The sequence below is a fragment of the Nycticebus coucang genome, chromosome 9 (assembly GCF_027406575.1).
Source record: "Nycticebus coucang isolate mNycCou1 chromosome 9, mNycCou1.pri, whole genome shotgun sequence".
Lineage (NCBI taxonomy): Eukaryota > Metazoa > Chordata > Mammalia > Primates > Lorisidae > Nycticebus > Nycticebus coucang.
This window is the reverse complement of record NC_069788.1, coordinates 128,462,526-128,534,614: the sequence shown is the minus strand read 5'-3', so window position 1 is coordinate 128,534,614 and position 72,089 is coordinate 128,462,526.

Genomic DNA, 72,089 nt, shown 5'->3' with positions numbered 1-72,089 from the left:
ACTCCCGCCTGCTTGGTGATGGGTTTTGTATCTTTTGTTTGCTTCCTTGTGGTTGCAGCTCTCCTCAGTGGGGTTGATGTGCGTTCTTCAACTTTCTCGCTTGGTGTTGCTCGAATCCATCAGGTTACTTGCTAAATTTTCGTCCCCTAACTCTCCTTCAGGACTGGAGCCTCTGTGGAAAGCTGGCTTCAGTCTGCCATCTTCCCATCATCTCCCCCCCATTAGAATATAAATGTCTTAACACATTAACTAAGAAAACGCCAGGAAGGCTATGTTAACCAGTGTGATGAAAATGTGTCAAACCGTCTATAAAACCAGTGTATGGTGCCCAATGATCGCAGCTATGATACACAGCTATGATTTAATAAAAAAAAAGAAATAAAAAAATAAAATAAAATCTTGTAGGCTTTGCAAAACAGAGAATAGATAATTGAGGGAAGCTCAGTATAGGAAGTGTACATATAGCAAGGCCACGGTGGAAAAGCAGGTGAGAGGGTGGCCAGGAGTAGCTCCCTCTCACTCAGGTAAGGTCTCTGGTGGTGTCACTGGTTCAACAGTCTCTAGGTTTGCCTATAAATCATTGTGAACTTAGCATCAACTATTTCAAGAAAGCGGAAAAAGATTGGAGATAGGTGTTTGTTTTTTAAATTATAAAAGTAGGGAGAATGCTGGAGGGAGACAAGATGGCGGACTGAAGCCAGCTTTCAAACAGAGGCTCCCGTCCAGAAGGAGAGTTAAGGGACAGGAATTTAGTAAGTATCCTGGTGGACTTGAGCCTCACCAAGAGAGAAGGTTGAAGAATGCACATCAACACCGCTGAGGCAAGTTGTGATCACAAGGACGCAAACAAAAGGTACAAAATCCACCACCAAGCGGACGGGAGTCCCCCTCCCCCATGAGACCGGCTCAAGAGCCCCACAATTAAACAAGCGGGCAGAAATTAAAGGCCCTCCCACTACACTCCACAGGACAGACCTTCTAAAAACTGGACCTACCTCCCCTACTGGGGTGTCGTGGCATTCTCCTGCCAGGCATAAAACTGAATAAAACTTTGGGAATCCTTCGCCGGCAACCCTCCCAGTGCTCCCCTCCCGCCCACTGAGGTCTGGAGGCCTGTCCCCCAGGAGTTCGGATCCTTGGGTGATTTCTCAAGGGGAGTGGACAGTCCCCGAGTTGCGACTGGTTAGCATTGACTCTGAGGCGCGCGAGTGAGGAGAGGGCACCGGGCTGAGGGGGAGTCACGCCTCGCGGCACTTCCCTGCGGTGCAGTGCAGCAACCCTCCCCGGGCAACATTACGGGGCACAAGACTGAATAAGACTGTAGCCTCCCCACTGAGAGCTGAGAGCCCCTACTCTCACTCGGGGTCTGAGGGCCTATCCCCCAGGAGTTCGGATCCTTGGGTGATTTCTCGAGGGGAGTGCACAGTGCCTGACCTGCGTCAGGTCAGCGCTGACTCTGGGACACGTGAGCAAGGAGAGGGCACTCTGCTGAGGGGAAATCAAGCCTTGGCGGCACTTCCCTGCGGTGCAGTGCAGGAGCCCTCCCCGGGCTGTAGTGTTGTGTAAAACTGAATGAAACTCTAGCTTCCCCCCCCACTCCCAATCGGGGTCTGGGGGCCTATCCCCCAAGAGTTCTGATTCTTGGGGGATCTCTTGAGGGGTGTGGACCCAGCACAAACTGCGGCCGCTCTGTGCTGACTCTGGGGCGTGGGACAGAGGAGAAAAGTGTCGCCTGAGTGCCCACACCAGAGTAGCAGTTCCCTGGAGGTAGATCAACAGCCGTTTCTTTCTTTAAAAGCAGAACGCTCACTTCTGGATATTCTGAGGCCACACCCCCTGTCTCCTCTGGCCAACCAGAGGAGGCCACCGGTGAGCGGGGGATTTCCTGACACAGCTCACAAACCCGGGAAGCTTCCAGGGCGGGGCCGACCCAGAGAGGTGCTCGGACGCAAATCTCCAGCAGCAAAGACGTTTGAACTCAAAACAGCCCGTCTTCTGTAGGCAATTTTGACAGGAACAGAGACAGAACCCCGCAAAGTTGTCTGTTCTGTTCTGTTCTGTTCTGTTAGCAGCATCCATCAGGGACGGGGCTAAGCCTGAGTGAACACCTCCTTCCCATCACCTGCATCAAACACTTAAAGATGTCAGGCCCCATCTCCTCCTGCTAGATAGCGGCAGTCTGCAGGGGCCTGGCAGACTTTCTTGCGATTCAGGCAGGTGCAAACCCCTGGAGTGTCTGTTCACTGCAGGCAACTGGGTTAGCCATCTGCAGAGATACCAGTGACTGGGTCCGACGGAGGGGCAAAGTGGGGAAGGAGACGTCAACCTTCCTAGACTGCTTTGTTTGCTGGGTGGCTTCTCCTGACTCCACGCTGCACTGGGGTGAGCTGTGTCAGAGGAGTCACCAGGCCCCTGTGATCCAGTTCCCAGAGACCTCTTGAACTCTCCCACCCGAGACAAGTGCCGATTGAGACAGTTGATTTGCACCTTTTGAACTGGGCTAATAGACTGAGGACTTTTCAGGCAGTGCCCTGGGTGTGCGATTGTAGGAAGGTTTGATTCTCCTTTTCCAACTGGGGCCAGAGGTGGGCAGGCGGGGTGACTTAATTGCTGATTTTTCCACACAGCTGAGACTTCAAGCCAGAGTAGAAGTTGCAATAGGATCGAACAGAAACCAGCTGAAAACAAGACAGAACCACTTTGCTCCACCACACCAGACAGGGCCCCAGTTTCTCAGGCCACAACACTGTACGGGCCCTCGATAAAACCCCAGGGGAAAAACCAAAGGGAGTAAAATAACCATGGGGCGGAATCAGCGGAAAAACTCTGGTAACATGAATAACCAGAATAGATCAACCCCCCCAAGAAAAGATACGGCAGATGTGATTGAAGATCCCATTCATAAACAACTGGCTGAGATGTCAGAAATCGAATTCAGAATTTGGATTGCAGACAAGATTAATAAAATGGAATTAGGAATTCGAGGAGAAATTCAAAAATTGTCTCAAGAATTTAACGAATTTAAAGACAAAACCACCAAAGACTTAGACACACTGAAGCAAGAATTTACAGCCCTCAAAGATATGAAAAATACAGTAGAATCCCTCAGTAACAGAATGGAGCAAGCAGAAGAAAGGATTTCTGACATTGAAGATAAAGTCTTCGAACGCTCCCAGTCTCTCAAAGAGGAAGAGAAATGGAGAGCAAAAACGGATCACTCACTCAGAGAACTCTCAGATAATTCGAAAAAAAGCAACATAAGAATTATAGGAATTTCTGAGAACGATGAAGTGGCCTCTGAGAGCACAGAGGCCCTTCTGCGTGAAATTATGAAAGAAAATTTTCCAGACATGCCTAGAGAATCTGAAATTCAGATAGCAGACAGCTTCAGAACCCCAGCACGATTCAACCCCAATAAGTCATCCCCCAGACATATCATAATTAGCTTCACTAAAGTTAACACGAAAGAGAAGATTCTCAAAGCAGCCCGGCGAAAGAAAACTATAACATACAAAGGTAAGAATATTAGAATAAGTGCAGGTCTCTCTGCTGAAACTTTTCAAGCCAGAAGAGGCTGGCCATCAACTTTTAATCTCCTAAAGCAAAATAACTTTCAATCCAGGATCTTGTATCCAGCTAAACTGAGTTTCATCTATGATGGAGAAATTAAATACTTCAATGACATTCATATGTTGAAAAAATTTGCCATAAGTAAACCAGCTCTTCAGGATGTTCTCAGACCTATCCTCCACAATGACCAACCCAATCCTATACCACAAAAGTAAACTCACTCAGAAACTTTGGATCAAACTCCAACTTCTACACTGGCGAAAGGATTAAAAATGTCCACTGGACCTTTGAAAAACTCGATACCCAAAATTCCACCAAACTTATCAATACTCTCCATCAATGTGAATGGCTTAAACTGTCCTCTAAAGAGGCATAGGTTAGCTGACTGGATACAAAAACTCAAGCCAGATATTTGTTGCATACAAGAGTCACATCTCAACTTAAAAGACAAATACAGACTCAGGGTGAAAGGATGGTCATCCATATTTCAGGCAAATGGTAATCAGAAAAAAGCAGGTGTTGCAATTTTATTTGCAGATACAGTAGGCTTTAAACCATCAAAAGTAAGGAAGGACAAGAATGGTCACTTCATATTTGTTAAGGGTAATACTCAATATGATGAGATCTCAATTATTAATATCTATGCACCCAACCAGAATGCACCTCAATTTATAAGAGAAACTCTAACAGACATGAGTAACTTGATTTCCTCCAGCTCCATAATCGTCGGAGATTTCAACACTCCCTTGGCAGTGTTGGATCGATCCTCCAGAAAGAAGCTGAGCAAAGAAATCTTAGATTTAAACCTAACCATCCAATATTTAGATTTAGCAGACATCTACAGAACATTTCATCCCAACAAAACTGAATACACATACTTCTCATCAGCCCACGGAACTTACTCCAAAATTGACCACATTTTAGGTCACAAGTCTAACCTCAGTAAATTTAAATGAATAGAAATTATTCCATGCATCTTCTCGGACCATCATGGAATAAAACTTGAGTTGAGTAACAACAGGAATCTGCATACCCATACAAAAACATGGAAGTTAAATAACCTTATGCTGAATGATAGCTGGGTCAGAGATGAGATTAAGAAAGAAATCGCCAATTTTTTGGAACAAAACGACAATGAAGATACAAACTATCAGAACCTCTGGGACACTGCAAAGGCAGTTCTAAGAGGGAAATTTATAGCACTGAAAGCCTTCCTCAAGAGAATGGAAAGAGAGGAAGTTAACAACTTAATGGGACATCTCACCCAACTGGAAAAGGAAGAACACTCCAACCCCAAACCCAGTAGAAGAAAAGAAATAACCAAAATTAGAGCAGAATTAAATGAAATTGAAAACAAAAGTATAATACAACAGATCAATAAATCAAAAAGCTGGTTTTTTGAAAAGGTCAATAAAATAGATAAACTTCTGGCCAACCTAATCAGGAAATAAAGAGTAAAATCTCTAATATCATCAATCAGAAACAACAAAGACGAAATAACCACAGACTCATCAGAAATCAAAAAAATCCTTAATGAATATTACAAGAAACTTTATTCTCAGAAATACGAAAATCTGAAGGAAATAGACCGATACTTGGAAGACGCCACCTTCCAAGACTTAACCAGTATCAAGTGGAAATGTTGAACAGGCCCATTTCAAGTTCAGAAATAGCATCAACTATACAAAACCTCCCTAAAAAGAAAAGCCCGGGACCAGATGGTTTCATGTCAGAATTCTACCAAACCTTTAAAGAGGAATTAGTACCTATATTACTCAACCTGTTCCAAAAGGTAGAAAAAGAAGGAAGACTACCCAACATGTTCTATGAAGCAAACATCACCCTGATCCCCAAACCAGGAAAAGACGCAACAAGAAAAGAAAATTATAGACCAATATCACTAATGAATATAGATGCAAAAATATTCAACAAGATCCTAACAAACAGAATCCATCAATACATCAAACAAATTATACATCATGACCAAGTTGGTTTTATCACAGGGTCTCAAGGCTGGTTCAATATACGTAAATCTATAAATGTAATTCAGCACATAAACAAATTAAAAAACAAAGACCATATGATTCTCTCAATTGATGCAGAAAAAGCTTTTGATAATATCCAGCATCCTTTCATGATCAGAACACTCAAGAAAATTGGTCTAGACGGGACTTTCCTTAAACTGATAGAGGCTATCTACAGCAAACCCACAGCCAATATCATATTGAATGGAGTTAAATTGGAATCATTTCACTCAGATCAGGAACCAGACAAGGCTGCCCATTGTCTCCATTGCTTTTCAACATTGTAATGGAAGTTTTAGCCACCGCAATTAGGGAAGAAAAGGCGATCAAGGGTATCCATATAGGGTCAGAAGAGATCAAACTCTCGCTCTTCGCAGATGATATGATTGTGTATCTGGAAAACACTAGGGACTCTACTACAAAACACCTAGAAGTGATCAAGGAATACAGCAGCGTCTCAGGTTACAAAATCAACATTCATAAATCGGTAGCCTTTATATACACCAACAACAGTCAAATTGAAAAAGCAGTTAAGGACTCTATCCCATTCACAGTAGTGCCAAAGAAGATGAAATATTTGGGAATTTACCTAACAAAAGACGTGAAAGATCTCTATAAAGAGAACTATGAAACTCTAAGAAAAGAAATAGCTGAAAATGTTAACAAATGGAAAAACATACCATGCTCATGGCTGGGAAGAATCAACATTATCAAAATGTCCATACTACCCAAAGCAATATATAATTTCAACGCACTCCCTATTAAAGCTCCACTGTCATATTTTAAAGATCTTGAAAAAACATTACTTCGTTTTATATGGAATCAGAAAAAACCTCGAATAGCCAAGACATTACTCAGAAATAAAAACAAAACAGGAGCAATCACACTACCAGACCTCAGACTTTACTACAAATCGATAGTGATCAAAACAGCATGGTATTGGCACAAAAACAGAGAAGTAGATATCTGGAACAGAATAGAGAACCAAGAGATGAATCCAGCTACCTACCACTATTTGATTTTTGACAAGCCAATTAAAAACATTCAGTGGGGAAATGATTCCCTATTTAACAAATGGTGCTGGGTGAACTGGCTGGCAACCTGCAGAAGACTGAAATTGGACCCACACCTTTCACCATTAACTAAGACAGACTCTCATTGGATTAAAGATTTAAACTTAAGACATGAAACTATAAAAATACTAGAGGAGAATGCAGGGAAAACCCTTGAAGAAATCGGTCTGGGTGAGTATTTCATGAGGAGAACCCCTCGGGCAATTGAAGCAGCTTCAAAAATACACTACTGGGACTTGATCAAACTAAAAAGCTTCTGCACAGCTAAGAACACAGTAAGCAGAGCAAGCAGACAGCCCTCAGAATGGGAGAAGATATTTGCAGGGTATATCTCTGACAAAGGTTTAATAACCAGAATCCACAGAGAACTCAAACGCATCAGCAAGAAAAAAACAAGGGATCCCATCACAGGCTGGGCAAGGGATTTGAAGAGAAACTTCTCTGAAGAAGACAGGCGCACGGCCTTCAGACATATGAAAAAATGCTCATCATCTTTAATCATCAGAGAAATGCAAATCAAAACTACTTTGAGATATCATCTAACTCCAATGAGACTAGCCTATATCACAAAATCTCAAGACCATAGATGTTGGCGTGGATGCGGAGAAAAGGGAACACTTCTGCACTGGTGGTGGGAATGCAAATTAATACATTCCTTTTGGAAGGATATATGGAGAACACTCAGAGATCTAAAAATAGATCTGCCATTCAATCCTGTAATTCCTCTGCTGGGCATATACCCAGAAGACCAAAAATCACAACATAACAAAGATATTTGTACCAGAATGTTTATTGCAGCCCAATTCATAATAGCTAAGTCATGGAAAAAGCCCAAGTGCCCATCGATCCACGAATGGATTAATAAATTGTGGTATATGTATACCATGGAATACTATGCAGCCTTAAAGAAAGATGGAGACTTTACCTCTTTCATGTTTACATGGATGGAGCTGGAACATATTCTTCTTAGTAAAGTATCCCAAGAATGGAAGAAAAAGTACCCAATGTACACAGCCCTACTATGAAACTAATTTGGGACTCTCACATGAAAGCTATAACCCAGCTACAACTTAACAATAGGGGGAAGTGGGAAAGGGGGGGTGGGTAGAGGGAGGGGGATCGGTGGGATCACACCTGTGGTGCATCTTACAGGGGTATTTGCAAAACTTGGTAAATGTAGAATGTAAATGTTTTGGCACAGTAACTGAGATAACGCCGGAAAGGCTATGTTAACCACTGTGATAAAAATGTGTCAAATGGTTTATGAAGCGAGTGTATGATGCCCCATGATCATATCAATGTATACAGTTATGATTTAATTAAAAAAAGGAAAAGAAATAAATTATAAAAGTAGGCTTAAAAACAGTTCAGCAAGATATAGCGAATGTTGGTTACATACAAGTTGGTCAAGACAAGTTTGCTGAATTAAATATGTTAAACAGAAGCCCCTTTTCTTTAAACTTAGTGTAATTATGGTGGATTCATCTTTTACAAAATGGGGAAATGAAATAAATAACATCCCAATTTGACTGAGATATTCAAGGAATATGATTGAAGACCAGATTGATTTACTTAGGCTTAATCTATTTGAATACTTAGTTCTTCTGTTACTTTAAATGTGAGATTGGTCTTTCTGTCAACTCATGCTTTGTTTGGGGGTTTCCTGGCTCCACTTTTCCATATTCAAGGATTTAGTGATAAATAACTGGTGGGTATCCATGCTTAGAAAATTCCTGTTATTACAATAGGTAATTTACTGTTATAACAAGGCGAAGTTTGATGTGTGTTTTATGTACAAAGAAGAGCAAACAGAGGAATGGTAACTCTGCTGAGGAAAATCCCTTAGACCTGGGCAAGAATACCCTGATCATCATCAAATGTTTATTGGCACCAGCCAGACTGCTGCTCTGCCCAGGGCCCCAGCCTCTCTGTTCTGGGGGGCAAAATAGAGTTGAAACTTCAGTTCCTCAAAGAAAATTGTAAAAAATCATTTGTGGATGGAGCTCTAAAAAGGAGTATATTTGACTTACATGTATTATATATAACCCATTTATACTGGAGCCCAACTCGAGATTCCAAATCCTTAAAACCAATAAGAAAGTTGGACTTGCTCTTTTAAACTAAGGATCAGGTAATTGATAACTTTCAGAACATGATTTTTTTTGGATTAGAGTAGGGATGAATGTTTAACATTGAGTAAAGCTGGGCTCTAGATAGCCTGTCTGTGCTGTCAATTAATAATACAATGTAATATATGTTAAATCATCTATTATACATTATATTATTAACATATAATGATCATATATGTCTTATACAATGTTACAATATAATATCATATGTAATATATAATATGTATCATTATATATTATTATATAATACATATAATAGTGAATAAATATTATATAGTATACATACATAATCATTAGATAATTCTACTTTAGCTGCTTTATCTATTAGGTTTTAAATGTTCCTGGGTATTCTTAGAGGCCATAAATAAATAAATTAATTCTCATCATATTATTATCAGTTTTATGTAATTAAATGCCTTCACAAGGCCAAATGACATTATGATACTTGGGATGTTTTCTTCACAAGAATAGGTTATTACAGGACTATTTTACCCCTGTGGTGTGAGATCCATGTTGGTGGCTTGGAATGGGTGGTGGCTTGACGATGACAGCATGGGCCAGACGGGAAAGGGGAGTGAGCCCAGAATGAGACCTTCCTCCAGAAACAGCGCGGCATTGGGGGCGGACCCTGCAGCAGGGGCTGGGAGGAGGCCCCGGGGCACGGAAGGCACAATCTGAGCAGTGAGTCCCAAATGTGAGTGTTCACAAAAACCACTAGGACAGTGTGTTGGGAACACTAGAGATTCTGATTCAGCAGGGTTGGCTGGATCACATAAACCGTAGTTTGAACAATACTAGGTGATTCTGCTGCAGTTGGTCTGTGGATCACATTTTGAGAAACTCTGATCTAGTGGGTTGCAAAATAGGTAACGGGTGATGGTGAAGAACGGCAGGAATGTCCTATCCTGGGAAAGGGGTCCTATGACGGATGGGCCGTCCCTTGGCTGAGGAAGTAAGATGCTGACAATATTCAGAGCACGGAACTGGCGAGCCACGTTAGTCGGACAGTCCCGAGGAGCCCGTTTCCTAGGCTGAGACAAGCCTTTGGAAGGAGGGTGACGAGAAACCAGGTATTGCTGTATCCCGGAGGAAAAGGGCCCGGGGACCCCTGTAACCTAGAGCATTAGGGGAGACTGGGGCTGGGATAATACAGGACCCTTGTTATGGGTTGAAATGTGTCCCCTCCGAAGGATATGATGAGGTTTCTATGCCCAGCACATCAGAAGATGACCGTCCTTAGAAATACTGTCTTTATAGAGGCAATCAAGTTACATGAGGTTATCGGGATGGACTTTGATTGGGATCATCTTGTCCTCTACACAAAGGGGACATGTGGACCCAGAGATAGACTTGCACAGAGGGAAGATGATGTGTAGGAGACGGCCACGTAACGTCACGGAGGGCCGCAAACACCAGAAGATGAAAAGGTAGGAAACGGTTCTCGGCTGGATTTGTCAGGAGAGGCAGGGAGCTGCCAGCGCTGCAGTCTCAAACTTCAAGCTCCAGAACCACGAGACTGTAAATTTCTGCTGCGTTCGGCCACCAAGACTGTGGTGCTTTGTCAGAGAACCCTCTGCACACTTACGCGACCCCCATGTTTCCTCCCGTCCGTGTTGTCACCACCCTGGCTCCAGCCTCAGAGCCTTCTGCAGCCGCTTCCAGATGAAGCCTCCTCCAGAGCCCTGCTCTGTGGCACAGCCGTCTTTCTAAACACAACCCTGGCGGTGGATTTGCTCACTTCAAACTTGTGGCTTCACTTCCTACTTCTGTGTCTTGGGATAGAATCCGAACCTGGATCCTGGCTGATGGCCCTCTTTTGTCTGGCACGCTCTACTTCCCCATCCTCAGCTTTCCCGCTTCTCTTATCTTTTACCCCTCACGTCCTGGCTTCCAAAACTATCACTGAGTTTTTGGAATTTGCCATATTTTCTTTCCTTCAGACTTTGCAGATGCTGAATCCTCTGCTTCGGATTCTTTACCCCAGATGTTTTTACTACCTGAGTCATATCATGCTTTAGGTCTTGTTATCAATCAGGGTTCTCCAGAGAAACAGAATCAATAAGATACGGACAAAAAGATGAGGAGATTTATGATGGGAATTGGCTCACGAACTGATGGAGGCCGAGAAGCCGCCATCTGCCATCTTCAAGCTGGAGAACCAGCACAACTGATGGAATAATTTGTTCCCATGTTCAAAGGCCTGATAAGCAGGAGGTCTACTGTACAAGGACAGGAAAAGATGCCCCGATGTGTCTCAGCTGAAGAAGACAGTGAAGTCACTCTCCTCTGCTTTTTTGTTCTATTTGGAAAGACACCTTGGATGGGGTGATGCCCCCTAGCATAGGTGAGTGTGGACCTTCTTAACTTGGGCTACTGCTTCAAATGCTGGTCTCCCCCAGAAACACCCTCCCAGGCACAGCCAGAAACTGTCTTACCAGCTATCCAGGTCTGGGCTGGGCTGTAATTGGATTTGACGTCCTTCAGCTGCAGCCCCACTGGGAGCTGTAGTTGGAGCACTTGCAGCCCTGGTCTGTCATCCTGTGCTGGTTTGTTGGCATTTGACGTGCAGCTCTGCAAGTGCAGGGACTAGACTGCTAGTGGCTCCAGAATTTCCATTTTTTGGGGGGAGGGGATGAATATAGAGTTCTGTATTTTTTCTTTTATTTTTATTTCAGAATATTAGGGCATTAACCTAATATTAGGGTATTAGCCAATACACACGTTTTGGCTGCACAATTTGTTTTTTTACGGATTGAATCAGTTATAAGTGTGCCGTCCACTCAGATGGTGTGCACTGTACCCAATAGGTGTGAATTTACCCATCCTCTCCTCCTTCCCCTCTCTAATTGATTTTTACTACCATATTTGCACATAAGTGTTGATCAATTAGCTACAGTTTAATAATGAGTATGTGTGGTATTTGTTTTTCCATCCTTTCAATACTTCACTTAGAAGGATGGTTTCTAGTTCTATCCAGGTTGCCACAAAAGATACTAGATCATCAATTCTTTTATGGCTGAGTAGTACTCCACGTTATAAATATACCACATTTTATTAATCGACTCATGTATTAATGGGCACTTCTTAATTGTGAATTGTGCTGCTATAAAATTCAAATGCAAGTGTCCTTTTCATAAGATGACCTTTTTCCCTTTGGGTATATTCCAGAATTTCTATAGAAGATTTGAGTGGCAATCTGGCTATAAGAAAAGTGAGGAATTCATTTGGGATGTGGAAGGAGCTGTTGGAGCTTATGGGGTGTATAAAGCTTCCCAAAACTACCCCTTGTATTGTTTTTGGCAGGTATCTGTCTGTCTTATTTGGTGTTGTGTCTGCACATAACAGGTGCTCAAAATGTTGTGTAAGTGAATGACTTTGGACATGCGGGAGGTTCCATGATCAGTTCTTATGCCCAAGGTCAGAGCCAGAACAAATGGAAGATCTTGAAATCCTTCTTGTCAAAAGTCAGGATTGGCTGTAGGTAGCCCACGCTATTGGAAGAGGAGCCTGCTAAGCTGAGCCTCATGGTGAGAAAGGCTGACTAGTCCTTCCTCATCACTTCCTCTGGCTTGGTTCTTCCCCGGGCTTGTTCAAAGTGCAACTTTTGGACAACCAGCTAGGGACCCTCTGCTGTGCTGGAGGTTTTCCTCTTTCCTTTCTTTTCAAATAAATTCTTCCATTTTTGCTTAAAAAAAGAAAAAGAAAGTGCAGTTCTTACTATCTGCTCTTCACTATTTGCTCCCTTATTTTGCAGCAAAATAAAAGAGCACAATGTCTCCAGGATAGATGATCTGCACAGAATGATTGTTTTGCTCTAAAGATGATGCCACACGGCAGTCACCCTCTGTGTTTATTGAAGGCACTTGCCTCCGGCATGGCCCTTCAGCATCCCAGGAATTGGTGTCTCTTCAGGGAATAGGTGACAGCAGCATCAAAAGAAGATAAATGCATTGGATAAATGCATTCAGGTACACAAGTATGATTTAATAAAGAAAAAAAATAAAAAATGTTAAAATAGAAAAGGATTGGAAGGGAGAAGAAATGTAACTGAATGAGGTCAGCAAAGGCAACCTTTGGAGGAAGGATTTATATTGATCTTGAAGAGAACTAGAAAGACAGTAATAATGTAGAATCCTGACCATTACATTTTCATTGATAGCTAGCTGACAGGTATTTATTCTGTATCTTCAAGAAGTACTATTTGGGAAATTAAGGAGGACATGGGAAAGGGGTGAGAACTTTCATATACAAGAGAGGAATAGGTCAGAAGAAGAGTCCCGTTCCCAGGATTGATTTTCTCCTATGCAAATGCAGGAAGCAGTCTGGGCCAGTAAGGCAGATTGGTTTGATCTCATCTCTCAGTGCCAAATGAGAGAGAACATCTCATAGCAACAGTGGTGATGTGGACAAGAATTTTTAGAGCACTTCTAGGCTCATTAGGAATCAGTGCCATGATTAATTAGTGATGTCTGCCCATTATTGGAGGGAGAGAGGGAAGAACAAAGGCATATATTTGCATAAACTTGCCATCCCTGTTCTAGACCACTGGCAGATACCTGAGTGTTCTCGGGAATTGCAATTTCTACTTTCTTCTTAACTGTGACGCAGAAGTTTGTTCCTCTAAGACATTCTTGTGATGAGATAGAAGATTTTGTCCTCTAGGTTGAAAAATAAGAGATTCAATGAAAATATATATACTTATCCTAACCAATAAGATTGTTCATTGATAATCAAATAAATTAAAACAAAAATATGCATTTCAAGAACCTATCAAATACTAAAGATGAAAGAAAAGTGAAAGCGGTGCTCATTGAGAAAGTTTAGGGAAATGTACTGTCTTATCCAATAATGACTCAAGTGCTGTCTGGAATCTATTAGATAACAGATGTATCAAGAACCTAGAATGGTCAAGCTAGGAGTTTGAGACCAGCCTGGGCAACACAGCAAGATCACATATCTACAAAAAAATTTTAAAAATTAGGTGGGCCTGGTGGCACACATCTGTAGTCTCAGCTACTCAGGAGGCAGGGAGGCTGCTTGAACCCAGGAGTTTGAGGCTGCAGGGAGCAATGATTAGGTCACTGCACTGCAGATGAGGCTAGAGTGAGATCCTGTCTCAAAACAACCACCACCACCCCTCCTCATAAAGATATTTAATACAGCTTGGTTTTTATTTATTTATTATTATTTTTTTTTCTTGAGACAGAGCCTCAAGCTGTCACCCTGGGTAGAGTACAGGCATCACAGCTCACAGCAACCTCCAACTCCTGGGCTCAAGCGATTCTCCTGCCTCTGCCTCCCAAGTAGCTAGGACTACAGGTCGCTGCCACAAATGCCCAGCTATTTTTTGGTTGCAGCCATCATTGTTGTTTGGTGGGCTCAGACTGGATTCGAACTCGCCAGCTCAGGTGTATGTGGCTGGCACCTTAGCCACTTGAGACACAGGCACTGAGCCTACAGTTTGGTTTTTAATGTCAAAATGTTGAAAATAGGCTGGTGCAGCGGCTCACACCTATAATCCTAGCACTCTGGGAGGCCAAGGCAGGTGGATAACTTGAGTTCATGAGTTCGAGACCAGCCTGAGCAAAATCGAGACCCCCGTCTCTACTAAAAATAGAAAAATTGAGGCAAGAGGATCACTTGAGTCCAAGAGTTGGAGGTTGCTGTGAGCTATGACACCATAGCATTCTATCCAAGGCAACAAATTGAGACCTGTCTCAAAAAAAAAGTTGAAAATAACCTAAATATCTAACAAGACAGGATTAATTAAATAATGTTATATGTATTTGCTAGAATAATATGGGAGACACCAGAAAAATAATCCTCAAAAATGATTTTTTAAAAATGTTGATGCTCTCTATTAAGTGAAAACACAAGCCACAGAGTACTATGAATGATTGTAATTTACTAAAAACATGTTTTCTCTTTATTTTTATTTTTAATTTTTTGTGAAACAGAGTCTCAAACTGTCACCCTGGGTAGAGTGCCGTAGTGTCACAGCTCACAGCAACCTCCGACTCTTGGGCTTAAGCGATTCTCTTGCCTCAGCCTCCCAAGTAGCTGGGACTACAGGCGCCCGACACAACGCCCGGCTATTCTTTTGTTGCAGTTGTCATTGTTGTTTTAGCTGGCCCGGGCCGGGTTCGAACCCGTCAGCTCTGGTGTATGTGGCAGGCACCCTACCCACTGAGCTACCGGTGCTGCCCTATGTTTTCTCTTTAAATGGTATGTGTATTAATAGTGCGTCACAAGCTCTCACACTGACACACACACACACACACACACGCAACTACTGAAAGGAAATACACCAAATGTCAACAATGATGATTTCTGCATTGATGGGTGAATTTCCTCTATTTTTTTTTTTTTGGTACTTCTTTTTTCTTTTCCATGCTGAAATGTAAAACAGGGAACAAAAATAACTGCTTCTTAAAAATTCACGCATGTTCTAAGTTACCTCTGGGTGGTCTAGCCTATCCATGCGTCTCCAGCTAGGCCCCCAAAGAAATCTTTATCACAGTTTGCTATTTCAGCTTAAATCGTACAAAGCACACTACAAATGATTTTCGCCTTGATTTCTATAGACAAAGAAGTTGAAACATTGGAGAGAAAGAGGGGACATAATAATGAGGGTGAAGTCAGGCTGTGAGCCATTGGCAGAACCTTAAAGAGAATTCAGGACTCGAGTTTCCTAGCTCAAACTTGAATACCTCCACCGGGGTCTGTTCTATTGTTCAAACCCTCTAATCAGTTACGATTCAGGCTTTGCAGAATTGGAACATGAATGAAAAGGTTTTTTTCCTTCTGTCTCTGCTGCTGTTGTTGAAGTCTTCTCCTTGAAGGCCTCCAAACTAAATGGCTTTCCAACTCTCCTGCCTTCTGCCTTCTGTGACTCAGGATTGTTTGCAGCTGGACTTCCTGCATGGGAGCCATTCTATTTTCAGCAACATCAATGTCAACAGGTTAATATCGACCATCAGGCATCGCTTATTGTTTATCATTGGCACATGTAATTTGGAGATGAGATACTCCCAACTCTTGATGTTGTAAGATTGTATTATTAGTTGCTACAAGTGAAAATCACAAAATGAAGGCTTTTAAAAAAAATTTAAATAATACAATCCATGTTTTCAAATCAGGAGAGCAGGTTTGGGTATAGAGGCAGCCTATTTGTGTGGTAACAAAGAAGGAAAGAATAGGGCTGACAGCACAGAAATCCACCCATTCTCTGTCTGATGGAATCTCTGACTTGCCCATAACTCAAGTTGTTCTTTTCACTTTCTCAGAGACTCAGCGTCTCAACTGTAAAACAGAATAATTTATGCCCTGCACAGAAACACACCATTGGGGTAGGCAGTCCAGGCAGAGGAAAAGATTAGTTTAAAGTAACACAAACACCTTGCAAGTCCTTTCAGCTTAAAGGAGCATATCGAAGAGTAAGATGTTATTAAATGACTTCAATAGTTTGACTAATCATATAAAACCTGCTTATGAAGTAGTATAGTAAAGTAAAAAGATATCCTCTGTTAAAGGCATCAATATTAGCTTTTAAAAATGACATGAGTATAAATAGTGTGGGAGCATTTTCTGTGAATTTGAATTCTTTACATTTAAAATACTGGAGAATTCTTCATCTCCACCATCCTCATCAGCTTGTTCTCGGCCTTTTTGTCTTTACCTTTGCTCTTCCGTTAGTGGCGTCACACAGGCTCCCAGCCGGAGGATCCGGGGTCAGCCACTCTAACTCCCTTTGCCTCGCCCTCACTCCCCAGTGTCTCATCCACTCTCACTAATTACATTATAAAATTTAAACTTGATTCCTCTTCTCCATCTCCGTTGCTTCCACACGAGTGGGGTCTTCCTCGGGTCTGGCTTACGCTTCTGCACCAGTGTTCTACACAGCGTGCACAGTGCCTGGAGTCTCTTCCTCCGCCCCCACTCCCCTGCCAGACCTTTCTAAAAAACAAATCTGATCACTCTTTAAAACTTCCACCAGCTCTCTGATCAATAGAACTGTGTGAGTGAATGAACAATGGATTTCTTTAAAAGGAAGCTGATGTTAGATTTCATGGAACGATCAAGAGTTCTTATTCCGAAGTCAAACGTTCTTTCGCCCAGGACTCTTGTTTATCATAGGAGTGACCTTGGACAATTTCTCTAAGCTTTAGTTTAGGCATCTATAAAAATGGAATAAAATATTACCCATTTCATAATTTGTTGTGAGGATTAAATGGGATAATGCGTGTGAGGCACTTAGCCTGAAATCTGGCTTACAGTCAGTGTTTTGTAAATGGCAGCAATAAATGTGATTATTCTACTCCCCGACTTAGGGGGCTCAGTTATTTCATTTAACCCTTTTCATGAATCCCAATGTGACTCAGATAAAACTACAAAATATTTGAATTTCCTGTTATTTATTCTCTACTTTTTGACCCCAATGACTGTGTACAATATTTTTCTTGTGGCTACTATCCATGGGCAACACATAGTTGATTTTACACAAGGTGATTTTGTTACTGTGCTACTTATTCCGCTGAGTTGTGAGTGGGCATGCACCTAATCACTTACAATTTTTATTTAGCTAGTGAATCAGTTTCTGGATTCTTTTCTTTGGATTAATTTTGAGACAAAATGAATTTTTTTTTAATTTAAAGGATTAATTTACTCCATTGCCTAATATAGTATGTACATTAAGGAAAATTATAGCCATACTGTAAGGAAAATATGGACAAATATTTCTTTTTTTTTATTGTTGGGGATTCATTGAGGGTACAATAAGCCAGGTTACATTGATTGCAATTGTTAGGCAATGTCCCTCTTGCAATCATGTCTTGCCCCCATAAAGTGTGACACACACCAAAGACCCATCCTCCTCCCTCCGTCCCTCTTTCTGCTTTTCCTCCCCTCCATAACCTTAATTGCCATTAATTGTCCTCATATCAAAATTGAGTACATAGGATTCATGCTTCTCCATTCTTGTGATGCTTTAATAAGAATAATGTCTTCCACTTCCATCCAGGTTAATACGAAGGATGTAAAGTCTCCATTTTTTTTAATGGCTGAATAGTATTCCATGGTATACATATACCACAGTTTGTTAATCCATTCCTGGGTTGGTGGGCATTTAGGCTGTTTCCACATTTTGGCGATTGTAAATTGAGCTGCAATAAACAGTCTAGTACAAGTGTCCTTATGATAAAAGGATTTTTTTTCCTTCTAGGTAGATGCCCAGTAATGGGATTGCAGGATCAAATGGGAGGTCTAGCTTCAGTGCTTTGAGGTTTCTCCATACTTCCTTCCAGAAAGGTTGTACTAGTTTGCAGTCCCACCAGCAGTGCAAAAGTGTTCCCTTCTCTCCACATCCACACCAGCATCTGCAGTTTTGAGATTTTGTGATGTGGGCCATTCTCACTGCGGTTAGATGATATCTCAGGGTTGTTTTGATTTGCATTTCTCTAATATATAGAGATGATGAACATTTTTTCATGTGTTTGTTAGCCATTCATCTGTCATCTTTAGAGAAAGTTCTATTCATGTCTCTTGCCCATTGATATATGGGATTGTTGGCTTTTTTCATGTGGATTAATTTGAGTTCTCTATAGATCCTAGTTATCAAGCTTTTGTCTGATTGAAAATATGCAAATATCCTTTCCCATTGTGTAGGTTGTCGCTTTGCTTTGGTTATTGTCTCCTTAGCTGTACAGAAGCTTTTCAGTTTAATGAAGTCCCCTTTGTTTATTTTTGTTGTTGTTGCAATTGCCATGGCAGTCTTCTTCATGAAGTCTTTCCCCAGGCCAATATCTTCCAGTGGTTTTCCTATGCTTTCTTTGAGGATTTTTATTGTTTCATGCCTTAAATTTAAGTCCTTTATCCATTTTGAATCAATTTTTGTGAGTGGGGAAAGGTGTGGGTCTAGTTTCAGTCTTTTACATGTAGACATCCAGTTCTTCCAACACCATTTATTGAATAGGGAGTCTTTCCCCCAAGGTATGTTCTTGTTTGGTTTATCGAAGATTAGGTGGTTGTAAGATGTTAGTTTCATTTCTTGGTTTTCAATTTGATTCCAAGTGTCTATGTCTCTGTTTTTGTGCCAGTACCATGCTGTCTTGAGCACTATGGCTTTGTAGTACAGACTAAAATCTGGTATGCTGATGCCCCCAGCTTTATTTTTATTACTAAGAACTGCCTTAGCTATACGGGGTTTTTTCCGGTTCCATACAAAACGCAGAATAATTTTCTCCAAATCTTGAAAGTACAATGTTGGTATTTTGATAAGAATGGCATTGACTAGGTAGATTGCTTTGGGAAGTATAGATATTTTAACAATGTTGATTCTTCCCATCCATGAGCATGGTATGTTCTTCCATTTGTTAATATCCTCTGCTATTTCCTTTCTGAGGATTTCATAATTTTCTTTATAGAGGTCCTTCACCTCCTTTGTTAGGTATATTCCTAGGTATTTCATTTTCTTTGAAACTATGGTGAAGGGAGTTGTGTCCTTAATTAGCTTCTCATCTTGACTGTCATTGACGTATACAAAGGCTACTGACTTGTGGACATTGATTTTATATCCTGAAACATTACTGTATTTTTTGATGACTTCTAGGAGTCTTGTGGTTGAGTCTTTGGGGTTCTCTAAGTATAAGATCATGTCGTCAGCAAAGAGGGAGAGTTTGACCTCCTCTGCTCCCATTTGGATTCCCTTTATTTCCTTGTCTTGCCTAATTGTATTGGCTAGAACTTCCAGCACTACGTTGAATAGTAAAGGTGACAGAGGACGACCTTGTCTGGTTCCACTTCTAAGAGGAAAAGCTTTGAGTTTTACTCCATTCAGTAAAATATTGGCTGTGGGTTTGTCATAGATAGCTTCAATCAGTTTTAGAAATGTGCCACCTATGCCTATACTCTTCAGTGTTCTAATTAGAAAAGGATGCTGGATTTTATCAAATGCTCTTTCTGCATCTATTGAGAGGATCATGTGATCTTTATTTTTGCCTCTGTTAATACGGTGGATAACGTTTATGGACTTGCATATGTTAAACCAGTCTTCCATCCCTGGGATGAAGCCTACTTGATCATGATGAATGACTTTTTTGATGATAAGCTGTAATCTATTGGCTAGGATTTTGTTGAGAATTTTTGCATCTATATTCATGAGTGAGATTGGTCTGAAATTCTCCTTTTTGTTTGGGTCTTTTCCTGGTTTTGGTATGAGGGTGATGTTTCATTCATAGAATGTGTTGGGGAAGATTCCTTCTTCCTCAATTTTTTGGAATAATTTCTGCAGTACAGGAATAAGCTCTTCCTTGAAGGTTTGATAGAATTCTGGAGTGAAGCCATCTGGACCAGGGCATTTTTTGGTTGGAAGCTTTTTTATTGTTTCTTTGATCTCAGTGCTTGAAATTGGTGTGTTCAGGAGCTCTATTTCTTCCTAAGTCTAGGGAGAGGGTGTGATTCCAAATATTGATCCATTTCCTTCACATTGTCAAATTTCTGGGCATAGAGTTTCTGGTAGTATTCAGAGATGATCTCTTGTATCTCTGTGGGATCAGTGGTTATTTCCCCTTTATCATTTCTGATTGAGGTTACTAGAGATTTTACTTTTCTATTCCTCGTTAGTCTGGCCAATGGTTTATCTATTTTATTTATTTTTTCAAAAAAACAATTCCTTGTTTCATTAATTTTCTGAATGATTCTTTTGTTTTCAATTTCATTGATCTCTGATTTGATTTTGGATATTTCTTTTCTTCTACTGAGTTTAGGCTTAGATTGTTCTTCTTTTTCCAAATCCATAAGATGGCTTGTGAGATTGTTGATGCGCTCTCTTTCTGTTTTTCGAATGTAGGCATCTAAAGCAATGAATTTTCCTCTCAAAACTGCTTTTGCAGTATCCCACAGGTTTTGGTAGCTTGTGTCTTCATTGTTGTTATGCTCAAGGAAGTTAATGATTTCCTGTTTTATTTCTTCCTGCACCCATCTGTTATTTAACAGAAGATTGTTTAATTTCCATGCCTTTGGGTGGGATCGAGCATTTTTGTTAAAGTTGAGTTCCACCTTTAGTGCCTTATGGTCTGAGAAGATACAAGGTAAAATTTCAATTCTTTTGATTCTGTTGATATTTGTTTTGTGTCCCAGGATATGATCAATTTTTTTTTATTAAATCATAGCTGTGTACATTGATATGATCATGGGGCATCATTCACTAGCTTTACAGACCGTTTACCAAATTTCACATATACCCTTGTAAGATGCACCGCTGGTGTAATCCCACCAATCCCCCTCCCTCTATCCACCTCCCCCCTCCCTTTCCCCCTTCCCCCTATTCTTAGGTTGTAACTGGGTTATTGCTTTCATGTAAACCCTAAATTAGTTTCATAGTAGGGCTGAGTACATTGGGTACTTTTTCTTCCATTCTTGAGGTACTTTACTAAGAAGAATATGTTCCAGCTCCATCCATGTAAACATGAAAGAGGTAACGTCTCCATCTTTCTTTAAGGCTACATAATATTCCATGGTGTACATGTACCACAATTTATTAATCCATTCATGGATCGATGGGCAGTTGGGCTTCTTCCATGACTTAGCAATTATGAATTGAGCTGCAACAAACATTCTGGTACAAATATCTTTGTTATGATGTGCTTTTTGGTCTTCTGGGGATATGCCCAGTAGAGGGATTACAGGATTGAATGGCAGATCTATTTTTAGATCTCTAAGTGTTCTCCATATCTCTTTCCAAAAGGAATGTATTAATTTGCATTCCCACCAGCAGTGCAAAAGTGTTCCCTTTTCTCCACATCTGCACCAACATCTCTGGTCTTGGGATTTTGTGATATAGGGTAGTCTCACTGGAGTTAGATGGTATCTCAAAGTAGTTTTGATTTGCATTTCTCTGATGATTAAAGATGATGAGCATTTTTTCATATGTCTGAAGGCCGTGCATCTGTCTTCTTCAGAGAAGTTTCTCTTCAAATCCCTTGCCCAGCCTGCGATGGGATCCCTTGTTCTATTCTTGCTAATGCGTTTGAGTTCTCTGTGGATTCTGGTTATTAAACCTTTGTCAGAGACATATCCTGCAAATATCTTCTCCCATTCTGAGGGCTGTTTGCTTGCTTTACTTACTGTGTTCTTGGCTGTGCAGAAGCTTTTTAGTTTGATCAAGTCCCAGTAGTGTATTTTTGAAGCTGCTTCAATTGCCTGGGGGGTCCTCCTCATAAAATACTCGCCCAGCCCGATTTCTTCAATTTTGGAGAATGTTCCATGGGGTGATGAGAAGAATGTATATTCTTTATCTTTGGGTTGGAGTGTTCTATATGCGTCTATCAAGCACAGTTGTTCTAGGGTCTCATTTAAATCTCTTATAAAGATTATTGATCATTGAATTACATCTTCAAAAGAAATAGATATTCTATAGAGAAATTAGTTTCGTGTTGTGTGGAAAAACAACCACTCCGGGAGGGATGGTGCTAATACCTGCTAAACCCCATGGTAACAGAAAGCAAACTTGTTAGTCATGTGAGATCAGTCCAGGGAATCTGATTGTCTTGTAAGGGTCTTGGAGTCAGTCCGGGAGTATCTGATGTGTCTCTGGTACCTGAAGCTGAAGTCTTTTATGCATTTCTTGCACGTTTACCATCTGCTGGAGCCTGTGTTTTTGGAGTTAATGTATTTCACATGTTGTTAGACCTAGAAGATATCTTAGAGATTATCTGGCCTCTTGGCAGCCAATTAATGTGCCTTCAGGAGCCAGGTACTAGTTAGAACAGGTGACGTTGCTGGGTACAGGCAAGAGCAAGGGAGGTTCAGGGCTGGACTAGAACAGCACACACAAACACAAATACACACACAATCGCATACATGTCCACACAAGCACACACTATGCATGTCTCAGCATAATAAATTTAGGCCAGATTTGACCCACAGGCTACAAATTTGCAGTAGTTGTATCTCTAACCCTCTTATCTTATAGAGGGAAACACTGAGTTCACCCATATGGTTGATGGCCCAGCCAGGAATAGAATCTATGTCTCTGTCTGCCACCCAGGAGGTCAGGGAAGTTTGTTCTCACATGTGTAAGACACAGTCAGGAGAGCATGTTATCACCCAGAAATGCCATCGAGAGAGAGGGGCAGAGTGGCAGCAGGGGATGGGGGAGGAGGTAGCCACGGAGCATGAAGGGTCTTCTCTGCCACTGAGTTAGGACCCAATCCCGGGGAAACACAAAACAAAATGAAACAAATCCCTTACAGAAACTTATCCCTGGGAGACTGCGACAAAGAGGGATTTTACTTCTTCAGCGTTTGGGAAGCCAAACGAAGGAGGGTGCTCTCTGCTCTTCACGAACTGTGCTCAGCCCCCTCTGCAGAAGGCTCAGCCTCCTTCTACAGACGCAGAACCCAACCTGGGAGCATTGCACTTGTTGGTGAAGTCAGGCAGATGGCTACTGGGGGGTGAGAATATCAGAAGTTGCAGCCAATGTTCTTGAAATTAGAAGAACATTGGTCTTAAAGAGATGATCTATCTAAATAATTTATTAAGCAGAGATAAAAAAAAAATCTCCTAAGTTCATTTTCTAAGGCCCTCATTATTCAAGGTCTTCTTTTTGCCTGTATCCTAAAATGTTCTTTCGTAGGAAAAACTTCATTTACTCCATGGAGAATTATATGAGTAAATTTACAGTGAAGCAGCAGAGTATAAATTGTCCGAGGACATCATGATGTCTACCTGTCAGGCAGTGTTACAGCATTTCTCTCTCACCGTTTGGATGACAAGTGGCTCGTGATGATGCCACTGCAGGTCCTCAGCCGTGTCCCAGCTGTCAGCGTAGGGACAATCCTCAACATTGCTTTTTTCTTTCAATACTCACAGTGCGTTCATCTTTGCATTCTTCATCCACTGAGGGAAGACATCTGTGAATAACAAGGAAATGCTTGTCACCCCGTCAGCAGTGTTACGTGGCAAAATCTTTGGAAAACGTCAGTGTTTAATTAGTATCAAAGAAATGGCAAGCATTTCTGGGCCTCATTTATAAGAAAGCACAGCTTTGTCGGAGATGGCAGGTTATTTATTTCTCTTCCATAAAAACTTACGGCGAGAATAAGAACATACCTTAGATTTGCGTTGTGACTTGCTCTGAGCACTCTGTCTATGTAGGACCTGTCGTCTGACCTCATGAAAGCTAGCGATTGATTTCTGTGCCCTCCTTTCCTTCCTTCCTTCCTTCCTTCCTTCCTTCCTTCCTTCCTTCCTTCCTTCCTTCCTTCCTTCCTTCCTTCCTTCCTTCCTTCCTTCCTTCCTTTCTTCCTTCCTTCCTTCCTTTCTTTTGCAGTTTTTGGCCGGGCCTGGGTTTGAACCCACCACTTCTGGCATATGGGACCAACTCCTTTGAGCCACAGGCACCACCCCTCTGTGCTCTTTCTGTCTACGAGATCCTGTGTCCTTATTTTTCTCTCCAGTTTGGTTTAGATTGTCCTGCCTCGTCACTCCAGTCCTTCCCCTGCTGATTCCCTGGCTGGTCTTCTTCAGTGGCTCCTGACTGCTGCACCTCGATCACTGCCTCTGAACGTGGATGTTCCCATCAGGGTCATGGAGCAAGAATCTTCAGGGTCTGTAGTCGTGCATGTGTGCATGTGTTTCCGAAAAAAAAAAAAACCCACCGTGATTCTGACACAAACTCTCTGTCTAAAGAACCGCTGCTCCTGCCCACACCCTCGGTTGGCTGATCTGTCCTCTCTGATGATAGTGGGCAGCTAAGCTGGGTTGGGGACTGTCACCCAGCACACTGTCACTGTCACTGCAGCTCTACGGGGGCCACACTGCCCTTGCAGCCCACCGAGTGTCGCTAACTGACTGTCCCACCCTCCCCACAGCCACCATTTCACATTTCACACTTGGTGGCTTCTCTTCTCTCAATTTCAGCGGATGACTTTTTGCTTCTCAGTGGCAAATTCCAAATTTAATTGCTGTAAATGCACAGGCCTACTGGCATCAGCACGTTTTCTCTCTCCTCCTGTTCCAGTGGAGGAGGAGTCTCTTCTGTCTAAATTCCTTCATGTGTTCTCTGGATCTCTCCTTCCCACTTTTCCCAGTAGGCAGGAAGTTGAACTTAATTGAGCTATACTTTTTTTGTTGTTTTGGAGACACAGTCTCACCCTGTTGCCCTGGGTAGGGTACCATGGCGTCAGCCCAGCTCACAGCAACCTCAAACTTCTGGGCTCAAATGATCCTCCTGCCTCAGCCTTCCTAGTACCTGGGATGGGAAGCACCTGCCACAACACCTGGCTAATTTGATCTATACTTTTTAAGTCATCTTGACTTCTAGGGCATTTACTGATCTGGCCACCCTGTTCTTTCCCCCTAGGCTTTCGTGACACTGCCCCTTCTCTTAGTTTCTTTTGCTGTCCCCGTCACCAGCTTTCTCTGCCCACCCTCCACACAGGCACTGCCGTTTTCTCTTCCACTCCCCCTGGCTTCAGATTCCCATCTCTGTCCTGTAGTTGGTGTGTGTTCAGTTACAGGAGCTCAAATGTGCAGCAATGTAACTGTCTTTCCTAAGCATTTCTCTGTGTTCTTGTCATTGCTGATAGTAGGTTCTCACTTTAGCTCCAAGTTTCTCCACCGCAACACTTATTCGCATTTTGGGCAGGACAGTTCTCTGTCGTGAGGGTTGTCCTATCCACTGTGGGGTGCTGAGCAGCATCTTGGCCTTTATCCATAAAATGCCTGCAGCCCCATGCCCTCCTAGTTATGCCAAATGAAAAATGTCTCCAGACATTACCGAATGTTCTTGGAGGTGCGGCCCTGCATTGGCCTAGAAGCACGGTGTTGGGCTTAGGCGCAGCCTCTTGGAGGGTACCCAGTCATTTTCTGTCAGACCTCAAGTCCTTTCCCTTTCCCAACTCCCCAGGAGTGGTCGGAGCTCTGGGGGATTGATGTATGACCTTGGCATTGAGAGAGAAACCTTTGGTCTGCGATCACTTCTCTGCCGGCACCACTGTTGCTGTCACTCGAAGCCCATCCCCCGGACAGGCTTGTGGCAGGGCAGTTGCTTGGCGGGGTTTTCTGCCTGCCCTGTTGACAGGGTTCCTGTCCCAACTCTAGCTGGTGGCTACTGAGCCTCGGAAGCTGGGCGGCATTCTCCCTCTCGTCTCTGACGCTGGCTGCTCCCCTGACAGCCTCCACCGTGGTGTCTCTCTCCTACAAGCCCACACTGCATTTCTCTCAGGGCTGTCTCAGGCACCTGATCCCTTGCAGGGCTCCTCCCTGTATGAGGTGGGGTCTCGTCTTCTTCCTCTGTGCACTTGCCCTGTTCTTGTCTGGGTGGGGAGCCCTGGAAGGCTGCTCCATCCCACCATTTCAGACAAGGAGTCTCCTGCTCTGGTACCTTCCTGCACCTTTCAGGGGTTTCTGTTCCCTTTCCTGCCTCTGCGGGAGGGGGAGCAGCAGGTGGAACCCATTTACAGAGCCCACCTCATTAGCTCTGTGAACTCACCATCACCAGCTCTCTCCAGCTCCCCCACCCCCCGTCTCTCCTTCTCTCTGTATTTCAGGAAAAGTACTTTTGCGATCAGATGTTTGACTCATAGAAACACTATGTTCTGAGTGCTTCATGTTCTTTTCCGTCCGGAGCTCGAGAAAACCTTTTTTTCTCTTCTCAAATCTGCCTCAGCTGTCGGCTTAAGACCTGTTTTGAAAGTCAATATGGGCTTTGGAGCCTACTGTTTGATTCTTTTGTTCTTTGGGGGATTTTTAGTGTTTGTCCTTCACTGGGGCAATAAGCCTGAGCCTTAGTGTTCAGTATAAATAATAGAAAGACTGGACAGTAAAAGAAATTACTGAGAAGGAAAGATATAAAATATTATTCCCACTACACAGGTCTGATTGTTTAACTTCTGCACTTCCTTTTGCAAAAGCTCTTTGCAGGGCTCACCAAACATTTCATTTCCCTCAGCGCTTAATCTTTTTGGAGGTGGAGGGGGGAATATTACCTATTTCTGCCCTCAAATGGGAGTTTGGGGATCTGAGAGTCACAGCTGACTACCGTCTCCTTCCTCTAAACTTTGGAGTTAATCATGCCATAAAGCAGCTTGAGTCATCAAGAATCAGCTTAGAGAGGTGTAGAACCTTCAGTCTCTGAGGACATAACCAATAAAAAATTTGGAGGGAGTCTAAAGTGCATGTGTGTGTGTCTTAAAAGTTATTGGCAAAGCCTGGTTGTTTTATTGCCAGTAACAGTCATTCATTTTCCCCCCTATAATTCTATTCCACTTCATTCTGGACCAATTCAAATAGGAAGCCGTCACAATGTCTACCAAGAATCATTTTAATACCCAAGTTCCATAAAACAATATAAGATACTCATATAACTCACTTTCCTGGAATGAAGTTTGCAGCAACTAAAGTGCTTCCAGTTCTATTTTTAGAAACGAGTTCATGCATTTTACATTGAATTAAGTCTCATTCCTTTCTGTGACAGTTGGGAAGATGTTTTAAATCTTAGCCAATGGGCAAGGAATAATTTGTTCCTGATCTACATTTTTGCTTTGAAGAAACCATCAACTCTATTAATAAAACAAATGTCATCATCGTTTCCTTGAGAAGCCCTGACCTGCATGGTCTCTGCTTGACAATTTGAAACAAAATGAAAGTGATAAAATAGATTTTGTATATACTGAATCAACCTGATAATGGAAGCCAAGGGACTCGACTGAAGAGTGACAATGACATCTGCTGCATCCTAGAGCTGCTTGCAAGTGGCTCTGAATGGGGTGTCAAAGCCCTTGCAGATCCACACGAAGCCTTTCAAGGCTATAGACTATATCTCAGCTGGTTCCTAAACCTCAAAATTGCCGCCCACAGACAAAAGCCTCATTTTGAAAATAAACTCCCATAAAAATACACAGATGAAATACAGGTTGACAATGGTGTATAATTACTGACGTACTACTGGTGTGTTACGAGTTTGCTCGGATAAAAGACATAGTAAGTCTTCAAGGAATTAAATAATTATTAAAAGAGAAAGTGACAGTTAATAATGGATTTCTACATCCCACTAGGAAAAAACAGAAAACACATTTATGTAAGAGAGATTTTTTTTTGTTTGTTTTTTTGAGACAGAGCCTCAAGCTATTGCCCTCAAGAGTGCTGTGGCATCACAGCTCACAGCAACCTCCAACTCCGGGGCTTAAGCCATTCTCTTGCCTCAGCCTCCCAGGTAGCTGGGACTACAGGTGCTCACCACGATGCCTGGCTATTTTTTTTTTTTTTTTGGTCGTAGTTGTCACTGTTGTTTGGCAGGCCCTGGCTGGATTCGAACCCGCCAGCTCTGGTGTATGTGGCTGGTGCCTGAGCTGCTTGAGCCACAGGCGCCCAGCCAGTAGGAGATAATTTTTAAAAAATGTTTCTCAAAGGACAGGATATACACTATCATGTTCGCTTCAAATGTGAAGATCGAATAACAAGTAAATCTTTGGTGAACCCCTTGTAGTCTGGAATCGGCTCAGAAAAAACAGAAAGGAGAATTCAGAAAAGCCACCAGGATGAGAGCTGCAGGCTAATAGATGACAGCCCCAAATTGTCACTGCAAGGTCTCCACGTAACCCTGTAGTGCCACTGAAGGATCGTTGGAATCAACTGGTGACTTCTTTGAAGGTTGTTGTTTTTGCATTTATTTTCCTTAAACTTTTTATTTTGAAAAATTTCAGACCTATGCACATATTGAAAGAGTGTCAGATAAACACCCTTATGTCCTTCACCTACTTTTACTGATGACTGTTAACATTTTATCACAGCTGTGATACATTTGCCTGCTCATTGTATATATTCCCTCCAACCATTTGTAAGGAAGTTGCAGATATTTCACAGTAACTGCTTTAAATGCTTCCGGATATATCTCTTGAGACCAAGGACATTCTCCCACATGGCGGTAATACCATTATCACATCAGGAAATTGATAATAACATTGTTATAAATTATTATCTAGTTACACAGAACATATTCTCCTTTCCCAAGTTGTTCCCAAAATGTCCTTTATAAGATTTTTTTTTCTGATCTAGGACAAGCCGTCAAGAATCATGCACTGTGGTGGCGGGGGAGACAGCCGGCGGATCACTTGTGCCTCGGCGTTCAAGGCTGCAGTGAGCTGTGATTACAGCACTGCACTCCAGCCAGGGTGACAGAGTGAGACCCAGAGTGAGACCCTGTCTCTAAAAGACATTTTTAAAAATGAGTGTGGTAGCACATGCCTATAGTGCCAGTTACTTGGGAGGCTGAGGCAGGAGGATTGCTTGAGCCCAGAAGTTTGAGGCTGCAGTAAGTTGCAATCCCAGCACTGCATGCTGGCCTGGGCAGCAGAGTAACATCCAGTCTCTGAAAAAAAAACATGCCTTGTATTCGATGGTTTCCTGTCCTCTTTGATCTAGCTCAGTGGTTCTCAACCTTCCTAATGCCGTGACCCTTTAATACAGTTCCTGTGGGTCGCGACCCCCAGGTTGAGAACCGCTGATCTCGAACAAGGGTGAGCAAACATTTTCTGTAAAAGACTAGATATAAATACAAATATTTATATAGAGAGTATAAATAATATGTGATGATAACAAAATAAACATTTCAGGCGTGGCAAGCCACACTCTTTCTGTTGCAACTACTGAACGGTGTTGTTGTAGCACGGTAGCAGCCACAGACAATATATAAAGGAGCATATGCAACTGTGTTTTAGTAAGTTAGTATAATTTTCATGTGCCACAAAATATTAGTTTTCTTTTGATTTTATTCCATCATTTAAAAATATGCAAACCATTTGTAGCTCACAACTTGTAAAATCCAGTAGGAGAGAGAGTTTGACCCACTTTGAGGATCCCCACATCCAGAGCAATCCTTTGACCATTTGTGTGTGTGTGTGTGATTAAGGAAACCTTTTATTGAAGATATGGAAATGTACAGGATTTTCACTGGTCAGCTGAATTTTTCACAAAGTGAACGAGCATATGTAACACTACTTAGGATAAGAAGAAATTGAGACTGTGTTTTATTTTTTAAAAACCATCTTCTTTACATCATGTATGTCTGTCCAAAAGTGGTCAGGACCAGGTTTGAGCATGCAAGTATAGAATGCTTATAGAAACAGTTTTAACTGTTATTTTCAAAGAATCATGGAGATCTACAGTGATCCGAATAGTTCAGTTTTGACAATTATCTTGCCAATTGGGCCAGGCCAGCTAATCCGTATGACAGTCACAGTGGGAGCTGTTTCTGAGGGCCGTACAGCTCCTGTAGACCCATTACCTACCTCACCTCTTCTTGCCCAGCGCTCCCCCAGCTCCATGCATCCTCTCCGTGGGCTCCCAGGCCTCACAGGCAGGCAGGAGCTATCTTAAGGAAGGACTTGTGAAGAGGCAGGAGGCAGTGTCCTCCAGGCTGATGCAGGCTGGAGGGGAGCCAGAAGCTGCAATCCCTGCTGGGCAGCTGCCTGGCGAGACCGTTGAAGTTCTTGAGTCTTGTTTGCTGCCTTTTATTTACCATGGGGTGCAAAATCTCTCAGCTTTGCAAAAACAAAACTTGGAAAGGCTCCTTTGGATATAAGAGTGGTCATGAGTGACCCACGAGATCTCCTAAAGCAAAATAAGCTGCCTAAACAAGTCCCCAGCTTTCCTGTTTACTCTGGGCAGACTCAGTATGTTGACAATGTTTCTGGAGATTATCCCTAGTGTGAAAGAAAGGTTAATCCATTTTTTTCAGGACACAGAGCTAAGCATTTCTCAGCTTCTCCGAAAATGGCAGAATTGCTTAGATAATAGCTGAGGACAGATAACTTAATAATTTGAGAGGTGTACAATCAAATAAATGGTGGTCCTTCCTTGAGGTCCAGTATGTGGGCTCAGTTACTTTTACACTAGAGAGTTTGTTTGCAGAAGGTGAACTCCAGGACAATGTCCACTGCAGATCTGTTAACACTATCCTGGGGAATCTTGCACTCACATTCCAAAATAAAGATCCATCTGTGGGTCTAACTTCGAGAAACCTACATCAACACTGAATGAAATGGACTCAGGGCCACTTCACTCCTGAGGGCCTCTAGCCCTTCCTTTTTTTCACTACTCTCAGATCTAATTTTATATTAATATCCATTACTTCTCTCCTCCCTTAAACTATTTTTGCTTGGCAGGAGCCATTTAACTATTAGTTCCCTGATTTTATTGAAAAGATTTTTGCTTATGTTCATGTTCCAAATAATAAAATGGTGCAATTAAACTAACCACACATGGTGGAGGATTGATCCCTAGGAGAGAACAGAAACCACTCAGATAGCGCACTTTTGGGGATTCTGGGATGGGAAGGAATCCTGGTAGCCTTTTCGAGTTATTTATCAAGATACAGCTTGAAGAGACGATAGGCTTTCTTCTTCTAATTTACGATAGGACAAGGTCAGTTGTTAAGTAAATCCCTTTCTCTGGCTTTTCCATTTAGCTTGAGTTTCCAGGCTCAAAGCATCATAAGTAACAAATGAAGAAAAAAATACTGCCTAAACATTAGGAGATAATTTCCATAAATGTTCACATTAAAAATGCATGGGTATGAAGATTTGATTGTAGCCAAAGTGTAGTTTCTATCTTTTGCTGTCATGTTTCTCTTCACATTGTCTGTCTTAGCTATTTAACTTTGAAGCCCACTAAAAAGATGAAAAATGGGCATATATGGAGCAGACACATGCGGCCTTAGCTGTTCAGTTACTCACCTGGCACTTCCCCTTTGTAGCATCAGCCACTGTATTCTCAGCAATGAACTTTGATAAACAATCTTAAACCTGAAAGATTGTGGCGAGAAGAGAGGGCTGACTATAGTCTTATACGCTGACAATATTATTTCTTTTGTCTGTAAATATGGTAACATAGATGAAAGCATAGCCAACTCTTTCTTCTACGCTTGCTTTGTGAATCCTGGAGTTCTGCATAATTTGTCAGAGATGTTCACTGAGTCGATCAGCTTTTGGAGTCAGAGCACAGTGCACAGACGTGGGGCTCATGCAGTGATTTCATTTACAAGAGCCATGATAGAGAAAATGACCTAGAGCAGGCTTTTGATTACTATCGTATTATTACTGTTGTTGTTTAGGAATGTAGTGAAGAATACTTACTATTTTCTTTTTATAACATGTTACTAAGTATACTGAAATGTAGTCTCTGTAATAGTTGAAGTTGTTGGGAATATAAGTAATATAAAGCTTTTCCTTCTTTTTAAAAAGAGTTCTTGGCTGCTGAACTTTTGTTGAGTGTGAGACGGCTATTGGGGTTTCTGTGAAAAGTGTCAGGCACATGAGCCTTGGGGCAATTATAAGGCTCCAGACAGGTGTCCTGCAGGGATCTCGGAGTTGAGGGCTGTTTGGCTGTCTGGGAGGAAGGCTTCAGAAATGTTCTCTTTATTCCCACCAGGAAGGCCTTCTAGCCCCAAGAAAGTAAACTGCTGAGATATTTTGAGTCAAACAAGTGAAAGAGGTAATGGAGGCCACCATAAGCTGGAGATGAAGGAAGACTCATGGGTTAGATGGGACCAACTAGTTTAGTGTCCAGGACGAGGACAGACCCAGAAGCATCTCATTAGGTTAAGGCCAGAATTATAAGTGAGAGACATTCTGATGATTTTGTGAATATAGTTTTTCTTTCCAAGCATATTCCAAATTTCTTAAGGGCTTAGTCCTTTACTCCGATGTGTCACCCACATAGCACTTCTAGCAGGAAACTGGCATAAAGTGATTGTTCAACATATTTCTATCCCCTTGTAATGTACTTTATAACAAAAATATTCTTATTATAAGAATATTCTTATCATTGGCTCTGCGTATATTTTGAGAATTATTATGATGGTGATTTTGAAGTAGCTCCAGGCCACATTCTTTACTGTAAAGGGTATGTATGGATTAAATGTAGAATATGTCAAGAAATAGCCTCCCCTCGTTTTTTATCCTTTAATTCAAGATCCTTTCTGGCTTGTGAGATGTTTGAAGCAACAACACTGCCACCTTCTGGTAAATACGTGCTATCTTTCTCCCAGCCCATCAACGGCATCCTGGCCCATCCATTTCCATCAGTACAGATCTAATTTGACTTGAAGTTTTTGCAAACTTTAAATCAAGTCTCAATAATATCTTTGATAATATGGATAAAGGTCAATGGCTTGGAAAGAAGGCCCTTAGCTTGCACTTTTGTTGGAAATGGATTTGATTTTGCTATCAAAGAAAACCCAATCTTTTTTTTTAATTTATTTTTTTATTAAATCATAGCTATGTACATTAGTATGATCATGGGGCACCATACACTTGGTTCATAGACCGTTTGACACATTTTAATCACACTAGTTAACATAGATTTCGTGGCATTTTCTTAGTTATTTTGCTAAGACCTTTACATTCCACTTTTACTAGGATTCACATATTCCCTTGTAAGATGCACCGCAGGTGTAATCCCATTAATCCCCCTTCCTCCACCTACCTCCCCCCTCCCTCCCCTCCCTTTCCCCCTTCTCCCTATTCTTAGGTTGTAACTGGGTTATAGCTTTCATGTGTAGGTCCTACATTAGTTTCATAATAAGGGTGAGTACAGAAAACCCAATCTCAGTCTCACTGTGATATCATCTACAAGTTCCAGTGCACTGAGTTATTCTGGTACAGCTTTAATGGGACCAAGAATGTCCTGGCGTTAACCTTGGGGATGACGGGAGTGGACCAAGGCAGAGGATGGGAAAACAAATTCATAGGTTGCATCAACTATGAAAAACATAGATGAGCAAGCTGGTCAGACAAGTGATGAATAAGTGGGCAGCATTTTCCACTGTGTTCTCACACACGTAGCCCTCACTTTGCATGGGTTAAATGCTTTCAGTGATGGTTGCTTGACAAGGTCACTGGAAATCCATGGTTTCCTAGAGCTGGGTATATAGTAGGTACCAGTAGGGACTAGTTGTATGAATGAATGAGAAGATGTATTTGCTTCCGTTTTAAATTTTTAAATTAATATGAGGGAACAAATTTTTAGGTTACATGTTCTCACTCCCAAGGTAAAGTTCAAGCTGTAGGAGAGCTTGGGTGGGGTGGGGTGGGGCGTGCCAAATACTCTCGCCTTGTGTACATTAAGTGAGATCTTACCAAATGCCCTCCCTCTTCCCCTCCCCTCTACCTTTTCACTCCTCCCCCTTGCTAGACTACGTTTGTGTTTTATCATTTGTATGAATGTATAAGTGTTATATATTGGTTTCATAATAGTATTGAGTACATTGGATACTTTTTTCCATTCTTGAGACATTTTACTAAGAAGAATGTATTCCAGCTCCATCCAGGTAAACATAAAAGATATAAAGTTCCCATCGTTTATATGGCTGAATAGTATTCCATGGTATACATATACCACAGGTTGTTGATCCATTCATGGGTTGATAGGCATTTGGATTGCTTCCACAACTTGGCAATTATGAATTGAGCTGCAATAAACATTCTGGTTTAAACGTCCTTGTGGTAAAAAGATTTTTTTTTCCTTCTGGGTAGATTCTTAGTAATGGGATTGCAGGATCAGACGGAAGGCTAACTTTTACTTCTTTGAGAATTCTCCATATTTCTTTCCATAGAGGTTGTATTGGTTTGCAACCCCACCAGCAGTGTACAAGTGTTCCCTGCTCTCCACATTCACTCCAGTATCTGCAGTTTAGGGACTTTGTGAAGTGGGCTAATCTTACTGGGATTAGGTGATATCTCAGAGTGGTTTTGATTTGCGTTTCTATAGTTCATCTCTGAAACACCCTGCTGGGACTGGGGATGAAGGATAAATTTTAATTTTGATCCCCCCGCCCAAACTCTGTAACCACTGCTCACAAAGGAGGAAAGTGCTCACAGCTCAATCCTATTCCTTTTTCTTCCACTTGATCTATATAAGGAAACATTGAAGACACTGGAATAAAAAAAAAAACAACCAAGATTAAAACCTTTTCAAGGTAGCACTACAACCATTGGGGATTAGCTGTCTATGGGACGATGCACCTTTGTCTTTGACCAAGCTATTTTACACACATAATTCTGTAGAGATCAAAGTTAATTTGTAGAAAGCTGATAGCAACACAAGTAAGTCTACAGACAGGTTTAAGTTTCTGTCCAGTGGAAGGTTAATTAACTTCCTCCTCTCTCCCTCAAAAACAGAACCATTTGTGTTTCCACTTGCAGATTTATTTCCTAACTCCTGATATATCAATGTCTGTGCATGTCTGTCCCTTTTTTTTTTTACATTATATATATATATATATATTTATCTTTCATTGGGATTCATTGAGGGTACAAAGAATCAGGTTACACTGATTGTTGTTGTTAGGTATTAGGAAAGGAGATGGCCATACACAGCCATGTCATCTAGTAATGAACCTCTCTGCTCTCCTTCTGGTGGGGAGGGGGGCTCTACCTGATGGAGTGGCCACTATGGCTAATATGGAGAAATTCTTCATCATGTATTCTACCATCCCACACTTCTAATATGGGTTTCAGCTGCTGGTAAATGTTTTGTTACTATTCAACCAGGAGAAAAGGAAGAAAGGACAGAAGGAAGGAAGGAAGGAAGGAAGGAAGGAAGGAAGGAAGGGGAAGGGAGAAAGAGAGATAGGAAGGAAAGGGGGGAGGAAGGAAGGGAGGAAGGAAAAAAGGAAGGAAGGAAGGAAATGGACAGAGGGAGAAAGAAAGAAAAGAGCCAGTGGCAATCCACTCCAGTGAGACACCTCAAAGGTGGCAGTGGTTCCAACTGTATCTACCCATTCCCTTTCCCTCAACAAATAACTTCCATACAACAGGAAGAGATGACTCTGAAATTTGCACTTGAGGCACAAAAAAGGGAATTCTGACCCCAGAGAAACAATTAGCTGAACTTTGATTTGAACATTGGGTCTATTATTGTTATGGTTACTTGACAGGGTTATTGATGTTTAACTTCAAATATCCCCAGTAGAGGGCATAAAAGGAACTGGTTTTGTTTGGCTCAGTCTACAGAAGACAGCATTTGTGCAGTGAAAATGAAAAAACAGATGGATTTATAAATTGCAGCTTTCAGGCAAGAAACAACAAATAATCTTTAAACATTAACTGATATATATTGCAACATTTACTTTTTCTTATTTTCTGTCCATACTCTTCATTTAAAATAAAACCCTTATCTCAACTGTCTAGAATTAGATCTCCTAATCTATTTACAAAACACATATAAGATCATTGAATAAAATATCACTGATTTGTTGTTAGCTCTATTAGAGACAAATCTGAAGAATACACCAAATTTCAGCACGTGATGCCTCCCCTGCTCTCAGCAGGACCCTCAGCAGCCCCTTCCTGCTCCAGGTCTCTGGTCAGGCTTTGCAGGCAGCACAAGGACCCTTTGCAGCCAGTTCCTCGTGCTGACCCTGACCCAGGGTAGACTTGGCCATTCTTGCTTTCTTACTCTTTTTTGATTTGGGGGGAAACTACAAGAGATGTACATGATAACGCTACATTTAATGAGTGCCTAATGTGCTAGATACTATTAATACATCAGACCCTTGAAAAATAATTTGAATCCTTACAATCCCACACAATTGACTTTTTATTCTCATAAATAAAGAGAAGTTACAAACTCCACGTCATTCTCTGCTTGGCAATCTGCTCTGTTTCTCATAAAAACTTTGGAGGTAACAAAATAAATCTTTGTGAAAAGATCAGGATCAAGGACCCTGAATTCAAATCATTAAAATAACAAATCAAGCTGGAACATATTCTTCTTAGTAAAGTGTCTCAAGAATTGAAGAAAAAGGACCCAATGTACTCAGCCCTACTATGAAACTAATGTAGGACCTTCACATGAAAGCTATAACCCAGTTACAACCTAAGAATAAGGAGAGGGGGGAAAGGGAGGGGAGGGAGGGGGAGGTAGGTGGAGGGAGGGGGATTAATGGGGTTACACCTGCGGTGCATCTTACAAGGGTATATGTGAATCCTAGTAAATGTGGAATGTAAAGGTCTTAGCAAAATAACTAAGAAAATGCCACGAAAGCTCTGTTAACTAGTGTGATGAAAATGTGTCAAACGGTCTATGAACCAAGTGTATGGTGCCCCATGATCATACTAATGTACACAACTATGATTTAATAAAAAAAAAAAAAAGCAAACTATGTAACCTAATTGTATATACTTTCATCTCCGAAATTTTAAAAAAAAGTAAACAAATAAAAACTTGTTGAAAGATAAAAATAAATAAATAAATAAAATAACAAATCAAATCAATTCTGTATCTATGTATTTTGAATATTACCTTTTCCTGTATTTTTCTAGCCAAATCCTATGTTGGGTTGATAATAATGTGTGCTTTTATTTTTGTTGTTTTATTTAAAAAAAATTCTTTTCTTTTGATTAGCTCTTCAATTTAACTGGCACGCCCTACATTTGTAAAACTATAATCTATTCTAAAATAGCCACCTGTCACCTTTCTCGTATCATTCTCTCTGTATCTTAGGGTCCTAGGGTTTCTCAGATGAGTTTCAAGGACTCCTAGCATTAAAATATTTCAAACAGTTAGTTTAAAATAAAGACTGTTGGGCCTTTCAAAAGATCAATTGAATCAGAATGTCTTGGTTTGAGGCTCAAGAATCTGAATCTTCACCTATTGCTCAGATACTTCCCATGTACATTAAATTGATGCACTGGCTTAGAAAATGAGAATGGCTGATGTTCAGGCAGCACTCAGTAAACTTTGATTGCCACTGATGCTGACGTAGGCCTCAGGCCAGCTCAGTTCCGTGTGGGGTTTATTGGTCCCTAAGTCACCCACACAAGTTAGCAGAAAAAGCCTGGCTTCAGGAAGCAGAAGTGCCCAGATGTTGATCATTCATTCCTCACTTTCCAACCTCTGTAAAATAACATCTATCTTTCAGTATGTTTGAATACAATGAAGCAATATAGGCCGAGCATAGCCTTACCCCAGTGTCTGCTCTGTTAACTAAGCAGGAAATACATGGACGACCCTATTCCTTGGTGTTTGAGAAAATAAAGCTCCATTTCTAAAGCAAGGCATTTTGGGGGAAAGCATGTTATCATTTGCATTAAAGAATTCTAAAAGTGGGCGGCACCTGTGGCTCAAAGGAGTAGGGCACTGGCCCCATATACCGGAGGTGGCAGCTTAAAACCCAGCCCCAGCCAAAAAAAAAAAAAAAAAGAATTCTAAAAGATCATAATTCAGTACATCTTCTAGAAATAGTTTCCACAGTGAAGTGATAGATACATTTATTCCTGTGTTTAATTTACCACTGTGTTTCCTTCCTATAAAGGTTGCCAAATGCAGACAGGCAATTCTGCACGTCTTTTGAGCAAGGTATGGACTGCGTTTTGTTGTGGACTACCTTTTCAAGGATGTTTGGATAGCAAACAGCCTTGTAAAAGAGATAAAATATTTTCCTGTGGAGCAGGCATGCTTATTGCCCATGATAAAGATTCAGGTTTCCTAATCTCCAGATTCTGATACTAAAATGCAACCATGTGCAGGCTTCTTTCTGAGTCCACCTTTGTCACTCTTGTGCAATGTGGGAGCAAAGGAAACTGACGAAAAGATGCTGCTATTATGAGGCTCCTGTGCTTGATATGTCTGTCATGTCAATAGAGCCTTTGGTCTCTGACCCAGGAATCTTGTGTCTTTTGGCAGCATCCTTGGAATTGTGGCCAGTCAACTCATTAGATTTGAAATAGGGCAAAGTCTCAGACCCATCCAGAGTCTTTGGCTAGCAAAATCCACAGTGACAAAAATGTAAGCCACTTGACTAGATCACACGGCTAGCTCCAGGCTGGGGCTGGAACCCTGGACTCATGCTTCCAGCTGTCTGCTCTTTTCTTAAGGCATGGACTCTTGGTTAAGCATCCGTGGCAAAGAATATACAAGGAGATGGTGATTCTACTAGGGTAGATAGACATTCCATCACAGATAAAGAATTTTTTCCATTGAGCCATTGGGACTTGAGCAAAGTCATTCTCAGGGTAATTCTTTTGCTAGCTTTTCTATGAAAAGATTGATGGACTGTGCTTCTTCAGTGGTATTTTTATAGAAAATTCAAGTTCAAGGATTGCCTAATGATATGCAAAGAAGTGTGATGGAAAAAGTAAAGTTGCCAACATTGCTAACAAACCTTAGGATGAGTGGGTGTACTGAGCTAGGTGAAAGGATTCACAGTTCACCAGAAGTTATGTTTGGGTGGATGGTGGCAAGGGTATAAAATGGGGAGGGAAAGAGAAGAAATAATTCCACTCAAAATACCATTTCCTTATAAGCAGTTCAGCACATTTTGCTCAGCAAAAGAAAAAGTTAAATCTTGGAAGTAGAAACAGCTGGAGAGCATTAAGCAATCACCAAGAGTTTACAGACCAAGGCAGCAAGAGGTTTGAGAATCCATCCTGCACTTGATTTAAAGACCTGTCAGAGAACTTGGCTTTGTTTTGGACATTGCTCCTATTGAGGTCTTGGAGTTCTGGTTAATAGAGTACATGCATATTCTTTACTTGACCTGAGAGTATTCTCGTGCCAGTAATTCTTTGGAAGGACAAGGAGAGTCCTTCTTTAGTTTAATATAATTTTTTCATCAAGCAGCAGTAGGGTCAAGGCCAGGCAGACTTGGAGAGTACGCAGGGAAGAAAGGATCTCTGTCCTTGCGGAGCTGACAATGCAGTAGGGGAAACAGATATTTAAATACAGATGAATTGCTACGGTGCAACTAGATACGTACAATAACAGAAGTATTTATAAGATGCAGAAATAGATGATAAGGAGCATACATTTTATTTTGAGATAGTGAATAAAGAAAAGCTTCACAAAGCAGGTGACATCTATGTGGGTGTTCTTGTTTTCTGCATTTAATGTGAATCTCTTTAAAACTCTGTGGCTCCTTCACTTAAGGAGTTGTAAAATGACCTGCTCTTCCTTTCATATTGGCAGCACATGTAGCATCCCTCTTAAAGAAAGGGATGGTCTCAGAATCATTTCACCTCATGGAGGAAACGATGTAAAGTACAGGTACGTCCTCTGCCTCTTTGAAATGGTTTTCAACTGTATAGATATCAGAAGTCAAATACTTTATGCAGACAATGTCGTAATTACTGAATGATTGTGCAGTAAGAGATTATTCATTCACTTTGTTTCTTTGTCATAACCATGCCGAGGACTTGTTTATTCACTGGCTTCAGGTTTGAAGCAGGTTTAACAGCTGAGCTACTGAAGATTTGGTGACTGTGAAGATCCTACAGTATCTTTAGGACCTAAAGGCTTATACCGTGGGTACCTCTAATTCTGATGACGAATTTTAATGTCAGTTTCACAGGAACATAGAACTTGCTAGCCTTTCTCTCCATTTTGTCATAATCCCATTTACTAGCTTCTTTGTGACAGTGCTTAGAATTTTCATAGATCATCCCCTCTTCTGCTTTTAGGAGCATTCTCTGGGCAAAATGTGTAGGCCCTTGAACTTCACTTCTTTAAAATTCTTTTACTTTTTCCTAGGGTCTTTAAGCATGGCAGGAACCTTATTTACATTTTCTCTTCAGCTTCCTTCATTGTTTTCTTCCAAAGTTTGTCCACTTGAGTGTTTGAAAGCTGACTTCTTTCCCTGGGAGTTGAAGGTTAAAAGGGGATGGCTGGGATAGGCATTCCAAGTAGAAGAAGCAGGATGTCCATAAACCTGGAGGGTTAAAAGAGCAAGGCCCTCACTGTCACTAGAGAATGACGTTCACGGGGCAGAGGAAAGAGCAGGAAATGGAGGGAGGCTGACACCAGGTATGAAAAACTTTGTGAATTATTTTGACCATGACGCTGGTATAGGTTTCTAAGGCACAGAGGGCCAAGGTTAGATTTGTGTCCTTAACAGATTGCTGTGATGGCAATGTTGTGACCAGATTAGGCAGGAAGGAGAAGCCCCAGGGGAGCCCTAGGGCCACAGGGAGAGGATTCTAATCCTGTAATTGAGAGACAGTGAAGGGTAAACTAAGGCAATGGAGATGAAAATACAGAGGGGAGGATGGACTTGAAAGCTACTTGCAAAGGGAAAATAAGAAGAGTTTTATAAGAGTATTGATTTGAGGGATGAGGAACAAAAACACAGGGGGGAGCTGCAGGCTTCAGAGACAAGTGTAGGCCTGATGCCACCATGGAGTCTAGTGGAAGGTATTCAAAAGAAGGAAAAAATGCAGATCTAACACTGAGAATAGAGGTCTGTGGAGAACATTCCAATAGAGACAGGGGGAGCTATGCTCAGCCAGGGAGCTGTCCATTAGTAACCACATCCTCCCAGCCACAGTCTCTCTTGGGGAGCCCCAGACTGCACTGCCTCGCCGCTAATTCAGCATTCACCTGACAGGTACTCTTTGACTTCCTGCTGTACAAGGCATTGTGCCAGGCATAGGTGATCATGTGGTGACCAAGACAGATAACATCCCTGCCTCGTGGAGGTCATGTTCATGATACAGGGGCAGTGGTAACAGTATATTCAGTAGCCCTTAGGCAGAAAAAGAAAACCCTAATTATGCTCTAGGAGCTTCATTATGAAGTGAACTTATGGAGATGGGCCAGGTCCTGATCATGTGAAGCCTCGTAGGTCATGCTAAACAGAACATGGCTCTTTCTAAGTCCCTGGGGGTGTAAGCGGGGCAGGGCCCAAATCCGCTTAATCCTGCCTTCATTGCCACTTCTAACCACGGTGGCGCTGGGACTGGGACTGCGCTCCATTCTCGGGGGGTGGGGTGGGGGGGGGCGGGTGACTTCTGACAAAGCTTCGTCAGGGTTCCTTCCTTTAGTCGTCTGCATTGGTCAATCCTGAGTGAATGTGGCCTGGCAGAGGCTGCTGAAACTAAGAGGCTACAAGAGGAGGAAGCGCCGTCCTGGGCTCGTGCAAACTGCAGCTGCAAGGAAGGGAAAGTGCCAGCAGCGTAGTCGTGTCCACAGGAAACACAGCACACCCTGTTCTTTCATTCCAGTGAGATGCCTTTGTCCTTCATCGCCCACCCGCATGGTAAGTGCTTCCGCATTCGAATCAGCTGGAAAACAGCCCAGTGAAGACGCCTGGGAGAGGGGTGGACAGAGGACGGAGGGCACCTCTCTATCCTCTGTGGCCCCCTGGACAAGTCCCCTGCACACGCTTTTACTGTGGCATCTCTAGATCAGATATTTATTAATGTGCCTCTCTCATGATTTACATATTTATCTTCATGCCCACAGCGTTGACCATGATGCATTCATGTTATCTGTGTTCAGAAATGCTTCCTGAAATGAGCTGAGCATGGAGCCCTTACACATTTTCTAAGGTCAAACTGAAGAAGAAAAACAGGTAGGAAGGGCAGTTTCAGAAAACGCAATACTGCAGTCCTAGGTGGGGCCCGGGAGGGGCACCCGGACAGACAATGACCCTGGAGTATCACAAAGGAAGTGGGGAAGGAGCAAGTGCTGTAGAGAATCAAGAATAAGGGGGGCTGAACACACTTCTGGGATTCACTGATGGTTTTATCATGGAGAGGGGAGGAAACATCATATTGCTATCTACGGAAGAGGCAGAGTTGGCGGGGGTGGACGACATTTAATGACAAGTTTTCACAGCATACAGATCTCATTGATATCACAGACTTTCATTATATACCACTACAAACCAAAGAATAAATCTCTGGTCATTGAAAAGAGGGGCATAATATTTTCCATACATAAGCCAATAAAATAGTAAGGTTTCACTGTACTTAGTAACATGCATGTTCGTTTTATATTTATTTATTTATTTTAGGAGATGATGTCAAGCTTTGTCACCCAGGCTGGAGTGCAGTGACATCACTCGTAGTTTCCTGTAGCCTTGAACCCCTGGTGATGCTCCCATATCAGCTTCCTGAGCAGCTGTGTTAACCTCTCCACAAAGGGGTTCAATTGCTCACCTCACGGAAAGCCAGTGGCTGAGACCATGAGGCTGTGGAGGAGGAAAGGATTTACTGCAGGAGACGCACTCGCTGGGAGGAGAAGCCCAGACTGCCTCAAATCCACCTTCCCAACCAACAGGGTCAGGGAGTTTTCCTGCAGGTGAAAATGAATAACGCATGAGAGGAGTGAAGATCATGACTTGGTTGGGGTGGAGTTTAGGGCACTCAAGTGCAGTGAGGAATCACATATTCCATGAACAAAAAATGGTGGATAAGTCCCTCAGGGCAGGGATTTTAGGATTTTAGGATTACAATGAGCTAGGTGTTAGTATTGGTTATTCTTCTGGTCTTGGGTGCAGGTTCAGTGGGCCCTTGGGCAGAGTCTATGGTGATGAATCACTTATCATGTTCTTTCCAGACAAATAGGTGGTGTAAGGCTCTGTAGTTACCTCTCGGTTGCAAGGAGGTTCTGCTGTTCATCAGTGCCACAGAAAGTCACCAAGTGCTGCTCAGCAAATCTGACTGGCCTGGGAACTTGAAACACAAGAGAACTTATAGAGCTGGTTACACGTGCAGCATGGTGATTTTGTTATATTTTCCAGAGTGGTCTTGAACTTCTGGCCTCAAGTGATTTTCCTGCCTCCGCCTCCCTAAGTGCTGGGACTTCAGGATTGAGACCTGCCCGGCCTGCATGGTCATAATTTTTAAAGACTTTATTTTTCAGAATTGTTTCAGGTTCAAAGCAAAATTAAAAGCAAAACACAGAGATTTCCCGCACGTTCATAACCTTCCTCATTATCAACATCTCCCTCTACATGGTACATTTGCTATAGTTGATGAACCAACACTGATACCTCGTAGTGTCTTAAACTCTATAGTTTGTATTAGGGCTCAATCTTGGTGTTCTGTGTTCAATAGGCTTGGACAAATGTATGAAGATATATCTACATTACAGTGTCATTCCGACGGGTTTCACTGCCCCGAAGGTCTCTGTGCTCGTCCACGTCATCCCGCCCTCCCCACGAATCCCTTACAACCACTGATCTTTCATTGTCTCCATAGTTTTGTCTCTTCCAGACCATCATGTCGTTAGAATCACACAGTGTGAGCCCTTTTCAGACTGGCTTCTTTCACTTGCTGCTTCTTAGCACTGAATAATATTCCGCGGTGGGAGGCTGCACCACTGTTTATTTATCCACTCACGTGCTGAAGAACATCTTGGGTGTCTCCAAGTTTTGATAATTGTGAATAAAGCTGCTGTCAATATCCATGCACAGGTATTTATGTGGATATAAAGTTTTCAACTCCATTGAGCAGATACCAAGGAGCATAGTGGCTGGATCACGCATAAGACTACATTTAGTTTTTTTTTTGGCCAGGGCTGGGTTTGAACCCACCACCTCCAGCATATGGGACCGGCGCCCTACTCCTTGAGCCACAGGTGCCGCCCTACATTTAGTTTTGTAAGAAACTTCCAACCTGCCTTCCAAGGTGGCTGCACCATTTCACATTCTCACCAGGGAGGAATGAGAGCTCCTGGTGGCCCACATCCTCCCAGCAGTTGGTCTTGTCACTGTCCCGGGCTCTGGTCATTCCATCAGGCATGTGGTAATATCTTCCCACTTTAGTTGCATTTCCAGGATGACGTATGATATCATAGAGCATCTTTTCACATTGACTATTTGCCATGTATATATCACGTATATCTTCTTGGTGATGTGTCTGTTCTCTGTTCCGATCTTTGGCCCATTTTTTAATTGGGTTGTTTGTTTCTTTATTGCTGAGTTTTACAAGTTCTTTGTATGTTTTGGGTAACAGTCCTTTATCAGATGTGTCTTGTGCACATATTTCTCCCAGTCTGTGGCTTTTTCCCTCATTCTCTTGACATCACCTTTGGCAGAGACAAAGTTTTTTAAATTTAATGAAGTCCAGCCTGTGAGTAATTTCTTTCACGGATTGTAGCTTTTGTGTTTTATCTAAAAAGCAATTGCGGCACCCAAAATCCTGTAGGTTTTCTCCTTTGTTATTTTCTAGGAACTTTATAGTTCTGTATTTTACATTTTGGTCTATAATCTGAGTTAATTTTTCTGGAGAGTTAAGGTTTGTGTCTAGATTTATTTATTTACTTATTTGAGATAAGGGTCTTACGCTGTCACTTTTGGTAGAGTGCCGTGGTGTCATAGCTCACAGCAACTTCAAACTCTTGGGCTCAGTTTTTCTATTTTTTTATTAAGTCTTTTGCACATAGATCATAAATACGTTTATGCCAATTTCAGTGTGTTGATTATTTGTACAAATTGGAGTGTTTACATCATACTGATCAATATAGCTTTCACCTCATTTACCCAATTATAACATTAGGACATTTGTGCTCAGTTTTTCTATTTTTAATAGAGATGTGGTGTCACTCTTGCTCAGGCTAGTCTTAAACTCCTAAGCTCAAGCAATCCACCTGCCTTGGCTTCCCAGAGTGCTGGGATTACAGGCGTGAGCCACTGCACCTGGCCCTTAACACCAGTTGTTGGAGAGAACATCTTTTCCCCATTGTGTATTCAGTTGATCGTACACGTGTGAGTTTACCCTGTGCTCTCTATTCTGTTCCACTGGTCTGCTCCTCTGTCTTCATACTGGTTCCATGCTGTTTTCATTACTGTAACTTTGTGATATGTTTTGAAATCAGGAGGTGTAAGACCCCCAACTTTGTTATTCTTTTCCAAGATTGTTTTGGCTCTTCAGCACCTCTGGAAATTCCATGTGAATTTTAAGATGAATTTTTCTTCGGCAAAAAATGCTGGGATTTTGACAGGGATTGCATTGAATATGTGGACCTCTTTGAAACTGACATCTTAGCAGTATTAAGCCTTCCAATTCATGAACACTTATTTTATCTACTTTAATTTCTTCCAGCAATATGTTTTAGTTTCTAGTGTATCGTCCACCGCCATTATTTCATCATTTCAAGAATGCTACCTTAATGGAACCATAGAATATATAACCTTGTGAGGGTGGCTGTTTTCCTATAGCCTAATTCTCTTGAGATCCATCCAAATTGTTATGTTTATCAATAATTTTTTTCTTGCTGAGTAGTATTCTATGCTACAGATACATCACAGTTTAACTATTTACCTGTCAGAGGCATTTGACTGTTTCTGGGGGTTTTTGGCTATTTACAGGTAAAGCTGCTATGAACATTTATATGTAGGTTTAGTGTGAACGTAAGTTTTAATTTCTCTAGCATAAGCGCCTAAGAGTGTAATTGCTGAATCACATGCTAAGCACATATTTAGTTTTATAAGAAACTGCTTCATTACAGATGTATTTGTGCTTAACAATATTTTTGCTTAATCTCACTACTATCCATATTCTATAAAAATAGAATTATACCATATGTGACTTTCTGGGACTTACTTTTTCGCTTACCATTAGATTTCCAAGATTTTTCCATCTTGCTGCATGTACCTGTAATTCAATCATTCCTTGACATTGCTGTAAAATATTTCACTTTGTGACTGTATCACAAAATCTGATCAATGGTGCACTAAGTTGCACCATTTTGTGGACAAAGTGCATCATTTTGTGAATGAGGTGTGGTTTGTGTGCAAAGGTTCTTTGGGTGTGTTCACAGGAATGAGGTTGTCAAGTATTAAGGAATTTGAATGCTGTGCTTTCGGATGAAAGGCTGTGTCAGTTTCCTAGGACTGTCTTAACAAGTGACAACAAACTTAGCGGCCTGAAACAGCAGCCTCTCACAGGTTTGGAGGCCCAAGTCTGAAACCAAGGCACTGGCATTGCTGATTCTTTCTGGAGGCTCTCTGGGAACATCATCTGTTCCATCCTTCTCACCAACTTTTGGCATTTGCCAGCAACCCTTGGCATTCCTTGGCTTGGAAAGATGCCACTCCAGTCTCTGCCTCCATCTCCACATAGTGTTCTCCTGTGTGTGTGTTGAAAATTCTTTATAGGGCTCAGCTCCTGAAGCTCAGTGAGGGTAGGCCAGCCACATATACTGAAGCTGGTGGGTTTGAGCCCGGCCAGGGCCTGCTAAACAACAATGACAACTGTAGCCAGAAAGTAGCTGGGTGTTGTGGCGGGCACCTGTAGTCCCAGCTACTCAGGAGACTCGGGCAAGAGAATTGCTTAAGACCAAGAGTTAGAGGTTGCTATGAGCTGTGACGCCATGGCACTCTACCGAGGGTGACATAGTAAGACTCTGTCTTAAAAAAAAAAGTTCTTGTGCGGCGCCTGTGGCTCAGTGAGTAGGGTGCCGGCCCCATATGCCGAGGGTGGCGGGTTCAAACCCAGCCCCGGCCAAACTGCAACAAAAAAAATAGCCGGGCATTGTGGCGGGCACCTGTAGTCCCAGCTACTCGGGAGGCTGAGGCAAGAGAATCGCGTAAGCCCAAGAGTTAGAGGTTGCTGTGAGCCGTGTGACGCCAGGGCACTCTACCCGAGGGCGGTACAGTGAGACTCTGTCTCTACAAAAAAAAAAAAAAAGTTCTTTATAGAATAAAAACCTAATGGTGGTGAAGGGGATATGATCTAGAAGGAGGGAAGTGGAGTTGGGGAAAGACACTTGCCCAGCATGGAGGGGTTTACAAAATGTTCACGTTATCGCAAACGATACTCAAATTAACTCTGTGAAGTAGGCATTAGCTTTATTCTTGTGATTAAAAACTGAAAATTTCCAGAGCTGGGATGAGAACCAAGATCATAAGAGTGTCAGAGCTCAAACAGAAGCTGTTCCTAGGATTCAGGTTGTGTAACTTCTGTCCATACAACACTTAGCCCCTTTTGCTGGATCACAATCTGGATATTTTGATGTGTGAAATACCTGGTAATATGCTTACTCTGAATTGCAAATGGCAGGGACTTGGAACTGAGACCACAGCAGGGGTAGCTGAGAGTGTTACAGAGCTGCAAGGCCTTGTTTTTCTCAGATTACCCATGGATGATACTGCTAAGTTTCTTTCCCAAGGACTTGATTTATTTCACAGGTATTGCAAATGTGTGATTCATCTTGTACTTCATAAATTCTGTCGTCGGTATCTAAGAAGCAAACCCAATTCCACACTTGAAGAATTTCTAGTTTCCTCCCAAACACCAGACTTTAAAATGGTGAGATTCCATTGGCTTGGTGAATTTCTGCCACTGTTACTTAAATTATATTAATCTTTCAACATTTTTCTTTGCTAAACACTGTAGATCACAGCATCTAATTTCAAATGAAGCTATCAAAATACTTAAATATTTCTGAGATCTTTATAGGAAGCACCTTGGTGTCTTCTGCTTTAGAGATGGGCACTGTCTCCTGTGAAGTGGCTGCACATGAAAACCAGAGTGCATGTTAGGCTTTTCCTGTGTGGATTTGGGTCCAGGCATTTGTAGCATTGGAAAAAAAAAATGAATAATCAAAAAGAACGCTCTGTTCACATAGTAACTTTTACTTGACAATAACATAGAAACGTCTATTATCAGCGCTTATATGACATTCTCTTAGTAACAAGCGAAGTTTTTATATTGTTAATCATAATATCCAATGGTCTCAGAGTCTGGGGTCAAGGTCTTTCCTTCTGCTTGTCCCCTCCTATCTTCCTCCCAATACTTTATTTTTATTTCATTGAGACATCCTCTGTTTGGAAGAAACAGAGGCTAAAACGTGTGCCCAGTTTGCCACCTTAAACTTGAAGTTTATCTTTTCTTGGTGTCAGATAATATATTTGTACCTTTATTTTTAGTGCCTTCAGCTTATCCAGCATTTCAAGTCTTTTTTATAAGAGATGCAACATGCTCTGCCTGACCATCCCTCAGCCTTTTCCCCTTACTTCCTCCTCTTCCCTTTCATTAGTGACGACTTTATTCATATAATACAGAGGTTTTAAAAATTTGCACTGTAAATATCCATGGCTGTTTGCACTATTTGAAAGAGAAAAATAAAGAGGCCAAAGACTGGTGATGTGGGTGGGACTGGGTAGTTGGTCAGCAGCCTGGGCCAGGGCTCAGCTGGGCACTCGCTGTGTCTTACATTCACTGCCACCTCCTGGTTCTCGCTCTTGCTGCCTGGCTATTTTCTGTTCATCTTTCAGGTCTGAGCTGAACTGAATTTCTTCAATATGACCATTTCTAACACCAAGACTTAACTTTGACCCCTGTTATTATCTCTCCTAGTAACCTGCTTTTTCATAGGTCATCTACCATCCCTTGTAGTGACATGCCTGTCTGGGTAATCTGTGTCTCTCACACTAGGTTGTAAATTCTAGAGAGCAGGGACCCCGTCTATCTGACTCACCATTGCAAACCTGTTGTCTTGTTTAGTGCCTGGGATCCAAGAAATATGTATTGAATGAATTATTTACTAATTTTAAACTGAGACTTATAGGCTTAACGGGATTTAACTGGGCAAGCCATTTTGTCATAGCAGTTTGGGGAATTGGCCTCTGCTCCCAGGATACATGCACACTGGTCAAAGCCACTTTTGTAATTTCATAGCCCTTGTCACATATGGGATGCCTCTGATGACAGTTATATGTCCACCAGTAGTGACCCCATGAATGAAACTGGCCCAGTCAAATTGAGGGGAAGGAGGCATGAGCCACCTTGCCTGATAAGCCTGAACCTTGGATGCTGTTTATGAAGCTCAGCATTAGCAAATTCCCTGTCCCTGGGAAGGAAGGAGAAGAATGTCCCAGACAGAGGGAACTGGTAAGGAAGGGCCATGTATTTGAGGAACAGGAAGACTAGTATGGCTGAATTATTAACCTAGAAAAGAGTTACTGAGATGATGATGAAAACTCAAGGAGGCAGATCATACAGGGGCCTGCAGGTCATACGGAGTTATTGTGAGATGATGATGAAAACTCAAGGAGGCAGATCATACAGGGGCCTGCAGGTCATACGGAGTTATTGGTTAAGGACTCACTCTCTACAATCAAGCAAACCTGGGCTCAAATTCCAGCTCTACTATTTCTAGCTTTGGGACCTTCAGAATTCCACTTTCTCTCTTCCCTAAACCTCAGTTTTCTCTCTTATAAACAGTTGGCAATATAGTGCCTTCTTCATGGTGTCGTTGGGAAGATCAAAGGAAATATTGCAAAGCACTTAGCACCATAGGAGTTCAATAAATGAACCACATTAACAAAATAAAAAACAATTACAGTTGCTGTTGTCATTATTTGGGGGCAAAATTGATGTGAGATGATGATAGACTTTCTACAAGGTTAATTAAAGAGAAATCATGATCAGATTTCCATTATACACAGTTTCTTCAGGTTATGGAGTATATAATGCATCAGAGATAGGTGTAGATGCTGGGGTATCATACAGCAGGGGTTGCACATTTCAGGCAAAGACATTGGGGGCTTGGGCTAAGGTAGAGACAGTAAAAATGGAGAGAAACAGATTAGAGTTACTCAGGAGGAAAGACTGGCAGGATTTGATAATTAAGTGAATGTAGGGGATGAGGCAGAGGAAGAGACAAAGATGACCCCTAAGTTTCAGGATCGATGCATTTATTAAGCCAAGAAACCTTAGGAGAACCAGGCTGTATGTGAGCACCCTGAGGCTGGTGGGAGGGGTAGGTAACTTCAGCTCTGGACATGAATTTGAGTTATCTGTGAGCTGTCCAGGGGGGAAGGTTGAGTCAGCAGTTGAATATCCCAGTCTTTAGAGGACAGGTTGGGTCTAGATATTTTATTTTGACTGTTGCCACCTACATGGTTACTGGAACCATGAGGATGGATAAAATGGAGAAGGGAAAAACGAGCAGGTCTGACCCTAGAGGAAATCTAAAGATTAAAGTCCAGTGAATCAGAAAAAATAAATTTGGTCACAAATAATTAGACCAACCCAGACTGGCTTGAACAGTAAAAGATTATGTGATGGAAAAGCCCAGTGGCAATTAGGGCTTCACGGTTGCTTAGATTCAGCAGTTAAATTATTCCATAAAGTTCTCAATTTCTTTCCATTCCCAGGCCCTTTTTTACATGATGATAGCTTCCTTCTAAGGCTGATTCCTTTATGTAGGTGCAGGATGACTGTCTATGATTTCCTTTTCCACACCAAGAAAGGAGAATATATCAGTTATTCATATTTTCTCTGAAGAGGGAGGAAGCTTTTCTCTTGGGTAAAGCCTTTCTTTTCAGTGGTTAGAAGTTGGTCATTCTTATCTCTGTTCTGAATCTGATAAGCCTCAGGATGAGATTAGGCTGGAGCAGGTACAACCACACAAACATTGAGGGTGAAGTCAAGTTCCCCATTGTTCATTGGCCGTGGCAGTGAAACTCAAGACCAAGTATCTGGACAATATGGGCCTTTAATTGTCAAAGTAAAGTAGCTTGGATGTGGGGGAGGTAATCACAGTGCCCGCTAGAACCCAGCAGTAAAGTAGACCCAGAGATGGCTTGGGAATTAAGAAGAAAATGGGGAGAATACAGTGACATCTCTGTATTTCAGAATGGAGGGGTTGTCTGCTGGGATGAGTACTCCTGAGAGACCAAGTAAGATGTGAAGGGAAAGGGAACGTTAGCTGGTGAGCTCAGTAAGTGAGATTTCAGGGGCACTGTGAGAGCAAAGGGAGATGGAGAAGTCGAGGCAGAGTGTAGACATTCCCTTCAGAAGCTGGGGTAATAAGGCACATGTGTAATTCAGGGGGCATTTTGTTTGCCTATTTATACGTTTATTTTGAAGATAGTAGGAACTTTAGCATATTTAAATTTTTTTTGAAAGATTCTCTCTCTGTTGCCCTGGGTAGAGTGCGGTGGTGGCGTCATAGCTTATAGCAACCTCAAACTATTGGCCTCTAGAGACCCTCTTGCTTCAACCTCCTGAGTAGCTGGGACTATAGGCACCTGTCACAATGCCTGGCTAATTTTTCTATTTTTAGTAGAGATGGGATCTCACTCTTGTTCAGGATGGTCTAGAACTCCTGAGCTCAAGGGATCCTCCCGCCTTGGCCCTCCAGAGTGCTGGGCTTACAGGTGTTAGCCACCACATCCACCATATTTAAATTATTATTGAAAAAATTTATTACAGATGGAGAGGCTTCATGTAAGTGGGACAACACCTTTAGAATATTACAATGTACCGCACGGCTGGACCAGCATCCCTTGATAATCTGTCTGACAGATTCCATCTTGACAGTAAGTGGCCCTTGGTCATAGCAAAGATGGTGAAACACCCACATTGGGCTTTCAGGCAGTGAGAGATGGACTCCTGAGTGCGGTTGGAGGGGCTGACTTAGAGTGGAATGTGCCTCTTCCACTGGGGTGAGGTGAGGTGAGGACCAGGAGCTTGACCATGTGCAGACAAGGAGCTCGGCTCTGGGGATGTGCATTTCACCTCCACAAGGAGGCATCTGCTGTTGAGTGATGAGAAGGACAGCGACTTAGGTCTGAGGAGTACAGGGGAGTTCTGTGACTGCCATTGCCGAGGAGCTGGGCTGAGGTGGCCAGGAGATATCGGAGAACCGTTGGGTGCTGCCCTCACAGAAGTTGAAGACCTTGAATTCATAGAAGTGCTGCTTTTCCTGGCTGTTCTGACTTCTTCAGCAACATTTAGTTGCTCATGTTCAGAAATGGGGCAAACAGATTTGCTAAGGTCTAATGAAAGGGCAGAGAGTGGGTAGGATTTGGGGAGTAACCAGGAAGAGGACTGAAATGAAGAGCTCGGAATCTAAGCTGATATTGAGAAGGTGAAAACAATAGCAGTGAAGAAGAAGCAGCAAACAGTCAGCTGGTGGAGAAACAAACACGTCTCAGGGGCCGGAGAATGGTTTCAGAGGTGATGACTCAGCTGGCAAGCAGGAGGGATGGGCAGGAGGATGGAAAGAAAAGAGCAGTTTCAAATCAGTGACTTTGGCGGTACAGAAGTTTGGGCTGCTGGGGGTATTCTGTGTGTGACTCTGCACGACTCAGAGATCGGCTCAAGTGCAGTGGTGACAAAGGTTCATGGGAGAAGAGGTAAGTCAGATGGCGAGACCTGCTAATGGGGTGTCTTTGGATGTTGAAGCCCTCTACGATAACAGCAGGAGACAGAAAGATTCCAAATGCCTATAACCATGGCTGGCACAACAGTAATGGAAACAGCACTGAATCCACAGTCCAGAGAGCTGAGTTTTAGTCCTGTCTTGGTCACTAACTATCTGCATTACTTGGGCAAGTGGCTTAGGACCTCAGGTCTCAGCTTGCTCACAGAACATGAGGGGACTATGCAGCTAAAGGTGCTGCTACCCCGTAATTTCATCATATCAACCTGTCGGGGCTCAAATGAATCACACTCTTCTTCTCTCCAGTTCTTGGCATATTGACAAGTAGCCAGATGAATATGAAACCAAAACACCAGCCTAGTTACTGTGAAGCGAGACTGGAGAGTAGAGTCAGCCGCGGGTCCCACAGAACCTTCTTAGTCCTTGTGCCCTGAATGGCATTTACCAACCCAGTCTCGGAAAACAGCTGGACAAGCACCGGCCTCCACCTTGCAAGGGCCTTTCCGCAGCAGGCAAACAGGAGGGGACGTGGGCACAGTAGCTGCAGGTAGAACACGTCTTTGGAGGGAGAGGCCAGAGAGTAAGGGAGGCCCCCCACTCATGGGCAGTGGCTGCTGTTCCCCCAACCGAGGGCGGTTTGCTCACCAGTGTTGATCTTTTGCTCCTTAAGGAGAAGAAATGAAGGGAGGAAAGAAGGGCAAAAGGTTTTTCCCACTGCCACCAATTTCGTGGGAATATCTTTTATTTTCTGAGGCAGGAACATGGAGAAAAGAAGAAAAGATTTCATCTTTTATGATATACAAACTAAGAACCCCGCCAAAATTTTAAATTATATTTATGCTGTCGCACATATGTGTGAGAGATACGTGGAGTTTACATGCAGAAAAAAGTTCCCCAAATGATGACGGAGTTCCAAAAACATTTTTCCACAGTTTTCCGAATGTTCCATTTGTAACTTTTATTCAAGTCAGAATTACGAAGTTTCTAAGCAGCGTAACTACAGACAGTAAACAGGGATTGAGGTATTTTAAAATAAATTAAAATAAACAGATCCCCTGTCACCCTGGTGCTACCCAGATCAGCGGAGGCGTGGATCCCATTTCTGGTGACCCACTTCGGTGCTGTTAACAATCGCATGGGCCGTGACAAAACCCAGGCTGAAGTGTCAGTGAGAACCAGCACATTGTGGTGCTCGGTGGTGGCTGTGTTCTGTCAAGCTGACATCTTGCTACTCTGGGTTCTGCAACTTTAGCAGGAGGTTCCAGAAAGCAGCTAGCAGGATGGAACATAAATTCCAGAACAGTCGATGGCAGCTATCCCTGAGTATTGGGGAAGCTGCACAGGCCCTGCCTTGCTCATGGAAATAGACAGGGACTGTCAGGGGTACAACCGAGGGCATCAGGAGCACCTCTTTTCCCTTCCAGATTCTTCCCTATTATGATTACTGGAAGTTCACCATTGGGACTCAGGTGGAGGGAGTTAAAGGGAAGTTAAATACTGTTTGAGTTTGCATTTGAATTTGTGGCATTGGGAGACGTTATGTATAAGCTGTTAAAAGTCTCTAAAACCTTAGCTGAATTAGCTTTAGTCAATCACATTCCATAGGACCACTAGCTGCAAGCAGGTTCCTGTAAGGGGTGGGGGGACCACGTGCACTTGGAACAGCTGGGGAGTGGGCCCCGTGGAGCAGCCTGCGGAACAAGGTTTGGGTGTGACTTACCTGAGGGGGAAGCAGCACAGAGGAACCAGGGGTGGTGGCCACCAGGTGAGGAGACAAAGAACATCAACTATCACTTCCACTTTGTCTCTAGCGCTGTGGAAGTTGGGCCTTGCCACTTCCCAACACCTGGCAGACTGTCATGTCTTCCTGCTGCCCAGGCTGGAGCGGCGGTGCTGTTTGGCCTCCCAGCTGTGGCCACCCATGCTCGGCCCCAGTGCTGACCCCAGAACTGCTCAGGACACTCAGATTAGACACACATACACAAGCACGTGAGTGCACACATGTGCACCACTCAATAACCACAGGGACATAAAATAAAAATAATGATGATCCCAATTGAAATCTTAATACAGAACAGACGCTCCCTAGAATACTAAGTGGCAGATATGCAAGCAGCTGGTGAGTGACTGATGTCGGAATGAAAGCATGAATAATGCTGCTTTACTAAAATCTGTGCATGCGCTCCTCCTGGCATAATTTGGAGGCAGCCTCCCCTTTTATCTTCTCCTCCAGGTGCCACCATACAGAGAGAACAGAGAGGCCTGGAAAACTGGAAAAACCCACTTAACTGGAGTTCCACTAATCAGAGCTCTCACTGACACGGATGGTTTTTCTATCCGTTTCAAAGAAACTACAAAAGGACTACTGGAACATGGATTTGGGCATTAGGAAAACATTGCCAGGAGAAGTGGGAAGCTTCGTAGTGTGATCCGTACATAACTATGGATGTTGCTCCTGCATGCTGCAGTTGGGAGGTGCAGCTCCGGTCACTTCATCGATGCAACACTCCTTTTCAGACAAGATTCTGGGCTTTTCTGGCAGAATTGAAACAAGGAGGGCCAAATCAGTCTCCTGTGCTCTTAAATACAGTCCAGAGAGATGGTGTATGATTTAGCATTATTATTAAAAGGAATTTAATTGCCTTCACCGTTCTCAGTTTACTGAGGCAGGAAAGTGGCCTCACTGGGTCTAAGCTATTTTATAAAGGGTCTTTTAGTGAACCCTGCACAACTGTGACACATCCTGTTCTTGGAGCGCTCCTGCTAGTTGTGGTTTCACTGTACGGTCAGACTCCACGTTCAGTGCTGAGGCAGCATGTGCAGAATGCATTCGTTTCCAGGACACGAGAAGTCTCAGGAGACTGAACAGCAGGCTGCAGAGAGAACAGCGGTGGTGCTGAATTTCGATGTCACTTAATTTTCTGAGTTATTGAATTCCGTCTTTCAAATTGGCAAATCATCATGTTCCTCAGATGGCTCACGCAGGAAATTGAGTCTCTTTGCTTCATTTCAGTTTGTATCTTCCTCAATTTCATTGCCGTGGCCACATGTGGCCCTACTTCCCACCCAGCCCTCGTGGTACTATCCAATTAACCAGGCAGTGGATGAGAAAGACTCCAGGCAGGCTGCTGTGTTCTCTGTCAGATCATAAGTTCCCCAGAGGACACAGAACGGGTTTGAGCCCAGCTTCCTGGGTTTCTTTCTAATTCTTTTTAATTTTTGATACATTTTACATTATTTAATTATACCTAAAGTGCTCTAGAAAAGCAGAAAGAAAAGGCAATGACCACTGCGTGTGGTCACTGGCAGAAGTTGTAGAAGCTTACTTTATTACAGTATCTATGTACGCTTCCTCCCTGAATTGTCCCTTCTCCCTTATTTGCCAAGGTCAGCTGGCCGACTGCGAGTCCACCTTGGGAATCTTTGTAGGGCGGGAAAGTGCAAACACAAGGAACTTTTCTCATCTTTTCCAGAAGTTCAAAACACATTCAGTGTTTTTCAACCAGCATGCTGCGAAAATTTTTATTTTTATTTTATTTTTTAGAGATGAATATGAAGATACAGATGATTAGGTTACATGTTTGTGTTTCTAAGTTCAAGCTGTAGTTGAGGCAGGTGAGCCCTTCATCTGGGGGTTGTGCTGTATACCTCTCAATGTGCCCATCAGTTGAGAGCTGACCAGTCCCCCTCCCTCCTCTCCCCTCTTGAATATTCTTGTGTTATTCACTTAAATGGGCATGTAGTTGTTTTTCTATTAGATTTAGATTAGTACTGAGTACATTGGATACTTGCATTTCTTTCTTTTTTTTTTTTTTTGTAGGTTTCACTAGGTTTTTTTTTTTTTTTTATTGTTGGGGATTCATTGAGGGTACAATAAGCCAGGTTACACTGATTGCAATTGTTAGGTAAAGTCCCTCTTGCAATCATGTCTTGCCCCCATAAAGTGTGACACACACCAAGGCCCCACCCCCCTCCCTCCGTCCCTCTTTCTGCTTCCCCCCCCCATAACCTTAATTGTCCTTAATTGTCCTCATATCAAAATTGAGTACATAGGATTCATGCTTCTCCATTCTTGTGATGCTTTACTAAGAATAATGTCTTCCACGTCCATCCAGGTTAATACGAAGGATGTAAAGTCTCCATTTTTTTTAATGACTGAATAGTATTCCATGGTATACATATACCACAGCTTGTTAATCCATTCCTGGGTTGGTGGGCATTTAGGCTGTTTCCACATTTTGGCGATTGTAAATTGAGCTGCAATAAACAGTCTAGTACAAGTGTCCTTATGATAAAAGGATTTTTTTCCTTCTGGGTAGATGCCCAGTAATGGGAACACAGGATCAAATGGGAGGTCTAGCTTGAGTGCTTTGAGGTTTCTTCATACTTCCTTGTGATACTTCATGAAAGATTTTAATGATGATTAATTAAATTATTTCTAAAGAAGTTCAAAGCACAGTATTTTTTTTACTTTTTTTTGATCAACATAATTTAAGTGTGCTGTGGAAGTGCAACTGTCCATTTAAGTGTGCTATGAGATGAAAAGGGTTGAAAAACACTGCTCTCATGAGATGCTTTGTTTTTAGAGAGAGGGCGGGAGTAAAGAGAAGGTTCTCTAGGGTCAGGAGAGATTCCTGGGGCCTGGGAAGGGATGGACGGTGGGAAGCATTGATGTCTGTCTCTGCCCTACTTGGAGGATGGAATTCCAAGGGAACTGGTGTCTGGCTTCCAAGAAGAAGTCCAGGGAGTGGGTACAAATGGGGTAATCACAGGGTGCAGCGAAGGGGGCAGGCCCAGGGGAGGACCAGGACTCAAATACCCTGCATGGTCATGGTGTGTTGGAAAAAAAGTATTCAAAAGAGGGGATCACCATGCAGGAACCCTGTTGCAGGCCCTGGCTCTCTTGCCCACTTTGTTCCCATTCTGTGGAGCATCTTGCACTTTCTGGGATCTAACTTGTCTTTCCCTCCCAGCTTACTTCCTGTCACTGCTGAGTGGCCATCGCCCCAGTGCATGTATTCAGCCCATGCTCACAACTCCTCACACACCTACAGATTGCCCTACAGGGGGACGCATTTTGTGACTGACTGTCCTGCAGCTTTCATTGAACAAATATTTACTGAACCCCCGCTGTGTAGGCCATCCCTATCCAGGCATGGGGGAAGAGTATAATGCGCACACAGGTAGTGACCCTATTGTCATGGTATCCAAATTCTGGAAGGCAGGGGAGGGATAGTTAAAGTCCCTTCCCTCTAAGGTGTGCCAGGCTATTGTCCCCATCCAGTTATTCATCACAGCAAGGGAAGAGTTACAGACTATTTAGGTGGGCACAGCCCTCAAAACACTCCTTGATAACTGGACCTCTGCATACTCAGTAACTAAGGAAAGATGATTCATGGGTGTCAGCAGGAGCCTCTGGAGCCCCCATCTCGGGTCCAGTAAGGGCTCAGATTTTTTTCCATCTTAAAATTTATATTTTGTTATTATTATTGCTAAAGATGAAAGAATGTAGATATTGACTTTAGGTATATTTCCTTTGACTTTAGAAGAGTCAAAGTTAAAATCCCCCTGTAGCTTAATGCAAAGTCTGTCAGTAATTTCTGAGGTGCTTACAAAGAAGCTGACCCTTCCTGTGTAAGGAGTGTCTTTCCTTGTCTAGCCTCAAAGTGCCCAGCTGGAGAAAGGAACAAAAACATCCCAGGACTCAGGAGCTGGCAAGTCCATGATGGCTACATATTTCCCCAGGCCTAGGTGAGATACTGGTTTGAAAATGTGGCTTCCTTGACAAAAGAAAGAAGGAGGTAAAATAAGAGTGGGTAGGCTTTTTCCAAATTATTGGCATTTTTAAAAAATTTCCCCCACAATAATGACTGCCAAATATGTCCTTGGAGAGAGCTGTTCTGGATCTACATGGAAGAGTAAAAATGGAACAATGGATTGATGGTTTCTAAGAAGAACAATTATCTCCTCTTTGGTATTAGAATCACTTAGTTCAGTGATTACTTGCAAAGCATTCTTTCTGTTGATGATTATTATTTTGTGAGACAGAGATCCTAACCATGGGATTAGGAATTGTCTAATTTTTTCTTACAATGATATATCAACAGTAAAAAAAAGAGTACATGCCAATAACAGCCAAGATGAGAAGCTAATCAAGGACATACTTCCCTTCACAGTAGCTTCAAAGAAAATGAAATACCTAGGAATATACCTAACGAAAGAGGTGACGGACCTCTATAAAGAAAACTACAAAACTCTAAGAAAAGAAATAGCAGAGGATGGAAGAACATACCATGCTCATGGCTGGGAAGAATCAACATTGTTAAAATGTCTATACTTTCTAAACCAATCTACAGACTCAGTGCAATCCCCATTAAAATACCAACATTGTACTTTCAAGACTTGGAAAAAATAATTCTTCATTTTGTATAGAAACAGTGAAAATGCCATATAGCTAAGACAATTCTTAGTAATAAAAACAAGGCCAGGGCATTAGCCTACCAGACTTTAGGCTGTACTACAAGGCCATAGTGATCAAAACAGCATGGTATTGGCACAAAAAAAGAGACATAGACATCTGGAACCGAATAGAGGACCATAAGATGAAACTAAAATCTTACAGCCGCCTGATCTTTGATAAACCAAACAAGAATATTCAATGGGGGAAAGACTCCCTATTCAATGAATGGTGCTAGGAGAACTGGATATCCACACGTACAAGACTGAAACTGGACCTGTACCTTTCTCCACTCACAAAAATTGATTCAAGATGGATAAAAGATCTAAATCTAAGGCATGAAACAATTAAAATCCTCAAAGAAAGTGTGGGGAAAACACTTGAAGCTATCGGCCTGGGGAGACTTTATGAAGAAACTCCAGGGGCAATTGCAACAACAATAAAAATAAACAAATGTGACTTAATCAAACCGAATAAATTCTGTACAGCTAAGGGGACAACAACCAAAGCAAATAGAATACCATCAGAATGGGAAAAGATATTTGCATGTCATGAATCGGACAAAAGATTGATAACTAGACTCTACAGAGAATTCAAATTAAGCAGCGACAACAAAAAGCCAAAAATCCCTTATGTCAATGGACAAGTGAGATGAATAGAACCTTCTCTAAAGAAGACAGATGAATGGCTAACAAGAATATGAAAAAATGCTTATCATCCCTAAGTTATCAGAGAAATGCAAATCAAAACCACCCTGAGATATCACCTAACCCCAGTGAGAATGGCCCACATCACAAAGACTCAACGCCGCAGGTGCTGGTGTGGTTGTGGAGAGAAGGGAACACTTTTACACTGCTAGTGGGATTGCAAACTAATACAACCCTTTTGGAAGGAAGTATGGAGAATTCTCAAAGAACTCAAACTGGACCTCCCATTTGATCCTGCAATCCCATTACTGGGCATCTACCCAGAAGAAAAAAAAAATAATTTTATAATAAGGACATTTGCACTAGACTGTTTATTACAGCTCAATTTACAATTGTAAAATTGTGGAAACAACCTAAATGCCCGCCAATCTGGAAGTGGATTAATGAGCTGTGGTATATGTACACCATGGAATACTATACATCCCCTAAAAGGATAGTGACTATACAAGTTGAATGGAGTTGAAATGCATTCTACATTGCTTCTCCATCACAAGAATGGAGAAGCAAGAATCTAATGTACTCAATTCTGATATGAGGGCAATTGATGCTAGTAGATGGTGGGGAAGAGGAAAGAGGGAAGGAGGGATGGAGGTGTGGGGTCATGATGTGTAACCTGGCTCATTGTACTCTCAATGATTCCCCAACAATAAAAAAAGAAAGAAAGAAAGAAAGAAAAGTCTGGAAGAAGCAGGGGAGTGGGAAAGAGACACTACATATTTGCAGTCATTAACGGAGTAAGGAGGCAATTAGGGATCTTAGAGAGACCCCAGAGGGACACCAGATGTTACTGGGGTTGAGAGAAAGCACGCCTAGATGTGACGTAGCCTCTATCCTTGCCAATGCCACCCTTGGGAAGCGAGGTTTCAAAGAGAGAAATTAGGGTTTTCACTTGTCAGTTGGCACGTAGTATTTTGTTTAAAAAAGGTGGGGGGAGGGAACAATGGTGTATAAATACTCTTCTCCTTTGCGCCTGCATTTTATGTTATGGAAAGTTTCTACTAAAAATATAAAGCTAAGATTTATTGCCCATTCCCAAAATTGTCCAATGCTAATGCACAAAAATGAGATTTCGTCCTCTCCTGGAGAGCTGAACTGGGGTAAACTGCATCCTGTAGTCAGTCAGACAACAGCGAAAAGGCCTCTGCCACACTAGAAGAATGACGAGGATCATTGTCCTATGCCAGTGTCATTTTAATTTTTGAAAATAAGTGATTTTTCTGGCCACAGTTGGGGTCCTGAGCTTCCTTTGGTTATACTTAGATTAAGCCGCATTAGGGAATGCGTGGGACCCCCATTTTTCTAAAGCATTATTGTATCAAGTATTTAAAATTTTCCTCCCTGAAGTAATCATTTGCTCTGAAGGCTCTTCCCTGAGTTTTGTTTTCTCAAGTTACTTAAGAGATTTCAAAACGTGGCCCTTTATGAGGACAAAAATGGAGGGTGTTCTGGGTTGTCCGACAAGTTAGGACTTAAGCATTAGATAATAGATGCTGGCAGGAGAGTCCAGAAAGTGCCAGACCTTCTGGAATGTGCCATTTTTGTCTCGGCATAATAGTGCTCGATTTTTTTGGGAGATCATGTTGCTTTTCTATCTCTGCTGGATTGCAGGATGATTTCATCATCTTTGTAGATTTCCTGCAGATGCTGCTCCGATTTCAGCCAAAAGCAATCATTTACATTTACCATGCTAATGACAGAGAACTAATTTTCAAAAATGGAACCAGATAATAATAGAAATCAGAACAGAAGAACAGATGCTATTAACTAAAACCAATCAGAGCCACAGAATACAGAAGTAAATTAAATTTTGTGAGTAGTATTTGGAGACCTAAAATACAAAACACATTCATTTGCTTGGGGAAAAAGAGGAGTAAAGAGAGAAAATTTTACATTACTATGATCCTTTTGTTACCATTAAACTTTGGCTTTCAGTCATCTTGGGCTGTCCAGAAATTCCGCAAACAAGGCGAATTCCAGGAAAGTCTGGATAGGGACAGATGTTGCTGTCTCCAAAACATTTTATAAACCATTCATCTCGATGTGCTGTCCAATGCATGTTCATAGCCACAAAAGACTTAGCTAATAAAATAACCAATTGGGCAAGGCATCAAATACTTCCATGTCACATAGTGTCCTAGTGTTCTAGGGACCTCTTGGGTCATCTTAGGTTTGTCCCTACCTGGCATTGCTCTCTGACAAGTCTCCTAGTCTCCTGGTCTGTGTAAGTGACTTTTGTGCCAACTTGGAGTTCTACTTGCTTGTTAATAGTGAATCTCACCAGAGTCCATACGAAATCAAGAAAGCATATTTGTTTTTTTAAATCTGTCCTTCAAGTACGTATTTGCGACCAGTCTAGAAAATATGTGCTTTTGCCCCTTAGTTCCAAATGTTGCCCTTAAGTATCCTGTTAAAGGTAAATTACGTGCATTTTAAAATCTTCCAATGATTGCTCTTTCTCCCCTTATTTTTGCAGTCCCTTTGTATGAAGACTTGCTTTTATGGAGAGATTTCAGACCAAGCCCAGTGAAGGCTACGTGAACCTCGTTCTGTTGTTCATCATATACCACAGGAAAAGCCAAAGGGATGCATGAATCACATAAATGAGAGAAGGAATGAATGACGGCCACTCTCAAAGTGGGCTAGCCCTTCACTTAGAGACCCCTCAGGATAAGAAATTCCCCTGTCTTTGGAAAATTTTGATGAGTTTGTCTGTTTTCCTCTATAGTCCCTGGTACAATTTTTTGACTTTTCTCATAACATGGTCTGCCTGGATGATTGCGTTGCCAAACTAAACTGCTGTACACAGGCCTAAATCCCAGGCAAGCTAAGGAATGTTGTGCCTGGGAAACTGACTGACCATTTCCCCAGTCTCTCAGCGAACATTCAGAAATGTGTCATGGTTGTTTTGTATCAGTTACTCAGACCTGGTGAGCAGGCAGTGATCAGACCAGTCGGCAGTAGATAGAAAACTGTGTCAGGAACAGGGGCGAGCAGGAGGTTGCAGAAACTTCTATAAGAAAAGCAGACCTAATGGGTGCCATTTTATTTTTTACCAAGAAAGGGATGAAATTACTAAGAACACCCAAATAAGATGAAACATTGAGATAAAGTGATATGAAATGAGATGAAATGGTACATTAAGTCAAGAATGATTGACATTAGGGAAAAAAAAAAAACACCTCTTGATATTTATAAAAACAGAACAGGTCTAGCCAGATTAAAAAATACTGAGATTATATAAATCACAAGATAATTTGCCTAAAGAAAATCCCAGATGAATATTTCACATGTTGGTGTATATCCTTTGAGGTCCTCCATTATGGGATCACACCATGCAGAGCTGTCTGCAGCTCATTGAACTTTAACTTGTTGTCAGGTGCATATATCCACAAATGCAGACCTACGCCACAAGTTGTAATGGCTGCACAGATTTCCACTTTGCAGTGTAGTGACAATTTTTTGACATTTTGATTGTGGTGATCTCATTCGGGGGCTGAATTATGACAGTAAACAGGATTCTATCTGTAAGGGGAAACTTTCCTCCACAGATGCTTTTCCTCTTGTAAAAATACAGCAGATAGGGCAATGGCCATGTTCAGAGTTAAGACAGTGAGAATTCTCTTAAATTAAAAGATAACTTTGTGAGGGTCAGCAGGATATTCTGATTTATGAGATTTGTCTCCCTGTATTAGATAAAACTGTCGAGTGAATGTTAGTTTCACCTACCTGCTTCTATCTTCCTGGATCTTAACACAAAATGCATACTAAAGAGAGACACTGCAGGGGCCAGGCGTGGTGGCTCACACCTGTAGTCTCAGCACTTGGGAGGCTGAGGTGGGTGGATTGCCTGAGCTCAAAAGTTGGAGACCAGCCTGAGCAAGAGCAAGACCCCGTCTCTAAAAATAGCTGGGCATTGTGGTGGGGTCTGTAGTCCCAGCTACTTGGGAGGCTGAGGCAAGAGAATCGCTTGAACCCAAGAGTCTGAGGTTGCTGTGAGCTATGGTGCCACAGCACTCTAAGGAGGCTGACAAAGTGAGAATCTGTCTCAAAAAAATAAATAAATAAATAAAAGAGAGAGTGACACTGCCCCTGCCCTGTCTGCAGTAATAGGCTTGAACTTAGACACTGATTGTCTTAGTCTGTTTGCATTGCCATAAAGGAAATACCTGGTAAATTATAGAGAAAATAGGTTTATTTAGTTCACGATTTTGCAGGCTGTATAAGAAGCTTGGCACCAGCATCTTCTCCTGGCAAGGGCCCCAGGAAGCTTTTACTCATGGAAGAATGTGAAGGGGAAGTAGGTGTGTCATGTGGTGGTGACAGGGGGTGGGAGGGAGAGAGGTGTGAAAGAAACGTGCCAGGCTCCTTTTCAGTGTTTTTGTTTGTTTGAGACAGGATCCCACTCTGTCACCCAGAATGGAGTGCAGTGGCCTTGTCATAGATCACAGCAACCTCAAACTCCTGGACTCAAGGGGTCCTCCTGCCTCGGCCTCCTGAGCGGCTGGGACTACCAGTGCCCACCATGATGTCCAGCAAATTTTTCTATTTTTTATAGAGACAAGGTTCTAACTCATTCTCAGGTTGCTCTCCAACTCAAGGGATCCACTTGCCTCAGCCTTCCAGAGTGCTAGGATTACAGGAGGGAGCCACCGCACCCACCTGAGGTTCCTTCTAACAGTCAGATCTTGGGAGAACTAATAGAGTAAGAACTCACTACATGAGGATGGCACTGAGCTATTCTGGAGAAATCCATGCCTGTGACCCCAAATTACCTCCCGTTAGACCCCATGTCCAACATTGGGGTCAAATTTCAACATGAGATCTGAAGGGACAAACATCAAACTGTATCACTGATAAGTAAGAAGCTACTGACTCTAGTAGAAAAGAAATCTGGAGAGACACTTTAAAGGCTCAGAGCCCTGGACACACTGGAACTGTTGTAGTCAGTATTACCTCTTCCCACCTGGAAGGAACCCTGCCCAACCTTTTTCTTCTAGATTATTCTAAGTTAGGATTATAGAGGAGGAGTAGAATGCATCCATTCTAAAGGAAATCACAAAAGTCACTGCTACCAGGGTGATAGGGTTTGAAGGGAACTGTTGCTGGGAAATATCAGGTGCTTTCTTTTTGTTCTTACATCCAACAAATAAAATTATTTTTATTTTTAAATGTATGTTGGTAAAAATGAGCTTAAAATAGTTGAACTTTTCAGGAGGTCTAAAGTAAATTAAAACAGCTTGGATGTATCATAATTTATTTAGCTAATTCTTCATAGATAGGGATTCATTCATTTCTAGCTCTTTTTCTATTTCTTGGTGTGCAAATATTGTTGTATGTGTATGTGCATATTGATTATGCTATTATGATAATTGCCTTAAAATATAATTACTGAGTGAGAGTGTGCAGCATTTCAAAGTTTTTGATATATAGTTAAGTTTCCCTCAAAAACATAACAATTTGTATTTCCACAAAAATATATGAAAATAGTTTTTTTTTGAACACATTATTTTGATGTTCACCATCAGGGAGATATATTCCAAGAATAAAAAGGGATACATAGAAAGATTAAACACTGCTTAGCAGGTTTGTTGTTATTAGAGATATTGATGTAATAATTTTGAAATTATTTGCTTGATTTTAGATTTGAGCAAATACAGATAGATGGATTTCTTGCTATTGCTGGGAAGTAGACTCCTACTGAGGTACAAAGCGGGTATGGACATGGACTGGCACAAGGAGAGGGAGGACCCTCTGGTGTCTGGTTGGAAGTGGAGATATTAGTATGAACTCACAATTTTTCCATGTCTTTGATGGGTTTCCCTAAGCAACCTCTGGATTCATAAACATGCTCCAGTGGGAGGCAGGTTGCATGAGCCGTGTCATTCCCCAAAAATGTCCACTTCCAGGGCCCTTTAGATGCCATCCCAGTGGTTGATGGGAAGGAGCCATGGCACCAGGGAGCTGAGCTGGTGACTCACTTCATTGCCAGGACAGGGATATTCACCGTCTCTGACCAGAAGGATGTGATTACCACTGTGGAAACAAGAATGCATCGTGTTTCCTTCTCTTCTCTTTTTGGTTCCAAATTTATAATTATTGGCAAGAAAAGAACTTTGTCTTAGTCTGTAGGTGACCGACCACAATCATCAAGAGATTCTGGACTTTGAACTTGATAATGTGACTAGACAGGACTTTGGGAGTATCTGCTAGGGCAGAAGGGAACAAAGTCCGATATTTGGGTAACTGAAGTTGTAGTCAATGGAAAAAGACTGACAACTTGTCCCCAATATCCTTTCCTTCTTCCCCTATTATGAGCAAGCTGTTGAATTTTCACAAAGTCCCATCCTCCTTGGCACCTCAACATGGCCATGAGATCAAGTTCTAGCCAGAGGGGTGTAAAAGCCACTGTTGTGCATAACTTTAGGCTTATTCTCTTAGGGAAGAGGACATGTGGCCTGCTCTGCCCTTTTCTTGTTTTTACTTTGTTTTGATTGTGGATAAGGTTGTGAGCTACCATGGACCTTGGGAACTAGGAGAGCATCCTAGAGATGATGCAATAATAAGATGGAAGAGGCCCAGTCCCTGAATGACCTTTTGGAGGTCTCCGGAACCAGCATTGTATTGTTTACTTCCAGAGTAATGAATAAGAGACAGAGAGAAACTTTTAACTTAGTCAAAGCACTGTTACTGTGGACCCCTGTCATATACTATGTACAGTTGAACCTGTTTTCAATTTGCATATGTAAGATAACATCTTTTTTTTTCTTTTTTGAGACATAGTCTCACTCTGTCACCTTGGGTACAGTGCTGAGGCATTATAGCTCACAGTGACCTCAACTCTTGGGCTCAAGAGCTCCCCTTGCCTCAGCCTCCCAAGTAGCTGAGACTACAGGCACGCATGATGATGTCGGGCTAGTTTTTCTATTTTTAGTAGAGATGGGGTCTTGCTCTTGCTCAGGCTAATCTTGAATTCCTGACCTCAAGTGAGGCCACCTTCCTCGGCCTCCCAGAGTGCTTGGATTACAGGCATGAGCCACCACACCCAGCTGTAAGATTACAACTTAATGTATTTGGCATGCTATCATTCCCAAAATCATAGACCTTTTTTTTTGGTATTAATTTATGTTTAGAAACAAACGTATTCGTTTAAACAGTTTAATTTATAATAGCATCTTAGATGAACTTATTAAGAATTTCTTTCACGGAGGGGAGGAGGCAAAACAGCCAATGGGAGCCAGCTTTCCACAGAGACCCCTCTCCAGAAGGAGAGTTAAAGGACAGAAGTTTAGCAAGTAAGCTGACGGTTTGGAGCTCAGGCAAGAGAGAAGGTTGAAGAGCACACATCACCCCTGCTGAGGCAACCTGTGACCCCAAGGATACAAACAATAGGTACAAAATCCATTGCCAAGTGGACAGGGAGTCCCCCTTCCCCGTGAGAATGGCTCGTGGTATACTTTCCACAAACAAGCGAACAGAGTTCAGACCTCTTCCTATTTTATCCCAAGGGAGAGATCCTCTGAAAATCAGAACTCCTTCCCTAGAGAGGACCCACTAGTGTGCCATGGCACTCTCCTGCCAGCATAAAACTGAACATAGAAGATGGCAACCAAGGAAAAGCTTCCTTGCAACTGGGTACAGTGAGTCTGGGGAGACAAGACTCCAGGCATCTCTGGCTGGTGGGATCTGCCCATATACATCCCTTTGAGGACACAGGGAGTCAGCAAGAGACTTCTGGAACTGGTAAGGAGGACAAAAGCAGCAGAGTTAACTGGCAAGTGATTGCGTTTGTTTGTTCGTTCTCATCCCACTGGCAGCTGTAAGTACAGCAGCAGTGAGATTGCAAACTGGAAAGGCCTTACCTGTGAGCTATTTTGGTTTTGGGGGTTTGGCACTCATTTGATCTACCTTGGGAGAACTTGGGCAAGAGTTCGAAGGATGCTAAGTGTTATCTAGGGCCCCAGACTGAGCCCCTGAGCTAGATGGAGCTAATAGTGTTCGGCTGTAGGCCAAGTGGAGCCACTGTGGGAGAAGTGCCCCAGCAAGCTCCACCCTCAGGGTTGTAGAGCAAGGATCAGGCAGGATGGAGCAACCTAAAGGTGGGAACTGAGATACCTTACAGCCTTGGCCCTCAGAGGCATAGAGTGAGACCAGTTTTGGCACACTGGGTAAGTGGATAGCCACTTCAAGAGTGATCCCAGCAACAAGTGCTTTCCTGGGAAAGCTTCTGCTTGGCCAAGATTAGCAGTTTAAAGTGGCTTTCAAGAGGGCTAAGGAGAAATTTAGGTTCTCCACACTGTGGGGTTTGAGAATCAGCAGAGGCTACCAGTCTCCATCTCATACAGGAGTATCAGCATTGTGATTAACATTGCATACCTCAGAAGATCACTTGTTCCCCAGACAATATTCAACAAGATATATATAAGGCTTTGTTTTGGGTTTATTTTGTGAGTTTTTTCTTTTTATTTATTTATTTATTTGTTTGTTATTTTATTGTTAAATCATAGCTGCGTACATTTGTGCAATCAAGGGGTACAATCTGCTGGTTTCATATACAATCTGAAATATTCTCATCAAACTGTTCAATGTAGTCTTCATGGCATTTTCTTGGTTATTGTATGTAGACATTTGTATTCTGCATTTAGTAGGTCTTGCCTGTACCCATTCTAAGATACACCATAGGTGTGGCCCCACCCATTACCTTCCCTCCACCCTGACTTCCTCCCTACCTTCCCCTTCCTTGGCCCTTTCCCCATATTCTTGTGCTATAACTGGGTTATAGCCTTCATATGAAAGCTATAAATTAGCTTCATAGTAGGGCTGAGTACATTGGATACTTTTTCTTCCATTCTTGAGATACTTTGCTAAGAAGAATATGTTCCAGCTCCATCCATGTAAGCATGAAAGAGGGAAAGTCTCCATCTTCCTTTAAGGCTGCATAATATTCCATGGTATACATGTACCACAATCTGCTAGTCCATTCGTGGGTCGATGGGCACTTGGGCTTCTTCCATGACTTAGCAATTATGAATTGGGCTGCAATAAACATTCTGGTACAGATGTCTTTGTTATATTGTGATTTTTGGTCTTCTGGGTATATACCTAGTAAAGGAATTATAGGATCAAATGGCAGGTCTATTTTTAGATCTCTAAGTATTCTCCAAACATCCTTCCAAAAGGAACGTATTAGTGTGCATTCCCACCAGCAATTCCCTTTTCTCCGCATCCACGCCAACATCTCTGGTTTTGGGATTTTGTTATGTGGGCTACTCTTGCTTGGGTTAGGTGATATCTCAAAGTAGTTTTAAGTTGCATTTCTCTGATGATTAAGGATGATGAGCTTTTTTTCATGTGTTTGTAGATCTTGCGTCGGTCTTCTTTAGAGAAGTTTCTCTTCAAGTCCTTTGCCCACCCTGAGATGGGATCATGTGTTCTTTTCTTACTAATACATTTGAGTTCTCTGTGGATTCTGGTTATTAAACCTTTATCGGAGGTATAACCTGCAAATATTTTCTCCTATTCTGAGGGCTGTCTGCTTGCTTTACTTCTATGTTCTTGGCTGTGCAGAAGCTTTTTAGTTTGATCAGGTCCCAGTAGTGTATTTTTGATACTGCTTCGATTGCCTGGGGAGTCCCCCTCATAAAATATTCACCCAGGCCGATTCCTTCAAGAGTTTTCCCCGCACTTTCTTCAAGTATTTTTATAGTTTCATGTCTTAAGTTTAAATCTTTTATCCACTGAGAGTCTATCTTAGTTAATGGTGAAAGGTGTGGGTCCAGTTTCAGTCTTTTACACATCGCCAGCCAGTTCACCCAGCACCATTAGTTAAATAGGGAATCTTTTCCCCACTGAATGTTTTTCATTGGCTTGTCAAAGATCAAATAATGGTAAGTAGCTGGATTCATCTCTTGGTTCTCTATTCTGTTCCAGACATCTACTTCTCTGCTTTTGTGCCAGTACCATGCTGTTTTGATCACTATCGATTTATAGTACAGTCTGAAGTCTGGTAGCATGATTCCTCCTGCTTTGTTTTTATTTCTGAGTAATGTTTTGGCTATGCAAGGTTTTTTATGATTCCATATAAAAGGAAGTATTATTTTTTCAAGATCTTTAAAATATGACAATGGAGATTTGATAGGAATTGCTTTAAAATTATATATAGCTTTGGGTAGTATAGATATTTTAACGATGTTGATTCTTCCCAGCCATGAGTATGGTATGTTTTTCCATTTGTTAACATCTTCAGCTATTTCTTTTCTTAAAATTTCATAGTTCTCTTTATAGAGATCTTTTACATCCTTTGTTAGATAAACTCCCAAATATTTCATCTTCTTTGGCACTACTGTGAAAGGAATGGAGTCCTTGACTGTTTTTTTGGCTCGGCTATTGTTGGTATATATAAAGGCTACAGATTTATGGGTGTTGATTTGGTAGCCTGAGACATTGCTGTATTCCTTGATCACTTCTAAAAGTTTTGTGTAGAATCCCTAGTGTTTTCCAGATATACGATCATGTCATCTGCAAAGAGTGAAAGTTTGATCTCTTCTGACCCTATGTGAATACCCTTAATCGCCATTTCTTCCCTAATCGCAATGGCTAAAACTTCCATTACAATGTTAAAGAGCAATGGAGACAATGGGCAACCTTGCCTCATTCCTGATCTAAGTGGAAATGACTTCAATTTAACTTCATTCAATATGATATTGGCTGTGGGTTTGCTGTAGATGGCCTCTATTAGTTTAAGAAATGTCCCTTCTATACCAATTTTCTTAAGTGCTCTGATCATGAAGGGATGCTAGATATTATCAAAAGCTTTTTCTGCATCAATTGAGAGAATCAAATGGTCTTTGTTTTTTAGTTTGTTTATGTGCTGAATTATATGTATAGATTTACATATATTGAACCAGCCCTAAGAGCCTTGGATAAATCCCACTTAGTCATGGTGTATAATTTTTTTGATGTGTTGTTGGATTCTGTTTTTTAGGATCTTATTGAGTATTTTAGCATCAATATTCATTAGTGATATTGGTCTACAATTTTCTTTTCTTGTTGGGTCTTTCCCTGGTTTCGGGATCAAGGTGATGTTTGCTTCGGAAAATGTGTTGGGTAGTATTCCTTCTTTTTCTATATGTTGGAAGAGGTTTAGTAATATAGTTACTAGTTCTTCTTTAAAAGTGTGGTAGAATTCTGACGGAAAGCCATCTGGTCCTGGGCTTTCTTCTTAGGGAGATTTTGTATAGTTGATGCTATTTCACAACTTGATATAGGCCTGTTCAACATTTCCACTTCATTCTGGCTAAGTCTTGGTAGGTGGTATACTTCCAAGTATTGGTCGATTTGTTTCAGATTTTCATATTTCTGAGAGTAAAGTTTCTTGTAATATTCATTAAGGATTTTTTGAATTTCTGAGGAGTCTGTTGTTATTTCATCTTTACCATTTATGATTGATGAAATTAGAGATTTTACTCTTTTTTTTTCTTGGTTAGGTTGGCCAAAGGTTTATCTATTTTATTGACCTTTTCAAAAAACCAACTTTTGGATTTATTGATCTGTTGTATAATTCTTTTTTTTTTTTCAATTTTATTTAATTCTGCTCTGATTTTGGTTATTTCTTTTCTTCTGCTGGGTTTGGGGTTGGAATGTTTTTCCTTCTCCAGTTGCTTGAGATGTCCCATTAAGTTATTAACTTCCTCTCTTTATGTTTTCTTGAGGAAGGCTTGCAGTGCTATAAATTTCCCTCTTAGGACTGCCTTTGTGGTATCCCAGAGGTTCTGATAATTCATGTCTTCATTGTTGTTTTGTTCCAAAAATTTGGTAATTTCCTTGTTAATTTTGTCTATAACCCATCTATCCCTCAGCATAAGGTTATTTAGCTTCCATGTTCTTGTATGGGTATGCATATTTCTGTTGTTATTGAGTTCAAATTTTATTCCATGATGGTCTGAGAAGATGCAAAAAATAATTTTTATTTTTTAAAATTTGCTGAGGTTAGATTTGTGGCCCAGGAGGTGGTCGATTTTGGAGTATGTTCCATGGGCTGATGAGAAGAATGTGTATTCAGTTTTGTTGGGATGAAATGTTGGGTAGATGTCTGTTAAGTCCAGCTGATGAATGGTTAGTTTAAATCCAAGGATTTCTTTGCTTACCTTCTTTTTGGAGGATCTATCCAGCACTGCTAATGGGGTGTTAAAATCGCCAGCTACTATGGAACTGGAGGAAATCAAGCTGCTCATGTC